Source organism: Helianthus annuus, chromosome 16 (assembly GCF_002127325.2).
Source record: "Helianthus annuus cultivar XRQ/B chromosome 16, HanXRQr2.0-SUNRISE, whole genome shotgun sequence".
In the NCBI taxonomy this organism is placed as follows: domain Eukaryota; kingdom Viridiplantae; phylum Streptophyta; class Magnoliopsida; order Asterales; family Asteraceae; genus Helianthus; species Helianthus annuus.
The window spans coordinates 174812282-174884370 of NC_035448.2; positions in this window are offsets into that span (position 1 = coordinate 174812282).

The following is a 72089-nucleotide window of genomic DNA, read 5'->3' on the forward strand; positions in this document are numbered from 1 at the left end:
CTGAGGAGACCAAGGATCCTTGGGTACTCTATACTGATGGATCCTCAAATGTCAAAGGCACAGGGCTTGGTATGTTAGGGCAGGATTTTAATGACCTGTGATCCTTACATGATATCCTAACGAGTGATCCTTGTTTCTTTGGCAGATAGTGATCCTCAGAAGAGCTTCAGGATCAGGATCATGGATCATCCTAAGGATCCTCATACTAACGATTGTTCTCTTTAAATTTAATGTTGTTTTGCAGGAATTACGAGTTGGACCTGGTCTTGGCAACGTTATTAAGGAATCTTTTACGTAAATCTCGCACATACACCGCCGGAAATAGACGTTGTGGAGAATGAGGAAACTCAGCATAATTTACGGGCAATTAGTTAGGCTAAATTTACTTCTATTTCTAAAGGGGTAACGAGCTAGTAGTTAGGTGACTTGCCTAAAATTCGACCACACACGCTTATATAAATTGCACTCTTGAGCATTCGGAAGACACAATACACTTCTTACACACTCTAGCATACTACACCATAGTGATCCTTGTACCTAGCTCGTTACCATCCAAAGTTGTTGTTAGGACTGGATTTTTATGACTTATGATCCTTACATGTGATCCTAACGAGTGATCCTAACCAATGTTCCTTGTTTCTTTGGCAGATAGTGATCCTCAGAAGAGTTCCAGGATCAGGATCACAGAGTATCCTAGGGATCCTCATACTAATGGTTGTTCTCTTTGGATTTAATGTTGTCTTGCAGGAATTTCGAGTAGGATCCGCTCTTCACAACGTAAACAAGGAACCTGTCACGCTACTTTGGCATGTGCATAATCAAAGATGGACGTTGTGGACGATATGGAAACTCAGCATAATTTAAGGGTGATAATTTAGGCTAGATTTACTTCTATTCCTAAAGGGGTAACGAGCTAATAGTTAGGTTATCTACCTAAAATACGACCACTCACACTTGTATAAATAGCACTCTTCCACATTCGGAAGACAGAACACACTTCCCACACGCTTTGACACACGATACTATAGTGATCCTTGTACTTAGCTCGTTACCATCCGAAGTTGTAACCTTTATTTGTTATATTGAAGTTTGGTGATCGGTAGTTTCCATCACCCGAGGTTTTTTATGCAGGAGATCATTCATTGATCAAGGGCTTTTTCCTCATATAAATCCTTGTGTCAATTGTGCATTTTACATTTAAGTGATCCTTCACTTTGTTCAACAAACCAAGCATCATTCCCCGTTTTCATAAGAGTTTGGTTGCATTATCCTCGTGTGATTTTTTACCAAAACAGTTTGGCGCCCACCGTGGGGCAATTGGTGCTTCATTCATAAGAAAACTTTTCTGTTGGTAATCATTCCGGAAGTGTAGCATGGCTTCATCGTTGAAGAATACTTCCACAGCGATGTCTGCAGTCAATTCATCTAATGGCATTCCACCTTTGCCTCCACCACCAGCTGGATCTCAGAAAAATGCTGAGAAGAGACCAACTCCTATCTCCTCTAAACCATCATCTTCTGCTCTAACTTCTTCTGTTCCCAGTACTAGTGATATATTTACTTTGATTTTGCAGATGAGGGATCGTATGCAGCAGCAGGATGAAACTAATGACAGGATCCTCAGGGAAATCGGAGATCTCAAAAAGCAAAAGAAAACGGCAGAGGATCATTCCCCTCTGATGCCCAAATCTTTGAATTTTGATACTCTGATGATTACTAATCAGCCATCAGAGGTCCCAGACGTTCAACACATGTGGGGATCAAGAGGAGTGCATTTCGGCCCAGCAGCAATGACTCAGGCATCAGGATCATATTTCCAACCGGCAGGATCCTACACTCAGCATACGGGATCCTTCATGAGCTTAGGATCCTCCTTTGTTCCAGGATCATCCCAGGTTCAAGGATCCTCCTTCGTTCCAGGATCATCCCAGGTTCAAGGATCCTCCTTCGTTCCAGGATCATCCCAGGTTCAAGGATCCTCCTTCGTTCCAGGATCATCCCAGGTTCAAGGATCCCTTCAGATACCAGGATCCTTGAAGAATTTGCAAACAGGAAGTCCAGATGTCCATCAAGGAGATTTTATTCCAATGCAAACCATTGCTTCCACTGGTCCCTCCATCATCCCAGAATCCCAACAACATGGATTCACATCCAATGTTCCTAACTTGAACCCGATGGGAGGTAACACTTTTAATAATTCTTATACCACTAACCATGTGTTAGGACCGGTTTGACTCCGAAACGATTGCGTATGACACGTTCGACGTGCGGAATCCGTGAACGTGAATAACCGAAACACACGAGACGTACTATTAACGTGATTCTTTGATAGATCTGAAAAGATACAAGAACCGTGAATCACCTTTTGCCTTTCTCTCTCTACTTTCTCTCTCTAGCTTCTCTCTCTAACCTCTAAGCTCCAAAGATCAAAATGGCAAAAGTCTCTAACTAAAAGCCTAAGGCTTCTATTTATAGGCCAAAGGTGATAAGGAATCTTTCCTTATTTACAATAATGCCACCTTGCCTTTAATAACAAGATATTACATTGTAAACACTATAGTTCTTCTGTTTCAGCTACGAACTGAGATGACGGAGGCGATAGACATTAATGTACCAACAGACTCCCCCTTGGATATTGCCGTAGTCAATCTCAAATCTTCAGACTTGTAGCTTCTTTTCTTTTCTTTCTCTCTCTCTTTAGCTTGAATATAATCCCGATGGATCTATCTTCAGCTTCAACTTCCCCTTTCGGTAAACTCTTCAGGCTCCCCCTTTCGACAAGCTTCCGTGCTTTGGGATCGACACCTGGTTTTCCAGTTACAAGCTCTTCCAGGAACGATACCTGGCTCCTTACACGCTTCCGTTAGCATTGAGCTCGTCTTCAGACTCCCCCTCAGACTCGGCTGTCGGGATCGTAGTCTGGAATAACATCTGCAACACTCATACGTTTATAAGTGACAGTGTTTTGAGATTGTCCAAAAATCGTAATCTGGCTCTTTAAACTTTCTAAATCAAGATTCTGGCTTTAAGATATAATAATATGAATATATCCAGAATTATCTTGACTCTCTCCCCCTATCAAAATGCTTTACAGATTTGACAGCGTTAAAGAATCCAAATCGAAAAACTGACTCTTTTAAGATTTTAACAATATGAGCATCCAAATCCTTCACGGTTGATCATCCAAGTCCAAATTAATGACCTTGGAGATGTCACAAACTGTTTTAAATTTTTATTTTAATTTTAAAAACTTCAAGTTTCAAATTAATGAACTTGATTTATTTCCAGAAACATGATTAGCATACTTAGATCTTGAAACTTAGCACTCAGACATCGGTTGTCGAAAATAAAACAGAAATCAAAATCTTTTTGTATTTTTCTGAAAGTATAAAGCAGTAAAGACATATGTACAAACATATTTACAGACAATATTTTTGTTTGAGTTCGTGTAAGAGGATCATATCAGTTTTTGAAACAAATCACCAGCACCGTTAAGCTTTAATCATTTTAAGTTCTAAACGATTCACCTCGATTGACGATATAGTTGTCCTCTTAAATTTTCACACAATTTTCAATCTATTCAGGATACGTTTTAGATGTTTTAGGAACTTAGCTCGATTTATGTGTCCCACCTCTTGAATATACTCCCGTATCCAGAATCTCAATATTCAGTCTTACAGGCAAGAGTACTACAATGATGTCTGTACATAAATTAGGGGTTAAATGCGAGAATTGAGGGATCTCAGGTCAGAACTTCCGTTCAGCAGAGAGATATCAATTTCGACTTTGCGGTGTGTCCCCTTTAGAGAATCTTTTAGCTACAACAGATGATTATCAATTTTATTGTCTAATCACTGAGGGCTAGAATGCTATGTTTCAAGCATTTACTGCAAAGCATTATCCAAGGACTAGGTCAGAACTACCGTTCAGCAGAAGTCCCGGAATAATACCCCAGACATCATAGAGTATTAATACCTAGTATATCAGAATACGAGACCTTTCAAACGAGATTTCAGGGGTTACCTATATATCCAAGTAGTGTTCCCCACAAATTTCGCAAGTTTGAAATTTTAGGTTTATATCCCGAATAAATCTACTAAATGTACGAAAACCTATCGTCACATCATCAGTGAGACCATTTATCACATTTGACATTACATTTCTTTAGCGTGCTGTGATAGTCCACTGATGTACTATCATTTCCTCTTTTATCAACAAAAACTCAAATTTTTTTTTTTTTTTTGAATTTTATCATGTTTTTGACTTTTTCAAATTTTCTAATGTTTTTGGATTTTCTGACAATAATATCTCTTACTCCCCCTAAAATTCAAAACCATTTAAAGAAAATTTGACAACCTGATACTGATAGCTTTGTCTCGCCATCCATTTTCTGCTTCTCATACACTGATTTACAGAAAACATATTGTACCCCCATGATATACAACACATTGATCTTTTACAGTTTGAAAACCGTTTTTCAATCTTGTGAAATTAATCATGTTTGTTCAGCCGTGAGGGTTTCGGCGTATTCTATCAGAACTTCCCCTGATAACAAACTATTTTCCCATTATGATTTCAAAACACTTAAGTTTGTTTTAATCAAAATGGTTTTTCCGGAAAATAAGTTTTGTTTAATTCAGACACGGGGTTTATTCATCACCTTGTTCTTTCATCAAATAATTCGAAAGTTAAATCAAGTACAACTTAATGTCCTTGATAAAACATTTCTCAAGAAAGATGCCGATTCCTACTCCTCAATTACCAACCTGGGAGTTCCGGCAAATTCAAGTAACATATTTTTGAATTTTTTTTTTTATTTTTGATAGATTTAAAAACAAACATATTTTTGATTTTCAAATTTTTGACAAAATGAAAACATATTTTTGGTTTTTAAATTTTTCAATTTTTAGAGTTTTTGAAAATATTGTTTATTTATGTACAGAAATCAAACAAACTCCCTGTTTTAACCATTTCAGGGATCAGCAGCCTCCGGTGCCAGGCTGCTTCGTTTCTCCTTTGGTTGACATTCAATTTTCTTCAGAAACACCTGCACATTCAAATTTTATCAAATACGACTCAATAATTTTCTTTTTATTAAAGATGGATGCCGATTCATGCTTCGCAATAAAGGAAGCTCCGGCAAATCAAATTGTTCAATCAAACATTGTATCCACCCAAGCCTCATCAGCCTTGGGTGTAACCTTGACTCTAGCAATCTGAATTTTAAAGTTTTCAGCCTTAAGTGGTGGAAAATTTGCATCATAATCAATCGAAATTGACTCCTCAGCCTTTTTCACCTCATAAGTTGAACTTTCTGTTTCTGTTTTCGATTTCCAGATTTGTTTTTGTTTCTCATTTTTAACTAAATCAACATGTTTCATAACACTCCATGTTTGACCTTTTGGAGTCCCACGTTTGTAAAAATGTGACTCTTTTTGAACATTTGGACTCTGAACAACATCTTTTGGTTTCCAAAATTGGTTTGGTTTTGTTGCATCAACAGTTGTTTTCCAACTTTGTGTTGTTCTAAGTTCGGGTGTCACTGGTTTCCAAGTTTGTTGTGAGTCAGCGTTTGACAATTTTGGCTTCCAAGTTTGCTTTGATTCAAACTTGGTTGACTTTTGATTCACAACTTCAGATTTCTGTTTTTGAACATAAACAGACTTCTTTTCCATCTTAACACCAACAGGTTTCAGATTTGGACATTTGCGAGCAAGATGTCCTGTTTGATCACATTTAAAGCATGTTCTCTTTGAAACATCTTTGACCTGTTGTTGTTGCTTTTTCTGGGCCTGAAACTCTTCATTTGACTGTTGTCTAAATTTGAGTTCTTTCTCTTCTTCTGAACTTGTTCCGTGAACGAAGTTCATTTTTGCCTGAAAATTCGGAGTTTTATTTTTATTCCAATTTTGTTTCTTCTTATAACCCAACCCAGCCTTCATGTTTTTCTTCTTGTAACCAGGTTTGTTATAAAAAGTTTTGTGACCTTTACCAGCAAATTTTGAAATTTCAGATTTTTCAATCTCAACCATCTTGAAAACTTTGTCAATCTTTTCTGAAATCACATTCTGAATCGGGAATACAACGTCTAAGAATAATTTGTCCGATCCAATCATGGTATAGACCAATCCCTTTGAATCATCATTCAAACTTTTCTCAGATTTTGTGTTCTTCAGATATGCATCATGAAGATTTCCTTCATCTTCATCATGTGATTCAGATTTACCTGTATGAACCGACTCTTCGTTCAAGACACTTTCAACGACTTTACCTACCACCTCTGAATCATGAATATCATCAGATTTGGAATAGGTTATGTCAATGTTGTCTGGCAATTTGTCTACCATGTTAAAAGCTTTTTCGACCTTTTCCTCATCATAAAATGCAAACTTTTCCGGTGGAGGAACTTGATGAAACTCTGAGCCAATGCCTTTCTTGTTCTGCTCAGACTCACCATCACCCGGTTTTATATTGAAAATTCGTTCAAGCACATATGACGACACATGGTAACTTTTTAACTTGTTGTTTTCCTGTTCTAAATCAACAATCTGTTGCTTTAGCTTAGCAATATCCTCAATATATGAATTAACAACATCTTGTTTTATAGCATACATTCGTTTTAGCTCTTTTGTTGTTTCAGACATATAATTCATTCTAGATTGAGCATATTTCATTTCGTCTTTCACTTTTTCATATGACTCTTTTATAATCTCATATGATAATTTCATTGAATCATATTCCTTTTTCATTTCTTGACAAGCAATCTCTTTTTGTTCACATTCATTTGTCATTTTCAAAACGTTTTCTTTCAAAACCTCATTTTCTTTTTCTAATTTGTTACATTTTTCTGAAAGTTTTTCATCATTTTCTTGTAAAACTTTTTCTTTTTCTAACATTTCTTTGCATTTAATTTTGAAAATGTTTTCGAATTTTGTGAATTCAAGTTCTTTTATTCTGAACTGCTCATCTTTTTCTGTACAAGCTCTGCACGATACCATGCATTTCTTGCACTGTTCAAATGGTTTTAAGAATTCAGAATCAGAATGTACCTCAGTGTTTGGCACTTCGGTGTTTTCAGCTTCCTCTGGCTGCTTCATCTCAGCATCATTCAGCTTTTGTTCAACACTTACTTCTTTGCCAACATCACCAGCATCTGACTTGACATCCTTAATTTCTTCTTCTTCAATTTTCTGTTCTTCAACTTCTTTCACAGCTTCAACTTTTACAGCTTTTGTTTCGACTTCTTCAGCAACCTTCTTCAGATTAACTACCATTTCTTCAACACTCTTCTTCATTTTCTCTTCATCCCTTTTTCTCAAGCATGACAGCATAGCATATCTGATATCTTTCTCGTATTGTTTAACGTATGCATCATCTTTCGTCACTCTTCTGTAATATTCAGCTCTCAACGGAACAGCAAGAAGAACATCATCAAAGATTATATCTTTCTTTGGAACAACTGGTTCTCCTTCTCTGTTGTAATAACACTCTCTTTTCTTGTCCCATCGTTTGTTGCTGACAGCATTCTCATATTCTTCCTGCATCTCATCCATTCTTCTGTAAACCACATCTCTTTCTTTATGTGTTTTCTCACTCAAGATCTCTTCTCGAGTTTTCTCTTTGTTCTCAATCTTTTCTTCATGGTTTTTAGCAGGTTCTTTTTCTTCTTTAATTTCAGCAACATTTGCAAATTTTCTTGGTGCTGTCGAAGCTTTCCCGTGAGCTGTTTTACGAACAATATCATTTCGATCTTCTTCTGGACAAATTTGAGACCAATCATATCCTTCATCAGGATATATGACAGGACAAGCTCTTGAAGTTGTTTTTGGTCTATCTTCAATCAATTTTGGCTCTTCTCTGCTTCGATGGTAGATCGCCTTTTGATAATAATCATCATTGAAAGGACGTTCATTTCTTTCAGCAACTTCTGCATTCTTACACTCTCTTTTGAAATGACCCTTTTGCTTGCATTTGAAACAGGTCACTTTTGACTTGTCAAAACCGAGCTTTGTTGATGGACCACCAAGAGATTGTTTCCCAGTAATTTCCATGTATCTTTGAGCTCTCCTAATGCAGCTTGCTAAACACCAACGAATATCAATAAGCTCCATCTCCTCTGGATCAATCTGGTCGTAGTCTTCTTTCGTCAGTTCAGAATTACCGATTTTTCCAGCTACCAGACCTTCATATGATTCCAGGACAGATGCAAGAAAGCTCATTTGCTGCTTCGCTGCATTGATGCTCATTGCTGGAGAATTCTTCAGTTTAAGAGCAATGTTGCACAAAATTTCATCTGTGTCTTCTGAATTTGTTTGTGAAGATGAATGATATCCAGAATGATGACTTGTTGACGTTGTTTGAGATTCATTCATCTTTTCACCAATGAATGCTGTCTTTGGTGAACCAACGCCTTTTTCTGAAAGTACACTACTTTTGTAATACAAGCCGACATTCTGTTGACGTGAAGACTCTGTCATCTTGCTTTGTTTCTGCAGCTCTAGATCATGACTCTCAATCTTTTCAAACAATGCATCAAGAGAAATTGTATCATATGAATCATCATTTTTCAAAATAAACACAAACGTTTGCCACTGATCAACTCGTGGTAACGCTTCAATCACTTTATCGATGATTTCTTCTCTTGTTTTAGCAATTTCAAATCTCTCGAGTTCGACTTTTAGGTGACAGAATCTTTCTATCATTTGTCTCACCGATTCTCCTTTTAAACTATCAAAAAGATCAAATTCTTTTTTAATTAGCGCGATTTTGTTCTTTTTAATTTGTTTGCCACCCTCAGCTTTAATACGTAGAGCTTCCCAAACCGATTTGGATGTCCCGCTATGATTTAATAATGCAAATATATCATTTCTAATTGCTGACTGTATCAATGCGATCATCCTTTGTTCGGCGGCAAATTCTGCTCTGTCGTCTCTGGAGAATTTTTTGAACTGTAAATCTTCACCTTTGTCATCTTTTGGCTTTTCGTATCCGTACTCAAGACAAAACCAACTTTCATGCGCATACGCTTTTGCCCAATTGATGAATCTTTCTTTCCACCAAGTATAGTCTTCAATGCTTTCAAGCGTTGGTGGTTTAGAATGCGTTCCGTAAAAGTTATCATGCTTGATGTTCTCATTGATTGCCTTCGTAATTGTTTTTGGTGTAACAGTTGTAACTTCGGATGATTCAGATGTGAACGCGTTGAAAAACGTGTTATAAAATTCCTCAGCCATGGTTTGAACTTTTGAATTACCTCGAATCACCTGAATGAATTACGTAAACAATCGATTAGTTCAAAGACTTTTAACAAACTTGATTTTGGTAATTAATCGTTTTGATATGATTTTACAAATAATATGATCCAAATCAATTTTAACACAATTTAATCAATTTGATTATTATCAACCGATCTGATGGGGGTTTGCTAGCCGATCGGGTGGAAATGAATGCTAGTCGATCGGGTGGGAGGTGTTGTTAGCCGATCGAGTGGGAAAAGATGCTAGCCGATCGAGTAGAGATAGGATGCTAGCCGATCGAGTAGGGATAGTATGCTAGCCGATCGAGTGGGAGGTGGTGCTAGCCGATCGGATAAGAAATGGATGCTAGCCGATCGGATAGAAAAGGTCTCTGTTCGATCGAGTAGGAAAGGATACTGTTCGATCGAGTAGGAAGGTATTGCTGTTCGAGTGGGACTTTGCTATCCGATCGAACAGTTGTTCGATTGATTATATGAAACGGTGATGCTAGCCGATCGAGGCAGCTAACCGATCGGTTAGAAAATATGTCTTCTATTCGATCGAACAGGGTCAAAGTCAACACTTTTTAATGAATGTCAGAAGCTGCTGTTCGAACGACTTGTCCGGCCGATCGAACAGCTGTTCGATCGAGTTACCTACTCGATTCACACAACCTTTTGTTCACACTTGCTAGCCGTTCGGCTAGGTCAACCAGGGTCAACGTATTAACTGCTGTTCGATTGGTTGCACATAACGGTGGAACGAATAGGAATGGCTATTCGATCGGCTACACCAGCCGAACAATAAAAGCTACAATTCGATCGAACAGGGTCAAATAGTCAACTGTTCGATTGGAGTGCATTAATATGCTGTTCGATCCAAGAGTTGCTAGTCGATCGAACAGCTGTTCGATTGAAGTAAAAGCTAGCCAAACGAGTGATAATTTCCTGTTCGAACGGTTAGCACTTTGCTAGCCGTTCGACTAGCCTAACCGAACGGTTGGCCTATTCGATCAAGTATGACTTCTGCTGTTCGATCGAACAGAGTCTGACATTAACATGACGAACAGTTTCAGCTCAAACGAACACAAAATCAACGATTTCTCCCAACCTGCTTGGAATTTTGACCTGAAAATTTGTAGGATCATAGATCAGATATAGGCGCACAACATATCAAAATTTCAGCCAATTTCAACCGTAAAAACACTGTTAATTTTGCGATTTTCAGATAAAAACGTGAAGAACAAGAAAGTATGAAGAAATTTGACAAATCTGAGTAAATTCGACTCTGAATCTGAAGGATTTCTGTGCGAATTCGTGCGTTTGATCTGTGCAATCGAGCTCCTGCTCTGATACCACTTGTTAGGACCGGTTTGACTCCGAAACGATTGCGTATGACACGTTCGACGTGCGGAATCCGTGAACGTGAATAACCGAAACACACGAGACGTACTATTAACGTGATTCTTTGATAGATCTGAAAAGATACAAGAACCGTGAATCACCTTTTGCCTTTCTCTCTCTACTTTCTCTCTCTAGCTTCTCTCTCTAACCTCTAAGCTCCAAAGATCAAAATGGCAAAAGTCTCTAACTAAAAGCCTAAGGCTTCTATTTATAGGCCAAAGGTGATAAGGAATCTTTCCTTATTTACAATAATGCCACCTTGCCTTTAATAACAAGATATTACATTGTAAACACTATAGTTCTTCTGTTTCAGCTACGAACTGAGATGACGGAGGCGATAGACATTAATGTACCAACACCATGGATTCGTGCAGGATACAGGTATCAATCATGCTATGGCCAGAGAACTACAAAAACTGAAAGATATGATATCAAGTGTCCCAGGGGTAGTCAAACCTATCCCGGAGATTGCAGATGGAAGCCATAAGGTATCTCGTTTTGCACCACCAATCTGTGATGCTGAGATACCCAAAAGGTTCCATATCCCTACTATGAAGTTGTATGATGGTACAACGGATCCTGAGGAACACATAGCACAATACAGGGAAAGGATGGAGATCAATCCAATTCCAGAAAAGCTAAAGGAAGCATGCCTATGCAAAGGATTTGGATCCACTCTTACTGGATCAGCTCTTAAATGGCTGCTAAGTCTTCCCCCTTGTTCTATTACTTCGTTTGCTAACTTAGTTAACTTATTCAATAACCAATTTTCTTGTAGTAGAAAATTTGAACGATAAACTAGTGATTTATATAGGGTAACTCAGGGTCATAATGGATCATTAAGGGATTATATAACCAAATTCAGTAAAGAATCCTTAGATATTCCCAACTTGGATATGGCCACAGCTGTTGAAGCCTTCAAAATGGGATTGCATAGGGATTCATTGTTCTATGATGATCTTGTTATGACACCATGCAGGAACCTAGATGAAGTAAGAACTCGTGCACTCAGGTTCATCCGGCTAGAGGATGACAAAAGGATCCAGGAAAGACAAGTAGGATCCTCAAAACAAGAAAAGCAATGATCCTCTTTCAAAAGCAACAGATTCAAATCCTATAATAGGAATGACAACCAGAACGTGCATGCCGTTGACCAAGAAGAGGATAATGAGGATTATCCTGCGATTTCTGAATATTTTTTTTCCGTTGATAATCATGAACTAATCCTTGCCATGCAGAATCTAGGAGAAAAAGCCAGATGGCCCAGAAAAAACGACAAACCAGCCGGAACTAAAGACAAGTCAAAGTGGTGTGCATACCACGAGGATTTCGGGCATTTAACTGAAGAATGCATCGCATTGAGAAAGGAAATTGGATATCTGCTAAGCAAGGGACATTTAAAAGAGTTGCTGGGAAGAAAAAAGCAAAGGACTCAGGATCCTGACAGGATCCCTGAAAAAGCTCCAGCCCCTCCGGCAAATGCACAAGTGATCAACTTTATTTCTGGAGGATCAGACATCTGTGGTACATCCTTTTCAGCAGCTAAAAGGCATGCAAAGGAAGCTAAAATGGATAACGGAGAAAGGCCCATTCGAACATCAAGTATCTCGGAAGGAAAATCGATAACCTTCGATGAGGATAATCGCGTTAACATTCAGGATCCTCATCACGATAGTTTAGTCATCACTCTCTTCATCTCTAACCATTTTGTCCGCAGGATCCTTATTGACGGAGGAAGCTCAGTAAACATTATCCAACTTGATGTCCTGAAGAAGATGGGTATCCCTGAATCAGATATCACTCCAAGATCCTCCGTGCTTGTGGGATTTAGTGGCGAAACTAAGAAAACTTTGGGGGACATCAAACTCCCAATCTATGTGGAAGGATTACATAATTATCAAAAATTTTGTGTTATTGACTGTTTGTCTTGTTGTAATGTTATCCTTGGCAGGCCCTGGATACATGATATGAAAGCAGTCCCATCCACCTACCATCAATGTGTGAAGCTCCCTAGCCCATGGGGAATAATCAAGATCGACAGTGATCAGCAGGAGGCTAAGGATTGTTATACCTCATCAATGAAACCAGCCTCGAAGCCAAGGGAGTAATAGCAATTACAGTATCCTCTAAGGAATGTCTTGGAGGCGAGAGAACCGGATGTGGACGAAATCCTTTTGGATCCTAATGATCCTGAATCAAAAATCTATATCGGATCAGGGATCCTTGGCAAGATGAAAGAAGACATGATATCCTTCCTCAAAAGAAGAAAATCTACCTTTGCATGGAAACATGAGGATATGACAGGTATATCTAAGGATATTATCACTCATAAACTTGGCATTGACAGGTCAATCAAACCAATCCATCAAAAAAGGAGGAAGTTTGCACCGGAAAGAAATGCCATTATCCAGGATGAATTAGAAAGATTACTTCGAGCAGGTATGATTAGAGAGGTAAAATATCCAAAATGGCTAGCCAATGTGGTTGTTGTTCAAAAGAAAAACGGAAAGTGGAGGGTATGTGTCGATTTCACTGACTTGAATAAGGCATGTCCCAAGGATCCTTACCCATTACCCCACATTGACTCCATGGTGGATGCAATGGTGGGGCATGAACTGTTAACCTTTATGGATGCATCATCTGGATTCCAACAAATTCAGATGGAGCCATCTGACCAAGAGGATACAACTTTTATGACCCCAACCGGTTTATATTGTTATATTGCTATGCCTTTTGGATTAAGAAATGCAGGTGCAACATATCAAAGGCTGGTGAATATGATGTTCAAAGATTAAATTGGACGAACTATGGAAGTATACATAGACGATATGGTTGTAAAATCAAAGAAGGCTGAGGATCACCTAAGGGACTTGGAGGAAGCATTTGATATCCTTGATAATTATAACATGAAGCTTAATCCTTCAAAATGTCACTTCGGTGTTAAAGCAGGCAAATTCTTAGGATATATGGTAACTCAGAGGGGCATTGAAGCAAGCCCGGAACAAATCATAGCATTGGTGAATATCAAATCCCCTGCCAACGCTAAGGATGTGCAAAGGCTAACAGGCAGGATAGCAGCTCTAAACAGATTCATATCCAAATCCTCAGAAAAGTGTAAAGAATTCTCTGATATCCTAAGAAGGGACAAGAAATTCGAATGGACTGAAAAGCATGAGAATGCTTTACAAGCCCTAAAAGAATACATGTCCTCAGCACCAGCATTGATGAAACCAGAAAAAGGAGATGTGTTATCCTTATACCTTGCGGTATCCTCAAAAGCAGTAAGTGCAGTCCTTGTTAAGGATCATGAAGGTACACAATATCCTGTCTATTATGTAAGTAAGAGTTTACTTGATGCTGAATCCAGGTATTCACACCTTGAAAAACTTATCCTTGCACTGATTATGGCATCCACTAAACTAAGACATTATTTTGAAACCCATGTTATTGTTGTTAGAACTAATTTCCCAATTAAGAATGTCCTCAGGAAACCAGAGATGTCCGGAAGAATGGCTAAGTGGGCAGTAAAGCTTAGTGCCCATGATATAAGATATGAGCCTAGAACAGCCATTAAATATCAAGCACTAGCAGACTTTGTGGCTGATTTCAGTAGTGATCTACAAAAGGAAGCAGAATTGGAGGTCCAGCAGCTGGATGAGACCAAGGATCCTTGGATACTACATACTGACGGATCCTCAAATGTCAAAGGCACGGGGCTTGGTATACTACTAAAATCGCCACAGGGGGGCATAATACCCCATTCCATAGCTTGTGAGTTTCAAGCCACTAATAATGAGGCTGAATATGAAGCCTTAATCGCTGGCTTACAAATTGCTAAGCATATGGGGATCAGGTATCTTGAGGTATACGTAGATTCATTGTTAATCACTAATCACTTTAATGGATCCTATGCTGTGAAAGGTGAAAAGCTAACCAAATATTTAGAGATAGTCAAAGAATTGGCACTCTCCTTTGTTTCCTTCAGTTTGACACAGGTACCAAGGGAAGAAAATACAGAAGCTGATGCATTGGCCAATCTAGGATCATCTTTGAAGATCCCAGAGGATATAAGTATCCCCATCATCCATATCCTGGCTCCTGCTATTGAAAATCAGGTGGCCATGGAAATAGAAGAGGATTCTGCGATGATCCCTAGTGAGGATACTCAATCATGTTCAGGATCATGGATCACACCAATCATGAGATACTTACAACACGGGGAGATTCCTATTGGAGAAAATCATAGGGCTTTCAGGATTAAGGTATCCCAATTCACAATCTTAAATAATGTGCTATATAAACGATCTCTTGCAGGACCATATTTAAGATGTATCGAGGATCCTGAAGTCCAAGAAGTGTTAAAAGACTTCCATGAGGGAGATTGTGGAAACCACACTGGGGGTAGAGCATTGTTCTCAAGGATCTTAAGGACAAGATACTACTGGCCAACTATGAAAAGGGATGCTGTGGAGTATGCTAAGAAGTGTGATCCTTGTCAAAGACACATCAATATCCTTCATCAGCCGGCTGAATTTCTACATCCTATCCCATCCTCTTGGCCATTTATGAGATGGGGGATGGATATAGTTGGCAAGCTCCCTAATGCAAGTGGCGGAAAAGTATTTATGCTTGCCATGACTGACTACTTCTCCAAGTGGATAGAGGCTGAAGCTTTTGCCCAAGTCAGAGAAAAGGAAGTTATATCCTTTATTAAGAGAAACATTATAACCAGATTTGGCATTCCTTCTGAAATTGTATGTGATAATGGTTCCCAATTTATTGGGAGCAGGACTACTAACTTTTGTGACAGTTGGGGAATTAAGATGATAACATCAACACCAGTCCATCCACAAGCTAATGGTCAGGCAGAATCATCCAACAAGATCACCATCAACAATCTGAAGAAGAAACTTGGATCCAAGAAGGGGAAATGGGCAGAGGAATTGTCTTATGTGCTTTGGGCTGATAGGACAACTCCCAAGAATGCTACTGGTCAAACACCCTTCTCTTTGGTGTTTGGGGCAGAGGCAGTGATCCCAACAGAAATGGTGGTTCCAACTGCTAGAACAAGTACTCGTGATCCTGAAGAAAATGCTGCAAACTTGGCTCAGGACTTGGATACTATTGAGGAAATCAGGGATTTGGCTAGGATAAGGATGGCAAGCTACCAACAAAGAATGGCTGGTACTTACAACAAAAATGTCAGGATAAGGAAATTCCAAGTGGGGGATATGGTATTGAGAAAAGCATTCCAAAATACCATCAATCCTGCTGATGGGAAATTAGCACCAAAGTGGGAAGGCCTTTACTTGATTGAAGCTGAAGCAGGAAAAGGGGCATATAGATTGCTAACCATGGAAGGAAATTTGTTACCAAGAGCCTTGAATGCTGTTCACTTAAAGAAATATTTCATGTGAGCAGGATCCTCCTGGCACATATGATCCTTACATTGAAAGCATCCTCGAAGGATCCCAGTGATATCAATGATCCTTACTCTGGTAAAGTCCTAATCCTAAACTATTCCATTTTCTTATTTTTACCTGTGGATAAGGATCGTGTATCCTTCATCCTTCTCTCACGAGATTTCGAGTTCTGATAAGTACAGGTATCCTTAGCACAATGTTGATAGTCTTCAAAAAGCATCACAGATCCTTGGGTTCAACCTCAGTTATCCTTGGGCTTGTCCCCAGTTTTCGCCTGTAGCGCACGATGATCCTGGTATAGTTCATGTCTTTGGGACCAGTACCCACTCCAGGGGCTGATAACCTCATCGTACTGGCTATACCTAGGATCCTACGTATAATGGTAGACGTACCATACATCCGTTCCTAAGGTTTCTAACGTTTTCACGTTAGCTAAGGTTTTGGCATTTTCATGTCACTAAGTTTGGATAGTCGCCAGTAAGGGCCATACTCCAGTTTACATACGATCTTTGGGCTTGTCCCCAGTTATCCTTTGGGCTTGTCCCCAGTTATCCTTTGGGCTTATCCCCAGTTATCCTTCGGGCTTGTCCCCAGTGATCCTTTGGGCTTGTCCCCAATTATCCTTTGGGCTTGCCCCCAGTTACTAACTTATCTTTTATATTGGCTTAGTCCCAAGTTATGTTCTACTTTTCAGGTTTTCAAAGTTAAACAATAAAGGATCCTTAATCCTTATTATCCATTAAAATTTCATTTACGGTTATCCTGATTAAAGGTTAGGATCCTAACTTGGATTCTCAGGTACGATCCTTAACTGTTTTTAATCCTATTCATTGTTTCTTTATGCTAACCCTTGAAATTTGACAACTAAACTTGTGACCCTTAAAATATGTACTACTTTTTGGGATTTTTCAACTATAGGATATTTGATCAAGGATCATATCCTAAATGTTTTCAATCTGACTTATTCAAAATTACTTATTCAATGAATGTACACCAAAACAATGGGGAATTAAAGGAACAAAAAGGATAATAACACTGTCACACCCTGGCTTTGCGGAAGCGTGGTTAATTTGGTGTGACTTCTTAATACCATAGCTTAATCATAACAAAGCTATATGAATTGAAAATATGCAAGATCATCCATTAAAATAAAAATACCATAACATTGTCTTAACGGGATAACACCCTAACAACCATAAACTTGTCCAAACATTACAACACTAAACATAACATAAACATGATTCAAGGACTGTGACTTGTCCAGGAAAGAGTCACATTCCCCGAACCCTGGATGACCTCGGTGACTAATGCAGCGGAAAACATGCCATACCGTGCCAGTTCTTTAATTCCCTGAAATACATGTAAGTTGAAAAATCAACAATAATGTTGAGCGAGTTCATGTGTAAGTGAGTAAATAAATCTTTGTATTTATCAAAAACCCTGGTATGTAGCAAATAAGAAAAAAGAGATCACCAATGGTTTGCAAGGCCATTGATATGTGTGAAGTGCAAGTAGGAAGACTCAAACCTAGCGGATTTATGCGTCGGGCACTAAGTCACCCCGAGGTCCGTTATGCTGGACCTGGGGCTGGGCTCGCTACACCCAGATAGATCTACCGCTCCTGTCCCTCGGTCCTACCATGAGGATTAATGGCCTCAAGTTTCCGCCTACCCACTCACATGATCTTAAGTAACAAACCTCCTTACGCTAACCATACCATGTATAAAGTATTCATAATCAATGTAACATGTATTTCACCCCCGCAGTTTAGAAAACTGAAAACAGTTAAGAGAAAAGGGGGACATGAACTCACAGTCAGTGCGTCGCTATACCAAGTACTCCGAATGTCAGGCAGCTGTGCAACGACCTACATGTGCTAATTCTATTAGACAGATGGCCGTGCCTTAGCTTTATAGTTTAAGTTTTCGGGAAATAGTTAGACAACTATTTCGTGTTTATATTTTGCAGGTACTTGGTAGTTAATCTCCTTCCCAAGGATGGGGGATTCAATACATGTGCGTTTGAACTATATCATTAAGTCCCACTTAATATATTTTTACTTCTCATTCAAAATATAAATATTTTTCTCAAAAATTTTATATTTTCTCTTCACATAATACTTCCAAAAATAATACGTTGACAAAACACGCGTTCATGAATATTTCCGTATAATGCGTAAGTTACGTTTTAACGATTAAGTGGTAATAATAATTACCGGTGTAACTTATATGTTTGTCGTATAAGCATTTGTATTATTTTGGAGCTGTTATCGTTCGAAATATTATTTTTACTCTAAAAATAATATTTATGTATTTTCACAAAATAATCATAAACAGTGTGGTGAAAAAATATATTTACCAAATATATATTTATCACGTTGAGTTTTGTGAAAATTCCACCTCCGAATATTTGTAAATAAAGTCGTGGCGAATTACATTTTGAAAACATATCAAAAATAATTCTAACACTTGTAAATAATTCTAAGTGTTATATTTTTAGAAAAATTTCGCCAGAGTTTTCCCTGTAACTGGAGGTGGCCACGCTTTCAAGCGTATCATTTTCTTTTACAAAATCACTTCAACACTTCTTTAATCAATCAATCAATTTCCAACACATCAAACTAGTCGACAAGTATGTAAAATCGCATAATCACATGAACTTGTGGTTTTTCCGAAAACTATAGTGTAGATCCCGCTATATTTTGTGGATCTATGTGTAAAATAACTTAATCCCGTAAAAACCTCGTTTTTAGAATAAATCATCCTTTACAACTTCCCGTCATCTTTTACAAAAATTGTTATTTTGTCGAAACTTCTTATTTCACAAGTGTTTATACACTTGTGGTTTGTAAAATCATATTCGTTAGTATGTCATCCGACTTTTATAAAACATGATTTTCTCGACACTTGGTTCTACGAAAATACCACTTGTACATTCATAGATCCGCTAGTTTTAAACACTATTTTACAAGCAAAAATACTTTTACACAAGTTCATGTTTCTCGTGTGGTAGAGTTTCACCTTTTAACCCTTGTGCCGTTAGAAACAAGCTTATGTCAAGATTTATGATCTTAACAAAGTCGGGTTAAACGATGATCCGAGCCACCACATCGTAGATCGGGCCTAAATAATAATCATATTTAAACACTACAACTTTTACACAACTTATGATCTTTTAACCAACAAGATTCATGTTTTAGTAAGCTTTAAAGATTCAAAAGATAAGTTTCCGACTTTTAACCGTTACAATTCTTATTAACCACCTTAGATATGTTCGAGAATGAGTTTTAAGTGTTATACCTCTAGCTCGGGGCTAGGGAAGAATCTAGGCGAAAATGTGATGGATAAAAGCAAGGTAACGAGGTCCTTCCGCTTCCGTTTGCTTCAAGACTCCTAATACGCGACCTTGAACACTTGTGTATGCTTGGAATGGATTGAACAAGACTCGACAATGGATGTAGGAGAGGGAGAGGGTTCGGCCGAGAGCTCTTGGAGGGAGAGAGAGAGTGATTTTGAGTGTTGGTGAATGTGTAAGATTATGATGTGTAATGGTTGGATTTTATAGACATAATCAAGATCATCGTCCAAAGGATTTCGTGTCTCCTTGATATTAGGCAACCTCATTATTTTAATCAAGTCTTGTACCATGATGTTTCCATCTAGTTGGGCCGATTAGGATGGGGGGGGGTCATTTGGTTCGATTTCAATCATGTAGTTAGGGTCTAGTTACTTTAAACCAAGTTAGATTAGGGGTTAACTCGGTTAGTGGTGTGATGCGTTCTATAGCGGGTGTTAGGGTAATCAGGGACCCTAACTGGCTCAGAAAAAGATCAATAATATTATTGGCCAAATTTTCATGTTTCGGGTTTAGTCCGGTTGTTCGGTTGGATGGTAATCCGTTAAAGTGCTTAAGTAAGCTTTTAAGCGTCGTTAATAATATTTTTAGTGACACAATTTATTTCCAAAAGTGTCAGGAATACTTCCCCATGTTTTGGCACTTTATCAGTTAGCCAGAAGCTAGTATGTTAAATAAAGTGCTGTGTTTTGTGCTTAGAGTACGTTTTAGGCACATCCAATCATTATATCTTATTCCTAGAGACGCGGTTCTACAACCCTTGTATCCCTACACTCACTATGGGTGTAGTAAAATATTTCTGGCTCATACAGGCCCTTAGAGGCAGTGTCTGCCTGATGCTGGCTTTATCAGCATGTTCAATAGGTTATCCGTTCTAATGCTACTGTGCTTTTGTGCATCATGTTTGTCACTAAGGTTCAACTTGTAAATAATGTAGTGACGGCAATCAAAGTATGATGCAGGACTATACAAGTGCTAGAAATCAAGTAGCAGTTCATTGGCAATTTCAGTTAAGCACAGTAATTTAGCAACAATTAATTATTAATTAAATCGTACGGATACCTGGTTTAGTGAGGGTTGTCACATTCTCCCCCCGTTAGAAAAATTTCGTCCCGAAATTTTAAGCTCTGCTTGTAGAAGCAGGGTTCTCAGGAAATAGATGGGGGTATTTCTCTTTCATTCGGTCCTCACGCTCCCAGGTGAAATCAGGACCATGTCTAGCATTCCAACGAACTTTGACGAGCTTGACACTGCTCCGGCGGGTCTTGTTTACTTTCCAATCCGTGACCTCAACAGGTTCTTCAACGAAATGGAGCGTGTCGTCAACATGAATTTCGTCGGTAGGAATGGCAACAGTATCTTGAGTTGGACTTCTCTTCAGATTAGATACATGGAATGTATCGTGAACACCATTCAGTTCGGCAGGTAAATCCAACTTGTAAGCTACTAACCCGATTTTCTCCAAGATCTTGAATGGTCCAATATACCTCGGGTTCAACTTTCCACGTTTCCCAAAGCGTGCCACACCCTTCCAGGGTGATACCTTCAACAAAACCATCTCACCAACCTCAAACTCTAGAGGTTTCCTGCTTCGATCTGCGTAGGCTTTCTGCCGGTCACGAGCCGCACTGATGCGATCTCGTATTTGTGCGATCTTATCTGTGGTTTCCTGTACCATTTCAGGACCAACCAATTGTCTATCACCTGCGTCAGCCCAACAAAGCAGTGATCTGCACTTGCGCCCATATAAAGCTTCGAATGGCGCGGCACCAATACTGGTGTGGTAGTTGTTGTTGTATGAAAACTCAACCAGAGGTAAATCTTTATCCCAGCTACCGCCCAAATCCATAACACATGCTCTCAGCATGTCCTCCAATGTCTGAATCGTCCGCTCGCTTTGACCGTCGGTCTGTGGGTGAAACGCAGTGCTCAGATTCAACTTTGAGCCAAAAGCTTCCTGGAAGGATTGCCATATCCTTGACACGAACCTTCCGTCTCTATCAGATATAATCGAGAGAGGTACTCCATGGCGTGTTACAATCTCTCTCATGTAGATTTCGGCCAGTTTGCTCGTATTATCCTTCTCTCAGATAGGTAGGAAGTGTGCTGACTTCGTTAAGCGGTCCACTATTACCCAAATAGTGTCATGGCCTCTTGGCGTTCTTGGCAACTTCGTAATAAAATCCATAGAGATTTGTTCCCACTTCCACTTGGGAATCTCTGGTTGCTGCAGAAGTCCCGAAGGCTTCTGGTATTCCGCCTTAACCTTGGCGCATGTTAAACATTTGCTCACATAAACAGCAACATCGCCTTTCATCCTAGGCCACCAATAATAATCTTTAAGATCCTGGTACATCTTATCCGCTCCAGGATGGATAGAGTACCGCGACTTGTGAGCTTCATCAAAAATAACCTTTCTTAAACCTCCAAACATAGGAACCCAAATCCTTTTCTCAAAACACAATGTTCCTTCCTTGTTTGGTACCAATAACTTCTCCATCCCACGGAGATACTCTTCTTCAAGGTTTCTTTCCTTGAGAGCTTCTTTCTGCGCGGCACGAATGCGCAAAGAAAGATCGGTCTGAATAATCATTTCCAAAGCCCTAACCCTTATGGGCTTGATCCTCTCTTTTCGACTTAGGGCATCGGCGACCACATTCGCCTTCCCTGGATGATACTTAATCTCGCAGTCGTAGTCATTCAACAGTTCTACCCATCGTCTTTGCCTCATGTTCAACTCCTTCTGGTTGAATATATGTTGGAGGCTCTTGTGATCTGTGAAGATCGTACATTTTGTACCATAAAGGTAGTGTCTCCAGATTTTCAAAGCGAAAACCACTGCGCCAAGCTCCAAATCATGCGTGGTATAGTTCTTTTCGTGTACCTTCAGTTGGCGTGACGCGTAGGCAATAACCTTTTGGCGTTGCATCAACACACAACCCAATCCTTGACGCGATGCGTCGCAGTATACCACAAAATCATCTGTACCTTCTGGTAGGGCTAAGATTGGCGCGTTGCAAAGCTTATCCTTCAATATCTGAAATGCTTCCTCCTGTTTGATTCCCCAATCAAACTTCTTATCCTTCTGCGTGAGGAGCGTCAATGGTTCAGCGATCTTTGAAATGTTCGCAATGAACCTTCGATAATAGCCAGCCAAACCCAAGAATTGCCGAATCTCGGTTGGCGTCTTTGGCGTTTCCCAATCCTTGATCGCCTCGATCTTGGTGGGATCCACGTGGATTCCATCTCCATTCACCACGTGCCCAAGGAATTGCACTTCTCTTAGCCAAAACTCGCACTTAGAGAACTTGGCGTACAACTGTTCCTTCTTTAGCAGCTCCAGAATGGCTCTTAAATGCTGCTCGTGCTCAGCCTTCGTCTTTGAATAAATCAAAATATCATCGATGAATACAATCACGAACTTATCCAGGTACGGCTTACAAACTCGATTCATCAAATCCATGAATACTGCAGGTGCGTTTGTCAACCCAAACGGCATGACGAGGAACTCGTAGTGTCCATATCGAGTTCTGAAGGCTGTCTTTGGGATACTCTCCTCTTGTATCCTTAGCTGATGGTATCCAGATCGAAGATCGATCTTAGAGTAAAAGCTTGAACCTTGTAGTTGGTCAAACAGATCATCGATTCTTGGCAGGGGATACCTATTCTTGATCGTCAGCTTGTTCAACTCCCTGTAGTCAATACACATACGGAAACTACCGTCCTTCTTCTTGACAAACAAAACTGGAGCTCCCCAAGGCGAGAAGCTCGGTCGGATGAATCCCTTGTCTAACAACTCTTGAAGTTGTGTCGACAGTTCTTGCATCTCAGACGGAGCAAGTCTGTAGGGTGCCTTAGCCACAGGCACGGCGCCTGGAACTAAGTCAATGCGAAACTCCACTTGCCTTTGAGGCGGCAAGCCAGGAAAATCTTCTGGAAAGACTTCTGGGTATTCCCTCACGACAGGGATGTCTTCGATCTTTGGCTCAGTAGCCTTCTTATCTACAATGTGTGCCAGAAAGGCTGCACATCCCTTCTGCAAACACTTTCTTGCCTTCAGGCAGCTAATAATCCTCAACGGCGTCTCACGCTTCTCCCCGTGAACAATAATGGTCTCACCATCATCGGTCGGGATACGAACGGCCTTCTCATGACAAACTATCTCGGCCTTGTTACTCGATAACCAATCCATCCCTACTACCACGTCAAAGCTTCCCAACTGGACTGGTTGTAGATCTAGAGCGAACTCACGCTCTCCCAATTCGATTACGCAACCTCGAATCACTTCATTAGCTTCCACTAACTTCCCATTTGCTAATTCGATCGAGTACGGAGTATCTAACTTATTAGCGGCTAAATCAAGCATATTCATAAATTCTAACGACACGAAGCTATAATCGGCGCCAGTATCAAATAAAACGGATGCATAGCGTTGGTTTACAGGGAACGTACCAGTGACAACATTGGGATCCTGGCGCGCTTCCCTTGCTTCTATGTTGAAAACCCTTCCGCGGGCTTGGTTCAATTCCGGGCAATTCCTCTTGTAATGCCCAACGTCACCGCAGTTGAAACATCCGGGCCTCTGCCCATTTCCACCAACGTTTCCAGCTTGATTGTTTCCCTGATTTCGATTCATGGCGCCCGCTTGGTTTGCATGATTGACCCGATCCCCATCACCTCCATGGTTTCCTTGGGGGCGATTTCCATTACCTCCACGATTATTCCTATTCCCAGATCCTCCTTGGCCTCCCCGGGCCAGCACTAGCCCAACAAAAATCCTTCGTATGACCAGTCTTCCCACATGATTCACAAACTCTTAGCCTGCAACGTCCAGAGTGATGTCGTTGGCATGAGTTGCACTTGGGTTATGCACCCATATATCCCTTTCCTTTCTTCTTACCAACTGTATCCTGAGCTGGCGCGTTCTGCTCTCCTTTCTTAACCACCACCCCGGTGCCCTGCTTGAAGTTTGAAAACTTCCTCTTGTTTCCTCCAGATGACTCCACATGAGTCTCCTTCTTCTTAGGCTCCACTTCATCAAACTTGTTTAAACGAATTGCCTCCTCCGTAAGAGCCACACTCAAATCAATGGCTTCAGTGATAGTTGCAGGTTTGGAGGAGGTCACCATGCTGATGATTTGAGGAGCTAATCCCCAAATGAAGCGTTCAATTCTCTTGAACTCAGGTGTAACCATGTAGGGTACCACATGCGACAAGTCGTGGAACCTTTGAACATACTCAGCTATCTTAGGGCCTTCCATTTTTAGATGCCAGAACTCGGTCTCCAATCTCTGAATTTCAGCGCAAGAACAGTACTTCTTGCGCATGAGTTCTTTCAGCTCGGTCCAAGTCAGTGCGTAAGCAGCAGCTTCGCCAAGTGTTTGGGCTTGTAGATTCCACCATGATAGGGCTCCATCCAAAAATAGCCCTGAGATGTAAGTGACTTGTTGATCCAGCGCGCATTTGCTCATGCGAAGTACGGATTCTGTTTTCTCAGCCCGGCGGACAAAAGCAACAGCACCTCCGGTGCCATCAAAGTTTACGGGCTTGCAGTCCAAGAACTGTTTGTAGGTGCACCCTGCACATACATTATAACGCATGATTGGCATTAGCACTCTTGCTAAGGAAATCCATTTAGGTCATGGTATGTCTTAACGACTTAGGGTTACCATGAGGTGGATTGTTGTTGTTGCCAGTGTTGCCAGAGTTGCTTCCACTCATCCCTCCTTGAGAGGCAGCATATTGAGCAATGGCAGCAGCAATGACCTGCTGTAGTTCGTCCTGAGTCGTAGGCATTGGCTGAGGTTGACGTCTTGGCGGCATCTTCTAAAGATGTGTTTACGTCGGTCAGGCCATAGTAACGCGTACGTATATAGTAATAGTAATAGCACATAACATCTCATGTTACCAATATATCACAAATACTAATCACACAACATCCCATGTCACAAATATTATACACACAACATCCCATGTCATAAAATATACACAACATCCCATGTCATAATAATGTAAATAAGCAATCAAGCGAATCAAATATGATGAGAATACTGCGATTGCCATATATATCGAGACCACAACGTAAGTGTATCAGTACATCACTGTGTCATACAATCATCAATCAACTAGGGGCTACATCACCCCTGTCCAAAAGCTATATCAAATCAGTGTCAAATACATCAAATACATCAAGTATGTGTCAAAAGTCAGTATCATCATGTAGTCTCCAAAATGTTGTGCAATCAAAAGCAATCGTGGTCCTCTCACCAATGTCTACACAAGCAGTACTGATGAGCTCTATACAGATGGCGGTGGAGGAGGGGGAAAGTAAGTGTAAAGCAAACGGCGTAGCTGAAGCCAGTCCTCCTCCATAGCCTGCTGAGTGCGAATGACAGAGGCAACCTACTGCTCTAGTGTAAAGAGACGAGCAGCAAAATCTGGGGGTAATGATCGACATGGCTGAAGAGGAGAGTGTATCTGACCATGGCATGAACATGGTGGCAGCTGAGCTCTCTCGAGCTCCTGGAGACGCTGCGTGTGTGACTCATGCTGATGAACGAAGGACATCAAAACGTCCTCTATAGTGTGTCCCACATGAAACGGATGGTATGGATCAGTAGGTGGCATGGCTGGTGGTGTCGACCAAAGCAAAGGCTCACTGGTGGGGTCAAACGGTGCCACATGAAATGGTGAAGTAGAGGGTGGAACAGATGACATCTGGGGCATGATGGGAATAGACATAGGTACGTGCCCAAAAGGATGGGCTGAAGAGCCCTCTCCAGGCCTCGCTGGAGGTACGAACTGAGGAACCTGAAAAGTGAAATCAACAGGTCGTGTAACAGGGATCTGAGGGGGTAAAGGTGGAACGTCCTCATCAGCAGGTATCCAACCGTGCTGTGCATGCTCATCAGGTGGATCCATGTGGTCTGCAAATAATGCGTGCTCAGGCTCAAGTGGAATGGGATCAAATGGGGGAGCAACAATAGGATCAACCGGTGCAATGTGCTCAACAGGTATATCAGCAACAAAAGGTGGAGGAACAATAGGATCGACAATAACAACATGATCACCCTCCAGATGATCATCAATGGGCGGGTCAGCCAGAACGGGCTCAACTGGGATGCCAGCATGTACGGGGTCATGCTCGGGCATAGGATCTAGAGCAGCTGCCTGCTCAGGAGCCAAGGCAGGCTCATGGTCATCAAAAGCCATATCAAAGTCGAACTCAGGATCAATAGGGTCAACTGGATCAGCGGGATCCTCCATGAGCTGGTCCATCGGGATGAACTCGATATCATGATCCGGGTCGAACCCCGGAGGAAATATGGGATCAGAATCCTCTATGTCGTCATGCTCAAATGCAAAGCTCGAAATAGGTGCAGCTGAGGATGCCTGGTCAGGATCCGAGTCATGTGCAAAGTGTTGTGCGCTCACGCGTGAGAAGGTGCGGATGCCACAGACTCAAAGGAGTCTGGGACCGGTGAATGTGCGGGTGAGTCCTCGGCAGGGGCATCAGCGATCATCAGAAGATCGCCAGCGGGAAGAAGGGCTGCGTCCGGGATCTCATCCTCTATAGGCTCATCCTCAAACAGATCGATATCGCCGTCAGCCTCGGCGTCAAGTAGTAAGTCATATGCGGGATAGACGGCTAAAGGAATAGGAGCCGGAATCACAACTAGGGGTAAGTACTCAGCAGGGGGGCCATCCGCAGGCTCATCAGCACCCTCGGGTAGTGCGAAGGGCTGGAAATCGTCGTCGTCCGTGCTGGTGGAATCAGATGTATGCACCTCATGCTCCGAAGATGGGAGGTCATCAGATACGATAGGTAGGGGTCCGGTGGTGTCCGAGTCACCTGTGCCAGGTGAGTCCATGTGTCTGTAACACAAACACAAATATGCACAAATAATCAGTCATACAATCAGGTAATCACATAAGTCACCAAGTAAAATATCACATAATTCTCCTAGTCCCACTAGCTTCCCAGCCTCCCAGACTTCTTTTCCTAGTCCCACTAGCCAATTTTTCCCAGCCTCCCAGACTGCTCTTCCTAGTCCCACTAGCCTCCCAGTCTCTCAGACTGACTCCCTAGTCCCACTAGTCAATTCTCCCAGCCTCCCAGACTGACTCCCTAGTCCCACTAGTCAATTCTCCCAGCCTCCCAGACTGACTCCCTAGTCCCACTAGCCAATTACCTCGATCCATTAGATCGAGCCTCGGCCTCCCAGACCGAGCCTCAGTCTCCCAGACCGAGCCTCAGTCTCCCAGACTGAGCCTAAAAATAATAAATAAAATGCGCTCAACATTTGTTTATAAAAAGGTTTTGGATCTGGACTTAAGTGGTATGCAGTAAAAATGTTTCCGTGAGAGCCCTAGTGATCATAGTCTAGACTCGAGAAGGAATCCTAGTTCGCTATGATCAGAGCTCTGATACCAAGCTGTCACACCCTGGCTTTGCGGAAGCATGGTTAATTTGGTGTGACTTCTTAATACCATAGCTTAATCATAACAAAGCTATATGAATTGAAAATATGCAAGATCATCCATTAAAATAAAAATACCATAACATTGTCTTAACGGGATAACACCCTAACAACCATAAACTTGTCCAAACATTACAACACTAAACATAACATAAACATGATTCAAGGACTGTGACTTGTCCAGGAAAGAGTCACATTCCCCGAACCCTGGATGACCTCGGTGACTAATGCAGCGGAAAACACGCCATACCGTGCCAGTTCTTTAATTCCCTGAAATACATGTAAGTTGAAAAATCAACAATAATGTTGAGCGAGTTCATGTGTAAGTGAGTAAATAAATCTTTGTATTTATCAAAAACCCTGGTATGTAGCAAATAAGGAAAAAGAGATCACCAATGGTTTGCAAGGCCATTGATATGTGTGAAGTGCAAGTAGGAAGACTCAAACCTAGCGGATTTATGCGTCGGGCACTAAGTCACCCCGAGGTCCGTTATGCTGGACCTGGGGCTGGGCTCGCTACACCCAGATAGATCTACCGCTCCTGTCCCTCGGTCCTACCATGAGGATTAATGGCCTCAAGTTTCCGCCTACCCACTCACATGATCTTAAGTAACAGACCTCCTTACGCTAACCATACCATGTATAAAGTATTCATAATCAATGTAACATGTATTTCACCCCCGCAGTTTAGAAAACTGAAAACAGTTAAGAGAAAAGGGGGACATGAACTCACAGTCAGTGCGTCGCTATACCAAGTACTCCGAATGTCAGGTAGCTGTGCAACGACCTACATGTGCTAATTCTATTAGACGGATGGCCGTGCCTTAGCTTTATAGTTTAAGTTTTCGGGAAATAGTTCGTGTTTATATTTTGCAGGTACTTGGTAGTTAATCTCCTTCCCAAGGATGGGGGATTCAATACATGTGCGTTTGAACTATATCATTAAGTCCCACTTAATATATTTTTACTTCTCATTCAAAATATAAATATTTTTCTCAAAAATTTTATATTTTCTCTTCACATAATACTTCCAAAAATAATACGTTGACAAAACACGCGTTCATGAATATTTCCGTATAATGCGTAAGTTACGTTTTAACGATTAAGTGGTAATAATAATTACCGGTGTAACTTATATGTTTGTCGTATAAGCATTTGTATTATTTTGGAGCTGTTATCGTTCGAAATATTATTTTTACTCTAAAAATAATATTTATGTATTTTCACAAAATAATCATAAACAGTGTGGTGAAAAAATATATTTACCAAATATATATTTATCACGTTGAGTTTTGTGAAAATTCCACCTCCGAATATTTGTAAATAAAGTCGTGGCGAATTACATTTTGAAAACATATCAAAAGTAATTCTAACACTTGTAAATAATTCTAAGTGTTATATTTTTAGAAAAATTTCGCCAGAGTTTCCCCTGTAACTGGAGGTGGCCACGCTTTCAAGCGTATCATTTTCTTTGACAAAATCACTTCAACACTTCTTTAATCGATCAATCAATTTCCAACACATCAAACTAGTCGACAAGTATGTAAAATAGCATAATCACATGAACTTGTGGTTTTTCCGAAAACTATAGTGTAGATCCCGTTATATTTTGTGGATCTATGTGTAAAATAACTTAATCCCGTAAAAACCTCGTTTTTAGAATAAATCATCCTTTACAACTTCCCGTCATCTTTTACAAAAATTGTTATTTTGTCGAAACTTCTTATTTCACAAGTGTTTATACACTTGTGGTTTGTAAAATCATATTCGTTAGTATGTCATCCGACTTTTATAAAACATGATTTTCTCGACACTTGGTTCTACGAAAATACCACTTGTACATTCGTAGATCCGCTAGTTTTAAACACTATTTTACAAGCAAAAATACTTTTACACAAGTTCATGTTTCTCGTGTGGTAGAGTTTCACCTTTTAACCCTTGTGCCGTTAGAAACAAGCTTATGTCAAGATTTATGATCTTAACAAAGTCGGGTTAAACGATGATTCGAGCCACCACATCGTAGATCAGGCCTAAATAATCATCATATTTAAACACTACAACTTTTACACAACTTATGATCTTTTAACCAACAAGATTCATGTTTTAGTAAGCTTTAAAGATTCAAAAGATAAGTTTCCGACTTTTAACCGTTACAATTCTTATTAACCACCTTAGATATGTTCGAGAATGAGTTTTAAGTGTTATACCTCTAGCTTGGGGCTAGGGAAGAATCTAGGCGAAAATGTGATGGATAAAAGCAAGGTAACGAGGTCCTTCCGCTTCCGTTTGCTTCAAGACTCCTAATACGCGACCTTGAACACTTGTGTACGCTTGGAATGGATTGAACAAGACTCGACAATGGATGTAGGAGAGGGAGAGGGTTCGGCCGAGAGCTCTTGGAGGGAGAGAGAGAGTGATTTTGAGTGTTGGTGAATGTGTAAGATTATGATGTGTAATGGTTGGATTTTATAGACATAATCAAGATCATCGTCCAAAGGATTTCGTGTCTCCTTGATATTAGGCAAACTCATTATTTTAATCAAGTCTTGTACCATGATGTTTCCCTCTAGTTGGGCCGATTAGGATGGGGGGGGGGGGTCATTTGGTTCGATTTCAATCATGTAGTTAGGGTCTAGTTACTTTAAACCAAGTTAGATTAGGGGTTAACTCGGTTAGTGGTGTGATGCGTTCTATAGCGGGTGTTAGGGTAATCAGGGACCCTAACTGGCTCAGAAAAAGATCAATAATATTATTGGCCAAATTTTCATGTTCTGGGTTTAGTCCGGTTGTTCGGTTGGATGGTAATCCGTTAAAGTGCTTAAGTAAGCTTTTAAGCGTCGTTAATAATATTTTTAGTGACACAATTTATTTCCAAAAGTGTCAGGAATACTTCCCCATGTTTTGGCACTTTATCAGTTAGCAAGAAGCTAGTATGTTAAATAAAGTGTTGTGTTTTGTGCTTAGAGTACGTTTTAGGCACATCCAATCATTATATCTTATTCCTAGAGACGCGGTTCTACAACCCTTGTATCCCTACACTCACTATGGGTGTAGTAAAATATTTCTGGCTCATACAGGCCCTTAGAGGCAGTGTCTGCCTGATGCTGGCTTTATCAGCATGTTCAATAGGTTATCCGTTCTAATGCTACTGTGCTTTTGTGCATCATGTTTGTCACTAAGGTTCAACTTGTAAATAATGTTGTCACACCCCCAAAATCCACACGCGGAGTATCACCGCTTGGGAGCGTGACTGACCAGGATCAAGCCACCAATCATATTGAACATGTAATTAATATTAAGTAAAATAAATGTAAACCATCCATTCAATACGATAGGTGTTCAAAACATAACCATAGTTTTAAAGTGTAGCGGAAGCATAGTAAATAAACCAACAATAGTTAATAGTTTTAAATATCATAATAGTTTCAACGTAGAAACCACGATCCTTGCCCACAACGTCCCGCTTCTCCAGTGCAAGCTCCAAGTACCTAACGATCTGCAAGGCATGTAACAGAATGATCAACAAACTAGTTGAGCGAGTTCACAGAAAGTAAATGCGTAATTGTAAGTTCGTTTGTAACAGGTGGCTCTACTGAGCCGTTAGTACGTTCTATTGGTGGGGGCTTCCCCTGTTGTATAACCACTAGACTATTCGTATTTATAAGTATCCTTCACAACCGAGGATAGCGATAAGTATCCTGCACATCCGAGGATAGTGATCAGTATAAGTATCCTTCACAACCGAGGATAGTGATCAGTATAAGTATCCTTCACATCCGAGGATAGTGATCAGTATAAGTATCCTTCACAACCGAGGATAGTGATCAGTATGAGTATCCTTCACATCCGAGGATAGTAATATGGTAGTCTAGTCATAGTGTCAGTAGTGTATCTATTCAACCTTATCCTTTCAATCCCATTCCCAACACCCCGGGAATCCCATGCCTTGGTAAGAGTGTGAACTCACCTTGGTTTGCTCGGTATGCTAGGTTATGCACTCACAAGTAATTAATCACGTCCTATTGTATGCACGTATAACAAATCAGTTCATGTTCACAATGATACGCATGCAATTTAACGTTCACATAACAGTCAGTTTGCATATCGGCACAACACGTATTATTTCACATTAAATCATCAGCTAGTGTGTACGAATACAAATGTTAACGTTCATCACCAAGCATGGCATGCCAAATAAATCAAGCACATATTCCATCATTCAAAGTATGTTCATAAACCCTAATATCTTTCGATCCAACTGTTATCTTTCGACACATTAGTGGTCTTTCGACGCACAGTTATCACAGTTATCATTCGGACCGAATGTTATGTTTCGAACCAATGTCATCTTTCGGTCAATGCTATCCTTCGGTCAACGCTACTATGGTTCGGTCAAAGCTATCCTTCGGTCAACACTACTATGGTTCGAAGGACATGTATCTTTCGGTCACAACTATGTTTCGAATAACTGATATCTTTCGACAAATAACAGTTACGTTTACACAAAGTTTCCAAGTTTATCCGATTATCAATTAACACAAATTCAGTATTCAGTTACTTCAGGATCGATCAAACAGGGAGTTTCATATTAAATCTCATGAACCCTAATATAACCACATGAACAATAATAACACTTAATCATATTATGTTCCGGTTCCATAAACAATAAAGATTCCGAATTGCATAATATCACAGCCGATCCACAAGACATTATCCTTAAATATCATCACAACAGATCCGATTAACATACACATCCGATTAACATCCAAATCCGATTACCATACAAACAACATATTGCAAGTATAATATCAAGGAATATTGCACACGATGTCATTGAACCAAAAAGAATACAATGGCCGAATACTATGATGTCAATAATTATCAAATACCAATAATCATCACAAACGACACGCAAGAACAACATTCAAATAGATGTTTTAAAACACATAATCGGATAATGATTTGCACTAACCACAATGAACAAGGAAGTAATTCCGATCGATCTTTGAGGGTCACGAAGTCACAAGGCTGCCGTCACACACACACAATAGAACTAGGGTTTTTGAAACTAACTGTTGACTTACATGCATTCACGTATTTAAATCGTATCACAGGAATGGGCCAAGCCCATTAGAAAGACTGGGCCGAAAGATGTCGAAGGATATGTTTCGTGATCCTTCGGGCCGAAAGATGTCGAAGGATCCTATCTTTGCTCGAAGGGTATGTTTCGAGATCCTTCGAACCTAAGGTTATCTTTCGTGATCCTTCGATCTGTATGTCATGTTTCGTGACCTGGACTAAGTGTTTTAATAATAATTCTAATATTATTTTCTACCACAACGTTTAATCACATATAGGCAAAATGACAATACGTTTCATTAAAACACAACGCGTACAATTACAAGTCCACAATCCAAACAACTAAACAGTCAAAGTCAACGCGCATCTAATGCGAAAGTGAAAGTCAGAAACTCGAGTTGTCACATTATCCCCAACTTAAAAGAAATTTCGTCCCGAAATTTGGTACGCACTCACTGAGGAAGCTAGGTAAGTCACATCGTTCACTGGTTTTCCTGGGGTGTCACATCATCCCCCCGTTGATTTGGAATTTCGTCCCGAAATTCAGTAGTAGTAGCTTCAGCCTCAGAAGTGGATGCATTGGTTTCGAATAGCTGGGGGTACTTTTCTTTCATCTGGTCTTCGCGTTCCCAGGTATACTCTGGGCCACGCTGGGAGTTCCAACGAACTCGAACAAGAGGGATTCTCTTGTGTTTGAGGACCTTAACATCCCGGTCCGTGATTTCAACTGGTTCCTCGACGAACTGCAACCGCTCGTCGATAGTGAGTTCCTTAAAAGGAACTATAAGGGTCTCATCTGATAGGCATTTCTTCAGATTCGACACGTGAAATACATTGTGAACTGCACCGAGTTCAGCTGGTAGGTTTAATCTGTAGGCTACTTTGCCAATCTTTTCTAAGATTTCGAATGGTCCGACGTACCGCGGATTCAGTTTGCCTCGTTTACCAAATCGAACCACACCCTTCCAGGGTGAAACTTTCAATAAAACCCGGTCCCCGACCTCAAATTCCAATGGCTTTCTACGCTTGTCCGCGTAGGCTTTCTGACGGTCGCGTGCTGCCGCCATGCGTTGTCGTATCTGTGCAATCTTTTCTGTGGCGTCCACTACAATCTCTGGACCCGTAATTTGACTATCCCCCACCTCTGCCCAACAGAGAGGTGACCGGCATTTACGTCCGTACAATGCCTCGAATGGAGCGGCTTGAATGCTGGTATGATAGCTGTTATTGTATGAAAACTCCACTAAAGGGAGGTGCTTTTCCCAGCCGTTGCCGAAATCGATGACACACGCTCGAAGCATGTCTTCTAGAGTTTGGATAGTTCGCTCAGACTGCCCATCCGTCTGAGGATGATATGCTGTGCTCATGTCTAATCGTGAGCCGAAGGATTTATGCATTGCTTGCCAAAGCTCTGACGTGAATCGTGCATCGCGATCCGAAATAATAGAGGTGGGCACTCCGTGCCTCGAAACAACTTCTTTAAGATAGACGTCTGCGAGAGTGGAGAACTTATCCGTTCCCTTAATCGGCAGGAAGTGTGCAGACTTGGTGAGTCGATCAACTATGACCCATATTGTATCGTTCCCACGCTGAGATCTAGGTAGACCTGTAACAAAATCCATGGAAATTTCTTCCCATTTCCATTGCGGTATCTTAGGCTGCTGAAGCAGACCAGATGGTTTCTGATATTCAACCTTGACTCTCGCACAGGTTAAGCATTTTCCAACGTACGTAGCAATGTGAGCCTTCATACTAGGCCACCAATAAGTAGTGCTGATGTCGTGGTACATTTTATCCGACCCTGGATGTACCGAATAGCGAGACTTGTGAGCTTCATCCATTACAAGTTCGCGTAAACCGCCATAAAGTGGGACCCAAATACGCCCCGTTACATAGTAGGCGTCGTCTTCCTTTTGTTCCATGCGTTGCCTTGAGCCGCGTAAGGCTTCAGCTTTGACGTTTTCGGGTTTCAGTGCTTCTAACTGAGCAGCTCGTATCTGTGCAGGAAGACTGGACTGAATAGTAAGCTGTAGCGCTCGCACGCGCTTAGGTAGAGTGTCTTTCCGACTGAGGGCATCAGCCACAACATTGGCCTTGCCTGGATGATACTTGATGGCGCATTCATAGTCGTTTAGAAGTTCAACCCATCTCCGTTGACGCATATTCAAATCCTTTTGCTTAAGAATATGCTCGAGACTCCTGTGATCGGTGTAAATCGTGCACCTGGTACCGTACAGGTAGTGTCGCCATATCTTAAGCGCGAAAACAACACCTCCCAGCTCTAAATCGTGCGTCGTGTAGTTCCGTTCATGAACCTTGAGTTGCCGCGAAGCGTAGGCAATAACTTTATCCCGCTGCATCAATACACAACCAAGCCCCTGTATCGATGCGTCACAATAAACCACGAAGTCGTCCGTGCCCTCTGGCAATGAGAGAATAGGTGCGCTGCAAAGCCTATCCTTTAAGTACTGAAAAGCGGTCTCCTGCGTATTACCCCATCTGTAAACGACACCTTTCTGTGTTAGCATAGTAAGTGGTTGCGCGATCTTTGAGAAGTCTTTAATAAATCGCCTGTAGTAACCCGCCAAACCCAAGAATTGGCGTATTTCTGTCGGTGTACGTGGTGCTGGCCAGTTTCTGATCGAATCAACCTTGGATGGATCGACATGAATCCCATCCTTGTTCACCACATGGCCTAAGAAGTGGACTTCACGAAGCCAGAAGTCGCATTTTGAAAACTTTGCGTACAGTTGCTCCTTTCGAAGAAGTTCCAAGATAAGACGTAAGTGCTGCTCGTGTTCCTCCTGACTCTTGGAGTAAATCAGAATGTCGTCGATGAAAACAATGACGAACTTGTCGAGATAGGGTTTGCACACCCTGTTCATAAGATCCATGAAGACTGCAGGCGCGTTCGTAAGCCCGAATGGCATGACAAGAAACTCGTAATGACCGTAGCGAGTTCTGAAAGCGGTTTTGGAGACGTCCTCCTCGCGGACTCTCAGCTGATGATACCCTGACCTTAAATCAATCTTGGAATAGTAACACGACCCTTGCAACTGGTCGAATAGGTCATCTATGCGCGGAAGAGGATAACGGTTCTTCACCGTCACCTTATTGAGTTCGCGGTAGTCGATGCACATCCTGAACGTACCGTCTTTCTTCTTCACAAATAACACTGGAGCTCCCCAAGGCGAAGAGCTTGGACGAATAAAGCCCTTTTCCAAGAGCTCTTGTAGCTGCTTCGACAGTTCTTCCAGTTCGGTTGGAGCTAAACGATACGGTGCGCGGGCTATTGGTGCTGCTCCAGGAGCTAACTCAATCTGAAACTCGACTTGACGATGAGGAGGTAAACCAGGTAAATCTTCAGGAAACACTTGAGGAAAATCACGCACAACTGGTATATCCTCCAGCTTCTTTTCCTTTGCTGATGCGTCAGTGACATGTGCCAGAATGGCAGTATGTCCCTTTCGTAAACATTTCTGCGCCTTTAAGAAAGAGATGATGCCAACCACAGCACCACTCTTGTCACCTTGTACTTCGAGAGGTTCTTGACTGGAGCGAGGAATACGAATAACTTTTTCTTTGCATAAGATCTCCGCGTGATGTTGGGATAACCAATCCATACCGATGACGACGTCGAAACTACCCAAAACTATGGGTATGAGATCAATCGAGAAAGTCTGACCCGCTAGAACAATACTACAACCCTTGACTACCTGTGCGGCTTCTACACTTTTACCATTGGCTAGTTCTACAACGTGTTTGGTGTCTAGGGGTGTTGGTGTACGTTTTAATAATTTACTCATTTTCAATGACATATAGCTTGTATCAGCACCCGAATCAAATAAGACAGTAACATAAATATCGTCGAGAAGAAACTTACCCATAACCACATTGGGATCATTCACTGCGTCACCCCGACCTAGCACAAAAGCACGACCCCGAGCTTCGTTGCCATTGTTGTTGTTGTTTCCCCCGTTATTGTTGTTATTGTTCCCGTTGCCCTGATTGTTGTTGTGATTGTTGTTGTTCTGGTTCCTGTTCAACTGAGGGCAATGCCTTTTGAAGTGACCCTCTGCACCGCAATGAAAGCACCCTTTGTTACCCTGCTGCTGATTCTGCTGTGCCTGGGGTTGCTGCTGGTTTTGGTTTGCAGGACGAGGGCTTCTACAGTCTTTGGCCTCGTGACCCATCTTGAGGCATCTTTGACAACGAACCTTGTTACATTGGCCACTGTGATGCTTGTTGCAGGTGTTACACTTTGGGAGATTCCCTCGATACCCTCCCTGTCTGTGGCTGCTTGAGGAGTGCTGACTTGGACTCTGGTAACTGTCTGTCTTTCGCTGTTGAGCTTGCGACTGCACTGAAGCTGATCCCTTGCTAGAATCCCCATCCCATTTTCTCTTACTTTCACTGGGAGTAGCAAGTGTAGTAGAAGCAGTAGCGGTAGCAGTAGCACTGATACGCTTAGGCAGTTTATTCTGATCCACTGCCTGATCGGTGATGCGATGAGCGAGACGCTGGATTTCCTGGATGTTGTTGAGGTTAGCCGAGGTAACGTGGCTCTGTATTTCTGGTGCCAAACCTTTGAGATACAACTCAATACGCTTGTATGGAGGGTCCACCATAGTTGGACATAACACAGCCAACTCATTTGATCTCTTGGTGTAAGCTTCGATTTCCGAACCAACCATTTTCAAGTTATACAACTCGTCCTCCAACTTGTGAATGTCTTCTCTAGTGCAGTATTCCCTCTTGATCAGTTCTTTGAAATCATTCCAGGGTGTGGCGTTAGCAGCTGCCAACCCTAAGATCTGCACTTGTGCGTTCCACCAAGTGAGCGCAATCCCTTCAAGTGTGCCAGTGGCGAACTTCACCCTGCGAGCCTCAGGGCATTCACACATTTCGAAAACCGACTCGAGCTTTTCAAACCAGTGGAGGAGTCCAACTGCTCCCTCCGTGCCACTGAACGAGCTAGGACGACAATCCATGAAATTCTTGAAGGTGCACCCAGGTTGTTGCTGAGCGGGTTGACCTGCTTGGGCGGCTGCAACTGCCGCAGCAACGAGAGCCTCTAGCTGGGCTTGAGTCATGTTAATTCGTGCGGCCATTGATCTTCACATCAAAGGCAACATAAGTGAGAAAGGTTCGCGAATAGTGCGATGACAGAAGAGTGTAAGCACATAAGTATTCTCATGCAATGACAAGTTGTGAGCAAAGTAATGTAAGCATACTACGAGCAAAGTTCTATGCAAATTCTAGCATGTAGGCAATAAACATAAACCTTATTACCTAGGGAGTTGAGTCTTGCACGTGAAGCGAAGCGTCGTTGTGGATCGTTGAGAGCACTGTTCTGGTTATAGTCTGGTTTTAATAAAAACGTTTTTCCATATTAAAACCAAGTTCTCTATAACCAATGGCTCTGATACCAATCTGTCACACCCCCAAAATCCACACGCGGAGTATCACCGCTTGGGAGCGTGACTGACCAGGATCAAGCCACCAATCATATTGAACATGTAATTAATATTAAGTAAAATAAATGTAAACCATCCATTCAATACGATAGGTGTTCAAAACATAACCATAGTTTTAAAGTGTAGCGGAAGCATAGTAAATAAACCAACAATAGTTAATAGTTTTAAATATCATAATAGTTTCAACGTAGAAACCACGATCCTTGCCCACAACGTCCCGCTTCTCCAGTGCAAGCTCCAAGTACCTAACGATCTGCAAGGCATGTAACAGAATGATCAACAAACTAGTTGAGCGAGTTCACAGAAAGTAAATGCGTAATTGTAAGTTCGTTTGTAACAGGTGGCTCTACTGAGCCGTTAGTACGTTCTATTGGTGGGGGCTTCCCCTGTTGTATAACCACTAGACTATTCGTATTTATAAGTATCCTTCACAACCGAGGATAGCGATCAGTATAAGTATCCTGCACATCCGAGGATAGTGATCAGTATAAGTATCCTTCACAACCGAGGATAGTGATCAGTATAAGTATCCTTCACATCCGAGGATAGTGATCAGTATAAGTATCCTTCACAACCGAGGATAGTGATCAGTATGAGTATCCTTCACATCCGAGGATAGTAATATGGTAGTCTAGTCATAGTGTCAGTAGTGTATCTATTCAACCTTATCCTTTCAATCCCATTCCCAACACCCCGGGAATCCCATGCCTTGGTAAGAGTGTGAACTCACCTTGGTTTGCTCGGTATGCTAGGTTATGCACTCACAAGTAATTAATCACGTCCTATTGTATGCACGTATAACAAATCAGTTCATGTTCACAATGATACGCATGCAATTTAACGTTCACATAACAGTCAGTTTGCATATCGGCACAACACGTATTATTTCACATTAAATCATCAGCTAGTGTGTACGAATACAAATGTTAACGTTCATCACCAAGCATGGCATGCCAAATAAATCAAGCACATATTCCATCATTCAAAGTATGTTCATAAACCCTAATATCTTTCGATCCAACTGTTATCTTTCGACACATTAGTGGTCTTTCGACGCACAGTTATCACAGTTATCATTCGGACCGAATGTTATGTTTCGAACCAATGTCATCTTTCGGTCAATGCTATCCTTCGGTCAACGCTACTATGGTTCGGTCAAAGCTATCCTTCGGTCAACACTACTATGGTTCGAAGGACATGTATCTTTCGGTCACAACTATGTTTCGAATAACTGATATCTTTCGACAAATAACAGTTACGTTTACACAAAGTTTCCAAGTTTATCCGATTATCAATTAACACAAATTCAGTATTCAGTTACTTCAGGATCGATCAAACAGGGAGTTTCATATTAAATCTCATGAACCCTAATATAACCACATGAACAATAATAACACTTAATCATATTATGTTCCGGTTCCATAAACAATAAAGATTCCGAATTGCATAATATCACAGCCGATCCACAAGACATTATCCTTAAATATCATCACAACAGATCCGATTAACATACACATCCGATTAACATCCAAATCCGATTACCATACAAACAACATATTGCAAGTATAATATCAAGGAATATTGCACACGATGTCATTGAACCAAAAAGAATACAATGGCCGAATACTATGATGTCAATAATTATCAAATACCAATAATCATCACAAACGACACGCAAGAACAACATTCAAATAGATGTTTTAAAACACATAATCGGATAATGATTTGCACTAACCACAATGAACAAGGAAGTAATTCCGATCGATCTTTGAGGGTCACGAAGTCACAAGGCTGCCGTCACACACACACAATAGAACTAGGGTTTTTGAAACTAACTGTTGACTTACATGCATTCACGTATTTAAATCGTATCACAGGAATGGGCCAAGCCCATTAGAAAGACTGGGCCGAAAGATGTCGAAGGATATGTTTCGTGATCCTTCGGGCCGAAAGATGTCGAAGGATCCTATCTTTGCTCGAAGGGTATGTTTCGAGATCCTTCGAACCTAAGGTTATCTTTCGTGATCCTTCGATCTGTATGTCATGTTTCGTGACCTGGACTAAGTGTTTTAATAATAATTCTAATATTATTTTCTACCACAGCGTTTAATCACATATAGGCAAAATGACAATACGTTTCATTAAAACACAACGCGTACAATTACAAGTCCACAATCCAAACAACTAAACAGTCAAAGTCAACGCGCATCTAATGCGAAAGTGAAAGTCAGAAACTCGAGTTGTCACAAATGTAGTGACGGCAATCAAAGTATGATGCAGGAATATACAAGTGCTAGAAATCAAGTAGCAGTTCATTGGCAATTTCAGTTAAGCACAGTAATTTAGCAGCAATTAATTATTAATTAAATCGTACGGATACCTGGTTTAGTGAGGGTTGTCACAAACACAAGATAAGCGACAAAAGTTTAAGATTTTATTTATAAACGAAAGGATTAACCCTTTAAAGGTTGTCAAAATTACCTACCCCGAGCATCTACCAGCAATACGTGGCCCGTCCGCTGGGGTAGGTAAAGGGTGTCCATGATAATAGGTTCAAAAGTTATGCAGGGATATAAAGGCGGCAAGATCATAATGGCTTCATCCCCCAAACATAGGATCCCTCCACCATTTGCAATCCTACCTATCGTCTGAAGGATCCTGGATCCTTAATCCTAAAACTATTGTTTAAAGTTACAGACCATCATTGTTTAAAACATCACAACCACAAAAGAAACCACTACCAAATTTAAAAAATTGGGCTCCGGCTATGTCTAGAAGTTTCCTTCATCGCCCAATCCTGCAGCTCAACCCTTCGCTGCACCACCAGCTCCACTTGCCTCTCCACCCTGATCCTTGCCAACATCACCACCTTCAAGCATCGGGATCTCCTCAGCCTCATCATCATCCTCCAACTCTGCCAACCTTGCCTTCCAGCCCTCCACGTCCCATGTGCTTTTGTCGAAGGAAGGATCCTGAGCCTCCGCAGCCATCTGCAACTGGATCTTATACATGGTTATCGCAGCAGAGACCTTGGCATCCTGGGTGATATCATGCTTCTCATAATCAAAGTTGATCAGCATTTTGGCAGCCTCATCCTTGGTAGCCCGGAGCTCCTTCTCAAGATCAGCAATCTTGAGATCCTTCAGCGCACCCATTTGTTGGAGGTCAGCGATTTGGCGGTCTTGATCCTCAACATGGCCAATATAAGTTTCTATTTCAGCAAATTTCTGCAAAAAGGGAAAAGGGTAAGTTCAGGACCAGGTGATCCTCAAACAAGCAGGATATACAAGCAGGGGCAGTGATCCTTACCTCGTTGAAGTAATCAAGAAACTGTTGGCGGAGCAGGGGGAATCCTTGAAGATCCTCAGAGGTTTTTCTCTTCTTGCCTCCCTTTCCCCTAGCAGGTGCCCTGGGGACAGAAGTACTCGGGCTGGCAGGATTCTTCTTCCTTGAAGGTTTGACGTTGGTCAAATCATCAACACCAAATTTGGAGGCAGACTAAGAGGATTTTCCAGCACCTACACAACCAAGATAAGATAAGTATTCTAACTAAATTTAAAATCCTACACAGAATTACTTTTTAAATAAGGATACTTACTTGACATTATGGCAGAGGCGGAGGACACTTCTTGTGAATCTTGGGTGGCAACATGAAAAGTTCTAATCTCAGGATCAAGCTTCTTGAAGGCCAAAAGTCTCTCTTTTGCAGCAGGAGTCAACTTGAGATGAGCAACAGGTATGGCTGCACAAAAAACAAGAAAATATCAATGATCCTCATCCTAAGGAACAGGTCTTGAGATGATCCTTCCAGGATCCTCTATCCTACCATGAGTAGCCCACTCTTTGGGCAGATCCTTCCCATCAGGGATGGTATCTCTCCTAACAAAAAAGAACCGTCGCTTCCAGTTCGTGTCGTTCTTGGTAACTTTGAAGATAGGGTGATCCTCCCCAGCTTTTCGCTTAAACAAATAGCGATGGGATCCGAAAGTGGTAAGATCATACATCTCAGCCAGCTCCGCCATACCAAGGTCTATCCCCTCTTGTTCAATGATCCTCTCAAGGGTATATAACACCCTCCAGATCATGGGCATAGCCTGGATATAGCAGATGCCGGTGAGAGAGAAGAAGGATTGAGTGAACTGTGGGAAAGGATACGAATATCCTATCAAGAACGGAGTAACCGGGAAAGCTACCCAAGTATCAGAAATAAAATCACTCAAAGCGGTAGAAGTAAAAGACTTGAAGATGGTGTTCGCCGGAAAACAATGACGGATTTTGTCGACCTGAGGATCGGTAAAACAGCACCTCTCGGTGGGAGAATCTTTGATGATCCCTTGACCCTTCAAGGGGCTGTTTTTCTTAGGATCCTTATGAGGGGAGTTCCGGAGCAACATCTTTGCAGAATGATGGATAGAGATAGAAAAACAGAGGCTGTCACTTCTGTGACATAAGGTTTGCAACGGCTAGTCCGTCTCCAACGGCTAGTTATCCGTTAACTTATTGCGGATAAGATCAAACAAAATACAACTCGTTTATTTACAATATTACTCCTTATATTTTGGGGGCAATTGTTAGGACTGGATTTTTATGACTTATGATCCTTACATGTGATCCTAACCAGTGATCCTTGTTTCTTTGGCAGATAGTGATCCTCAGAAGAGTTCTAGGATCAGGATCACGGAGTATCCTAGGGATCCTCATACTAACGGTTGTTCTCTTTGGATTTAATGTTGTCTTGCAGGAATTTCGAGTAGGATCCGCTCTTCACAACGTAAACAAGGAACCTGTCACGCTACTTTGGCATGTGCATAATCAAAGATGGACGTTGTGGACGATATGGAAACTCAGCATAATTTAAGGGCGATAATTTAGGCTAGATTTACTTCTATTCCTAAAGGGGCAACGAGCTAATAGTTAGGTTATCTACCTAAAATACGACCACTCACACTTGTATAAATAGCACTCTTCCACATTCGGAAGACAGAACACACTTCCCACACGCTTTGACACACGATACTATAGTGATCCTTGTACTTAGCTCGTTACCATCCGAAGTTGTAACCTTTATTTGTTATATTGAAGTTTGGTGATCGGTAGTTTCCATCACCCGAGGTTTTTTATGGCGGAGATCATTCATTGATCAAGGGCTTTTTCCTCGTATAAATCCTTGTGTCAATTGTGCATTTTACATTTAAGTGATCCTTCACTTTGTTCAACAAACCAAGCATCATTCCCCATTTTCATAAGAGTTTGGTTGCATTATCCTTGTGTGATTTTTGACCAAAACAGTTGTAAACATTGTTTATTATATTGAAGTTTGGTGATCGGTAGTTTCCATCACCCGAGGTTTTTTATGCCGGAGATCATTCATTGATCAAGGGCTTTTTCCTCGTATAAATCCTTGTGTCACTTGTGCAATTTTCATTTAAGTGATCCTTATCTTTGTTCATCATACCAAGCATCATTCCCCGTTTACAAAGAGTTTGGTTGCATTATCCTTGTGTGATTTTTGACCAAAACAGTTTGGCGCCCACCGTTGGGCAATTGGTGCTTCATTCATAAGAAAGTTTTCCTATTGGTAATCATTCCGGAGTGTTGCATGGCTTCATCGTTGAAGAATACCTCCACAGCGATGTCTGCAGTCAATTCATCTAAGGGCGTTCCACCTTTGCCTCCACCACCAGCTGGATCTCAGAAAAATGCTGAGAAGAGACCAACTCCTATTTTCTCTAAACCTTCATCTTCTTCTGCTCTAACTTCTTCTGCTCCCAGTACTAGTGATATATTTACTTTGATTTTGCAGATGAGGGATCGTATGCAGCAGCAGGATGAAACTAATGACAGGATCCTCAAGGAAATCAGAGATCTCAAAAGGCAAAAGAAAACGACAGAGGATCATTCCCCACTGATGCCCAAATCTTTGAATTTTGATACTCCGATGATTACTTCTCAGCCATCAGAGGTCCCAGACATTCAACATATGGGTGGACCAAAAGGAATACACTTCGGCTCAGCAACAGTGACTCAGGCATCAGGATCATATTTCCAGCCGGCAGGATCCTATACTCAGCATATGGGATCCTTCATGAATTCAGGAGCCTACTCAGGAGCACAGCAGGTTCTAGGATCCTCCTTTGTTCCAGGATCATCCCAGGTTCAAGGATCCTCCTTTGTTCCAGGATTATGCCAGGGTCAAGGATCCTCTTTCGTTCCAGGATCATCCCAGTTTCAAGGATCCCTCCAGATGCCAGGATCCTCGAAGAATTTGTAGACAGGAAGTTCAGATGTCCATCAAGGAGATTTTATTCCGATGCAGACCATTGCTTCCACTGGTCCCTCCATTATCCCAGAATCCCAGCAATATGGATTCACATCCAGTGTTCCTAACTTGAACCCGATGGGAGGTAACACTTTTAACAATTCTCTTACCACTAACCATGGATTCATGCAGGATACAGGTATCAACCATGCTATGGCCAGAGAACTGCAGAAACTGAAGGATATGATATCAAGTGTTCCAGGGGTAGTCAAACCTATCCCGGAGATTGCAGATGGAAGCCATAAGGTATCTCGTTTTGCACCACCAATTTGTGATGCTGAGATACCCAAAAGATTCCATATTCCAACTATGAAGCTGTATGATGGTACAAAGGATCCTGAGGAACACATAGCACAATACAGGGAGAGGATGGAGATCAATCCAATTCCAGAAAGGTTAAAGGAAGCATGCCTATGCAAGGGATTTGGATCCACTCTTACTGGATCTGCTCTTAAATGGCTGCTAAGTCTTCCCCCTTACTCTATTACTTCGTTTGCTAATTTAGTTAACTTATTCAATAATCAATTTTCTTGTAGCAGAAAATTTGAACGATTGACTAGTGATTTATATAGGATAACTCAGGGTCATAATGAATCAATAAGGGATTATATAACCAAATTTAGTAAAGAATCCTTGGACATTCCCAACTTGGATGTGGCCACAGCTGTTGAGGCTTTCAAAATGGGATTTCTTAGGGATTCATTGTTCTACGATGATCTTGTTATGACACCATGCAGAAACCTAGACGAAGTAAGGACTCGGGCACTCAGATTCATCCGGCTAGAGGATGACAAGAGGATCCAGGAGAGACAAGTAGGATCCTCAAAACAAGAAAAGCGAGGATCCTCTTTCAAGAACAACAAATTCAAATCCTACAACAGAACTGACAACCAGAACGTGCATGCTGTTGACCAAGAAGAGGATGATGAGGATTATCCTCCGATTTCTGAATACTGTTTTTCCGTTGATAACCATGAACTAATCCTTGCAATGCAGAATCTAGGAGAAAAAGCCAGATGTGTTCATGCAAGGCTAACCTTCGGGTTTCTGCTTTCAGGCAAGTCGCTAAGTCGTCTTAATCCAGCGACGAAAACTCCTGCGCTAGGAGAAGCGCTCAATCCCGTCGCTTCGTCGCTCAGTCCGTTGCTTCTTCCTTTCCGGCTCTTTAGACCAATACCAATTCCAGGTGCGTATTCCATTCGTGCATCTGCAGTTTCCTTTTCTTTCTACTTGCTCTGTTCCAGAGCAGTCCTGACTATGATGTAGTATAGGGAATTCTAATAAAACAGAAAGAGGAGAAAGCGCCATAGTGAGAATGATAACCGCTCAAATGACAAACCAGCCGCAGCTAAAGACAAATCAAAATGGTGTGCATACCACGAGGATTTTGGGCATTTAACAGAAGAATGCATCGCATTAAGAAAGGAAATTGGATATCTGCTGAGCAAGGGGCATTTAAAAGAGTTGCTGGGAAGAAAAAAGCAAAGGACTCAGGATCCTGAAAGGATCCCTGAAAAAGCTCCAGCCCCTCCGGCAGATGCACAAGTGATAAACTTTATTTCCGGAGGATCAGACATCTGTGGTACATCCTTTTCAGCAGCTAAAAGGCATGCAAAGGAGGCTAAAATGGATAATGGAGAAAGACCTATTCGAACATCAAGTGTCTCGGAAGGAAAAATGATAACCTTTGATGAGGATGATCGCGTAGACATCCAGGATCCTCATCATGATAGTTTAGTTATTACTCTCTTCATTTCTAACCATTTTGTCCGCAGGATCCTAATTGACGGAGGAAGCTCAGTAAACATTATCCAGCTTGATGTTCTGAAGAAAATGGGTATTCCTGAATCAGACATCACACCAAGATCCTCCGTGCTTGTGGGATTTAGTGGCGAAACTAAGAAAACCCTGGGGGACATCAAACTCCCAATTTACGTGGAAGGATTACATAATTATCAAAAATTTTGTGTTATTGACTGTTTGTCTTGTTGTAATGTTATCCTTGGCAGGCCCTGGATACACGATATGAAGGCAGTCCCATCCACCTACCATCAATGTGTGAAGCTCCCTAGCCCTTGGGGAATAATCAAGATCGATAGTGATCAGCAGGAGGCTAAGGATTGTTACACCTCATCAATGAAACCAGCCTCGAAATCAAGGGAGCAATAGCAATTAAAGTATCCTCCAAGAGATGTTTTGGAGGCAAGGGAGCAGAATGTGGACGAAATACTCTTGGATCCTGATGATCCTGAATCCAAAATCTATATCGGATCAGGGATCCTTGGACAAATGAAAAAAGACATTGTATCCTTCCTCAAAAGAAGAAAATCTACCTTTGCATGGAAACATGAGGATATGACAGGTATATCTAAGGATATTATCACTCATAAACTTGGCATTGACAGGTCAGTTAAACCAATCCATCAAAAAAAGGAGGAAGTTCGCACCAGAAAGAAATGCCATTATCCAGGAAGAGGTAGAAAGATTACTACGAGCAGGTATGATTAGAGAAGTGAAGTATCCGAAATGGCTGGCCAATGTGGTTGTTGTTCAAAAGAAAAATGGAAAGTGGAGGGTATGTGTCGATTTCACTGATTTGAATAAGGCATGTCCCAAGGATCCTTTCCCATTACCCCACATTGACTCCATGGTGGATGCAACGGCGGGTCATGAACTGTTAACCTTTATGGATGCATCATCTGGATTCCAACAAATTCAGATGGAACCATCTGACCAAGAGGATACAGCTTTTATGACCCCAACCGGTTTATATTGTTATATTGCTATGCCGTTTGGATTAAGGAATGCAGGTGCAACATATCAAAGACTGGTGAATATGATGTTCAAGGATCAGATTGGAAAGACTATCGAAGTATACATAGATGATATGGTGGAGAAATCCACAAAAGCTGAGGATCACCTAAGAGACTCGGAGGAAGCATTTGATATCCTTGATAGTTATAACATGAAGCTTAATCCTTCAAAATGTCACTTTGGTGTTAAAGCAGGCAAATTCCTAGGATATATGGTAACTGTTTTGGTCAAAAAATCACTTAAAGATAATGCAACCAAACTTTATGTAAACGGGGAATGATGCTTGGTATGATGAACAAAGTGAAGGATCACTCAAATGTAAAATGCACAAGTGACACAAGGATTTATACGAGGAAAAAGCCCTTGATCAATGAATGATCTCCGGCATAAAAAACCTCGGGTGATGGAAACTACCGATCACCAAACTTCAATATAACAAATAATGGTTACAACTTCGGATGGTAACGAGCTAGGTACAAGGATCACTATAGTATCGTATGCTAAGACGTGTGGGAAATGTGTTGTGTCTTCCGCATGTTCAAGAGTGCCCTTTATACAAGTGTGTGTGGTTCTATTTTAGGCAAATCACCTAACTACTAGCTCGTTACCCCTTTAGAAATAGAAGTAAATTTAGCCTAAATAATCGCCCTTGAATTGTGCTGAGTTTCCATATTTGTCATAACGTCCATCTTTGATTATGCATGTGCGAGATTAGCGTGATAGATTCCTTGTTTACATTGCTAAGACCGGATCCAACTCGTAATTCCTGCAAGATAATATTAAGTCCAAAGAGAACAGTCGTTAGTATGAGGATCCTTGGAATGATCCGTGATCCTGATCCTGATCCTGGAGCTCCTCTAAGGATCACTATCTGCCAAAGAAACAAGGATCACTTGTTAGGATCACATGTTAGGATCACATGTAAGGATCATAGGTCATAAAAATCCAGCCCTAACAATTGCCCCCAAAATATAAGGAGTATTTATGTAATATAAACGAGTTATATTTTGCTGAATCTTATCTCTAACTAACTCAACGGATATATAGCCGTTAAGGTGGAACTATCCGTTATGGTCTGACGTCATGGAGGTGACAGCCCTGCACAATCATGATTATAAATAGAAATAGGGATAGGATCGAATGCATTTAAATTTAAAGCAACTCCCTTTATAACCGTATTCAGAAGATCAACCAGGTATTCTCCTTTTCATCTTCTTCTCTCTTGCTCTGTTTTTCTTCTTCTTCTATTCTTCTGTAAAAGATGTTGCTCCGGAACTCCCCCTGCAAGGATCCTAAGAAGAACAACCCCTTAAAGGGTCAAGGGATCATCAAAGATTCCCCCACCGAGAGGTGTTGCTTCACCGACCCTCAAATCGATAAAATCCGTCGTTGTTTCCCGGCGGAAACCCTTTTCAAGTCTTTTAGTCCTACCGCTCTGAGTGATTTCATTTCTGAGACTTGGGTAGCTTTCCCGGTCACTCCTTTCTTGATAGGATATTCGTATCCTTTTCCTCAATTCACCCAATCTTTTTTCTCCCTTACCGGCATCTGCTATATCCAGGCTATGCCGATGATCTGGAGGGTGTTATACACCCTTGAAAGGATCATTGAGCAAGAGGGGATTGACCTTGGTATGGCGGAGTTGGGTGAGATGTATGATCTTACAACTTTTGGATCCCACCGATGTTTGTTCAAGCGAAAAGCTGGAGAGGATCACCCTGTTTTCAAAGTGACCAAAAACGACACGAACTGGAAGCGACAATTCTTTTTTGTTAGGAGAGATTCCATCCCTAATGGGAAGGATTTGCCCAAGGAGTGGGCTACCCATGGTAGGATAGAGGATCCTGGAAGGATCACCATAGAACTTGTTCCTTAAGATAAGGATCACTAACACTTTCTTGTTTATTATGCAGCTATATCCGTTGCTCATCTTAGGTTGACTCCTGCTGCAAAAGAGAGACTCTTGGCCTTTAGGAAGCTTGATCCAGAGACAAGAACTTTTCAGGTTGCCATCCAGGATTCTCAAGAAGTATCCTCTGCCTCTGTCACAATGTCAAGTAAGTATCCTCATTTGAAAAGTAATTCTATGTAGGATTTTCAAGTTTAATTAGAATACTTATCTTATTTTGGTTGTGTAGGTGCTGGGAAATCCTCTAAGTCTGCTTCAAAGTTTGGCATTGATGATCTTACAAATGTCAAATCCTCAAGGAAGAAGACTCCTGCTGCTAGCCCAACTGCTTCAGCCCCTAAAGCACCTATCAGGGGTAAAGGAAAGAAGAGAAAAGCCTCTGAGGATTTACAAGGTCTGCCCCTGCTCTGCCAACAGTTCCTAGACTACTTCAATGAGGTAAGGATCACTGCCCCTGTTTGTTATCCTGATAGTTTTGAGGATCACTTGTTTCTGATGTTATGCCTTATTTTCCTTGCAGAAATTTGCTGAGATAGAGACTTATGTTGGCCACGTCGAGGATCAAGACCGCCAAATCGCTGACCTCCAACAAATGGGTGTGCTGAAGGATCTTAAGATTGCTGATCTTGAGAAGGAGCTCCGGGCCACTAAGGATGATGCTGCCAGGATGCTGATCAATTTTGATTATAAAAAGCATGAGATCACCCAGGATACCAAGGTCTCTGCTGCAATAACCATGTATAAGATCCAGCTGCAGATGGCTATGGAGGCTCAGGATCCTGCCTTCGACAAGAGCACATGGGATGTAGAGGGTTGGAAGGCGAGGCTGGCAGAGTTGGAGGATGATGAAGAAGCTGAGGAGGTCCCGATGCTTGAGGGTGGAGATGCTGGCAAGGATCAGGGTGGAGAGGCAAGTGGAGCCGGTGGTGATGGTGCAGCGAAGGATTGAGCTGCAGGATTGGGCGATGAAGGAAACTTCTAGACATAGCCGGAGCCCAATTTTTTTTTGTTTGGTGGTTTGTGATGTTTTAAAACAATTATGGTCTGTATTTGAACAATAATTTAGGGTTGAGGATCTAGGATCCCGTGAACAATAGGTAGGATTACATATGGTGGAGGGATCCTCTGTTTGGGGGATGAAGCCATTGTGATCCAGCCGCCTTTTAATTTCCTGCATGCTATGACCGCACAAACAATGGACACCCTTTGCCAACCCATGTGGACTGGCCACGTTTTGCTGGTAGAAACGTGGATTGGCAATTTTGACAACTATGAAGGGTTTTAAACCTTTGTTAATAAAATAACTCTAATCTTTTTGGCTTATCTTGTGTTGTTATCCTTTTAATTTCCAATTGATATATATTTGTGAGAAAAGCTTAACCAAATTATGTTTAAGAAGTTTAGGATACGATCCAGGATCAAGTATCCAATAGTTGAAAACTTCCAAAAAGTAATTCATTTTAAGGATCATGGGTCCAGTTGTCAAGGTCTAAGGGTTATTCAAATGAATAATGAATGAAATTAAAAATAGTTAAGGATCATACCTGAGGGTCCAAGTTAGGATCCTAACCTTTAATCAGGATAACCATAAGTAAAACTTTAATGGATAATAAGGATTAAGGATCCTTAATTGTTTAACTTCGAAAACCTGAAAAATGGAATATAACTTGGGACTAAGCCAATATAAAAGATAAGTTAGTAACTGGGGACAAGCCCAAAGGATAACTGGGGACAAGCCCAAAGGATCACTGGGGACAAGCCCGAAGGATAACTGGGGACAAGCCCGAAGGATAACTGGGGACAAGCCCAAGGATCGTATGTAAACTGGAGTATGGCCCTCACTGGCGACTATCCAAACTTAGTGACATGAAAATGCCAAAACCTTAGCTAACGTGAAAACGTTAGAAACCTTAGGAACGGATGTATGGTACGTCTACCATTATACGTAGGATCCTGGGTATAGCCAGTACGATGAGGTTATCAGCCCCTAAAGCGAGTACTGGTCCCAAAGACGTGAACTATACCAGGATCATCGTGCGCTACAGGCGAAAACTGGGGACAAGCCCAAGGATAACTGGGGACAAGCCCAAGGATCTAAGTTGCTTCTGAAGATTGTTGACATTATGCTAAGGATACCTGGACTTATCAGAACTCAAAATCTCGTGAGAGAAGGATGAAGGATACATGATCCTTATCCTTAAATAAGAAGATATGTAAATAAGAGTTCAAGCTTAGGACATTACCAGAGTAAGGATCATTGATGCTTCAGGGATCCTTGAAGGATACTTCCAATGTAAGGATCACTCATGCTAGAAGGATCCTGCTTACATGAAATATTTTTTCAAGTGGACAGCATTCCAGGCTCTTGGTAACAGATTACCTTCCATGGTAAGCAATCTATATGCCCCCTTTCCTGCTTCGGCTTCGATCAAATAAGGGCCTTCCCATTTTGGTGACAATTTCCCATCAGCAGGATTGGTGGTATTTTGGAATGCTTTTCTCAATACCATATCCCCAACTTGGAATTTCCTTATCCTGACATTTTTGTTGTAAGCACCAGCCATTCTTTGTTGGTAGCTAGCCATCCTTATCCTAGCCAGATCCCTGATTTCTTCAATAGTATCCAAGTCTTGAGCCAGGTTTGCATCATTCTCCTCAGGATCACGGATACTTGTTCTAGCAGTTGGAACCACCATTTCTGTTGGGATAACTGATTCTGTCCCAAACACCAAAGAGAAGGGTGTTTGACCAGTAGCATTCTTGGGGGTTGTCCTATCAGCCCAAAGCACATAAAGCAATTCTTCTGCCCATTTCCCCTTCTTGGATCCAAGTTTCTTCTTCAGATTGTTGATGATGATCTTGTTGGATGATTCTGCTTGACCATTAGCTTGTGGGTGGACTGGTATTGATGTTATCATCTTAATCCCCCAACTGTTACAAAAGTTAGTAGTCCTGCTCCCAATAAATTGGGAACCATTATCACATACAATTTCAGAAGGAATGCCAAATCTAGTTATAATGTTTCTCTTAATAAAGGATATAACTTCCTTTTCTCTGATTTGGGCAAAAGCTTCAGCCTCTATCCACTTGGAGAAGTAGTCAGTCATAGCAAGCATGAATACTTTTCCACCAGGTTCCTTAGGGAGCTTGCCAACTATATCCATCCCCCATCTCATGAATGGCCAAGAGGATGGTATAGGATGTAGAAATTCAGCCGGCTGATGAAGGATATTGCTGTGTCTTTGACAAGGATCACACTTCTTAGCATACTCCACAACATCCCTTTTCATAGTTGGCCAGTAGTATCCTGTCCTTAAGATCCTTGAGAACAATGCCCTGCCCCCAGTGTGGTTTCCACAATCTCCTTCATGGAAGTCTTTTAACACTTCTTGAACTTCAGGATCCTCGATACATCTTAAATATGGTCCTGCAAGAGATCGCTTATATAGCACATTATTTAAGATTGTGAATTGAGATACCTTAATCCTGAAGGCCCTAGGATTTTCTCCCATAGGAATCTCCCCGTGTTGTAAGTATCTCATGATTGGTGAGATCCATGATCCTGAATAAGATTGAGTATCCTCACTAGGGATCATTGCAGTATCCTCTTCTATTTCCATGGCCACCTGATTTTCAATAGCAGGAGCCAGGATATGGATGATGGGGATACTTATATCCTCTGGGATCTTCAAAGATGATCCTAGATTGGCCAATGCATCAGCTTCTTTATTTTCCTCCCTTGGTACCTGTGTCAAACTGAAGGAAACAAAGGAGAGTGCCAATTCTTTGACTATCTCTAAATATTTGGTTAGTTTTTCACCTTTAACAGCATAGGATCCATTAAAGTGATTAGTGATTAACAATGAATCCACGTATACCTCAAGATACCTGATCCCCATATGCTTAGCAATTTGTAAGCCAGTGATTAAGGCTTCATATTCAGCCTCATTATTAGTGGCTTGGAACTCACAAGCTATGGAATGGGGTATTATGTCCCCCTGTGGCGATTTTAGTAGTATACCAAGCCCCGTGCCTTTAACATTTGAGGATCCGTCAGTATGTAGTATCCAAGGATCCTTGGTTTCATCCAGCTGTTGGACTTCCGATTCGGCTTCCTTTTGTAAATCACTACTGAAATCAGCCACAAAGTCGGCTAATGCTCGGGATTTGATGGCTGTTCTGGGCTCATATCTTATATCATGGGCACTAAGCTTTACTGCCCACTTAGCCATTCTTCCGGACATCTCTGGTTTCCTGAGGACGTTCTTAATTGGGAAATTAGTTCTAACAACAATAACATGGGTTTCAAAATAATGTCTTAGTTTAGTAGATGCCATAATCAGTGCAAGAATAAGTTTTTCAAGGTGTGAATACCTGGATTCAGCATCAAGTAAACTCTTACTTACATAATAGACAGGATATTGTGTACCTTCATGATCCTTAACAAGGACTGCACTTACTGCTTTTGAGGATACCGCAAGGTATAAGGATAACACATCCCCTTTTTCTGGTTTCATCAATGCTGGGGCTGAGGACATGTATTCTTTTAGGGCTCGTAAAGCATTCTCATGCTTTTCAGTCCATTCGAATTTCTTGTTCTTTCTTAGGATATCATAGAATTCATTACACTTTTCTGAGGATTTGGATATGAATCTGTTTAGAGCTGCTATCCTGCCTGTTAGCCTTTGCACATCCTTAGCGTTGGCAGGGTGATATGTTGAAGGGTTAAGCTTCATGTTATAGTTATCAAGGATATCAAATGCTTCCTCCAAGTCCCTTAGGTGATCCTCAGCTTTTTTGGATTTCACCACCATATCGTCTATGTACACTTTGAAGGGTTAAGCTTCATGTTATAGTTATCAAGGATATCAAATGCTTCCTCCAAGTCCCTTAGGTGATCCTCAGCTTTTTTGGATTTCACCACCATATCGTCTATGTACACTTCCATAGCTTGTCCAATTTGATCTTTGAACATCATGTTCACCAGCCTTTGATATGTTGCACCTGCATTTCTTAATCCAAAAGGCATAGCAATATAACAATATAAACCGGTTGGGGTCATAAAAGCCGTATCCTCTTGGTCAGATGGTTCCATCTGAATTTGTTGGAATCCAGATGATGCATCCATGAAGGTTAACAGTTCATGACCCGCCGTTGCATCCACCATGGAGTCAATGTGGGGTAATGAGAAAGGATACTTGGGACATGCCTTATTCAAATCAGTGAAATCGACATATACCCTCCACTTTCCATTTTTCTTTTAAACAACAACCACATTGGCTAGCCATTTTGGATACTTCACTTCTCTAATCATACCTGCTCGTAGTAATCTTTCTACCTCTTCCTGGATAATGGCATTTCTTTCTGGTGCAAACTTCCTCCTTTTTTGATGGATTGGTTTAATTACCTGTCAATGCCAAGTTTATGAGTGATAATATCCTTAGATATACCTGTCATATCCTCATGTTTCCAGGCAAAGGTAGATTTTCTTCTTTTGAGGAAGGATACTATGTCTTCATTCATTTTATCAAGGATCCCTGATCCGATGTAGATTTTAGATTCAGGATCATCAGGATCCAAGAGGATTTCGTCCACATCCTGCTCTCTTGCCTCCAAGACACCCCTTGGAGGATACTTTAATTGCTATTGCTCCCTTGATTTCGAGGCTGGTTTCATTGATGAGGTGTAACAATCCTTAGCCTCCTGCTGATCACTATCGATCCTGATTATTCCCCAAGGGCTAGTGAGCTTCACACATTGATGGTAGGTGGATGGGACTGCCTTCATATCGTGTATCCAGGGCCTGCCAAGGATAACATTACAACAAGACAAACAATCAATAACACAAAATTTCTGATAATTATGTAATCCTTCCACGTAAATTGGGAGTTTGATGTCCCCAAGGGTTTTTCTTAGTTTTGCCACTAAATCCTACAAGCACAGAGGATCTTGGTGTGATATCTGATTCCAGGATACCCATTTTCTTCAGAACATCAAGCTGGATAATGTTTACTGAGCTTCCTCCGTCAATAAGGATCCTGCGGACAAAATGCTTAGAAATAAAAAGAGTAATAACTAAACTATCATGATGAGGATCCTGGATGTTAATTCTATCATCCTCATCAAAGGTTATGATTTTTCCTTCCGAGACACTCGATGTTCGAATAGGTCTTTCTCCGTTATCCATTTTAGCTTCCTTTGCATGCCTTTTAGCTGCTGAGAAGGATGTTCCACAGATGTCTGATCCTCTAGATATAAATTTGATCACTTGTGCATCTACTGGAGGAGCTGGAGCTTTCTCAGGGATCCTTTCAGGATCCTGAGTCCTTTGCTTTTTTCTTCCCAACAATTCTTTCAAATGCCCCTTGCTCAGCAAATATCCAATTTCCTTTCGTAATGCGAGACATTCCTCTGTCAAATGCCCAAAATCTTCATGGTATGCACACCACTTTGATTTATCTTTAGTTGCGGCTGTTTTGTCATTTTTTCTGGGCCATCTGGCCTTTTCTCCTAGATTCTGCATTGCAAGGATTAGTTCATGATTATCAAAGGAAAAACAGTATTCAGAAATTGGAGGATAATCTTCGTCATCCTCTTCTTGGTTTACAGCATGCACATTCTGATTGTCAATTCTGTTATAGGATTTGAATTTGTTGCTTTTGAAAGAGGATCCTTGCTTTTCTTGTTTTGAGGATCCTACTTGTCTCTGCTGGATCCTCTTGTCATCCTCTAGCCGGATGAACCTGAGTGCCCGAGTTCTTACTTCGTCCAGGTTCCTGCATGGTGTCATAACAAGATCATCATAGAACAATGAATCCTTAAGCAATCCCATTTTGAAGGCCTCAACAGATGTGGCCACATCCAAGTTAGGAATGTCCAAGGATTCTTTACTAAATTTGGTTATATAATCCCTTAATGATTCATTATGACCCTGAGTTATCCTATATAAATCACTGGTCAATCGTTCAAATTTTATGCTACAAGAAAATTGATTATTGAATAGGTTAACTAAATTAGCAAACGAAGTAATAGAGTAAGGGGGAAGACTTAGCAGCCATTTAAGAGCTGATCCAGTAAGAGTGGATCCAAATCCCTTGCACAGGCATGCTTCCTTTAACCTTTCTGGAATAGGATTGATCTCCATCCTCTCCCTGTATTGTGCTATGTGTTCCTCAGGATCCGTTGTACCATCATACAGCTTCATAGTAGGGATATGGAATCTTTTGGGTATCTCAGCATCACAAATTGGTGGTGCAAAACGAGATACCTTATGGCTTCCAACTGCAATCTCCGGGATAGGTTTGACTATCCCTAGAACACTTGATATCATATCCTTCAGTTTTTGTAGTTCTCTGGCCATAGCATGATTGATACCTGTATCCTGCATGAATCCATGGTTAGTGGTAAGAGAATTATTAAAAGTGTTACCTCCCATCGGGTTCAAGTTAGGAACATTGGATGTGAATCCATATTGCTGGGATGATGGAGGGACAAGTGGAAGCAATGGTCTGCATTGGAATAAAATCTCCTTGATGGACTTCCTGTTTGCAAATTCTTCAAGGATCCTGGTATCTGAAGGGATCCCTGAACATGGGATGATCCTGGAACAAAGAAGGATCCTTGAACCTGGGATGATCCTGGAACAAAGGAGGATCCTTGAACCTGGGATGATCCTGGAACGAAGGAGGATCCTTGAACCTGGGATGATCCTGGAACGAAGGAGGATCCTTGAACCTGGGATAATCCTGGAACGAAGGAGGATCCTGAGTTCATGAAGGATCCCATATGCTGAGTATAGGATCCTGCCGGTTGGAAATATGATCCCGACGCCTGAGTCACTATTGCTGGGCCGAAATGCACTCCTCTTAATCTACCCGTATGTTGAACGTCTGGGGCCTCTTGTGAAGTAACCATCGGAGTATCAAAATTTAAAGATTTGGCATCAGTGGGGAATGATCCTCTGCCGTTTTCTTTTGCTTTTTGAGATCTCCGATTTCTCTGAGGATCCTGTCATTAGTTTCATCCTGCTGCTGCATACGATCCCTCATCTGCAAAATCAAAGTAAATATGTCACTAGTACTGGGAGCAGAAGATGTTAGAGCAGAAGATGAAGGTTTAGAGAAGATAGGAGTTGGTCTCTTTTCAGCATTTTTCTGAGATCCAGCCGGTGGTGGAGGTAAAGGTGGAATGCCATTAGATGAATTGACTGCAGACATCGCTGTGGAGGTATTCTTCAACGATGAAGCCATGTAACACTCCGGAATGATCACCAACAGAAAAATTTCCATATGAATGAAGCACCAATTGCCCCACGGTGGGCGCCAAACTGTTTTGGTCAAAAAATCACTTAAAGATAATGCAACCAAACTTTATGTAAACGGGGAATGATGCTTGGTATGATGAACAAAGTGAAGGATCACTCAAATGTAAAATGCACAAGTGACACAAGGATATATACGAGGAAAAAGCCCTTGATCAATGAATGATCTCCGGCATAAAAAACCTCGGGTGATGGAAGCTACCGATCACCAAACTTCAATATAACAAATAATGGTTACAACTTTGGATGGTAACGAGCTAGGTACAAGGATCACTATAGTATCGTATGCTAAGACGTGTGGGAAATGTGTTGTGTCTTCCGCATGTTCAAGAGTGCCCTTTATACAAGTGTGTGTGGTTCTATTTTAGGCAAATCACCTAACTACTAGCTCGTTACCCCTTTAGAAATAGAAGTAAATTTAGCCTAAATAATCGCTCTTGAATTGTGCTGAGTTTCCATATTTGTCATAACGTCCATCTTTGATTATGCATGTGCGAGATTAGCGTGATAGATTCCTTGTTTACGTTGCTAAGACCGGATCCAACTCGTAATTCCTGCAAGATAATATTTAGTCCAAAGAGAACAGTCGTTAGTATGAGGATCCTTGGAATGATCCGTGATCCTGATCCTGGAGCTCCTCTGAGGATCACTATCTTCCAAAGAAACAAGGATCACTTGTTAGGATCACATGTTAGGATCACATGTAAGGATCATAGGTCATAAAAATCCAGCCCTAACAGTAACCCAGAGGGGCATTAAAGCAAGTCCGAAACAAATCAAGGCATTGGTGAATATCAAATCCCCTGCCAACGCTAAGGATGTGCAAAGACTAATAGGCAGGATAGCAGCTTTAAACAGATTTATATCGAAATACTCAGAAAAGTGTAAAGAATTCTATGATATCCTAAGAAAGAACAAGAAATTCGAATGGACTGAAAAGCATGAGAATGCTTTACAAGCCCTCAAAGAATACATGTCCTCAGCTCCAGCATTGATGAAACCAGAAAAAGGAGATGTGTTATCCTTATATCTTGCGGTATCCTCAAAAGCAGTAAGTGCAGTCTTTGTTAAGGATCATGAAGGTACACAATATGCTGTCTATTATGTAAGTAAGAGTTTACTTGATGCTGAATCCAGGTATTCACACCTTGAAAAACTTATTCTTGTACTAATTATGGCATCTACTAAACTAAGACATTATTTTGAAACCCATGTTATTGTTGTTAGAACTAATTTTCCAATTAAGAATGTCCTCAGGAAACCAGAGATGTCCGGAAGGATGGCTAAGTGGGCAGTAAAGCTTAGTGCCCATGATATAAGATATGAGCCTAGAACAGCCATCAAATCTCAAGCATTAGCAGACTTTGTGGCTGATTTCAGTAGTGATTTACAAAAGGAAGCCGAATTGGAAGTCCAGCAGCTGGATGAGACCAAGGATCCTTGGATACTGCATACTGATGGATCCTCAAATGTTAAAGGCACGGGGCTTGGTATACTACTAAAATCGCCACAGGGGGACATAATACCCCACTCCATAGCTTGTGAGTTCCAAGCCACTAATAATGAGGCTGAATATGAAGCCTTAATCGCTGGTTTGCAAATTGCTAAGCATATGGGGATCAGGTATCTTGAGGTATACGTGGATTCATTGTTAATCACTAATCACTTTAATGGATCCTATGCTGTTAAAGGTGAAAAACTAAACAAATATTTAGGGATAGTCAAAGAATTGGCACTCTCCTTTGTTTTCTTCCGTTTGACACAGGTACCAAGGGAAGAAAATACAGAAGCTGATGCATTGGCCAATCTAGGATCATCTTTGAAGATCCCAGAGGATATAAGTATCCCCATCATCCATATCCTAGCTCCCGCTATTGAAAATCAGGTGGCCATAGAAATAGAAGAGGATTCTGCAATGATCCCTAGTGAGGATACTCATTCTTGTTCAGGATCATGGATCTCACCAATCATGAGATACTTACAACACGGAGAGATTCCTATGGGAGAAAACCCTAGGGCTCTCAGAATTAAGGTATCTCAATATGCTGTATAAGCGATCTCTTGCAGGACCATATTTAAGATGTATCAAGGATCCTGAAGTTCAAGAAGTTTTAAAAGATTTCCATGAAGGAGATTGTGGAAACCACACTGGGGGCAGGGCATTGTTCTCAAGGATCTTAAGGACAGGATACTACTGGCCAATTATGAAAAGGGATGCTGTGGAGTATGCTAAAAAGTGTGATCCTTGTCAAAGACACAGCAATATCCTTTATCAGCCGGCTGAATTTCTACATCCTATACCATCCTCTTGGCCATTTATGAGATGGGGGATGGATATAGTTGGCAAGCTCCCTAAGGCACCTGGTGGAAAAGTGTTCATGCTTGCTATGACTGACTACTTCTCCAAGTGGATAGAGGCTGAAGCTTTTGCCCAAGTCAGAGAAAAGGAAGTTATATCCTTTATTAAGAGAAATATTGTAACTAGATCTGGCATTTCTTCTGAAATTGTATGTGATAATGGTTCCCAATTTATTGGGAGCAGAACTACTAACTTTTGTGACAGCTGGGGGATTAAGATGATAACATCAACACCAGTCCACCCACAAGCTAATGGTCAAGCAGAATCATCCAACAAGATCATCATCAACAATATGAAGAAGAAACTTGGATCCAAGAAGGGGAAATGGGCAGAGGAATTGCCTTATGTGCTTTGGGCTGATAGGACAACTCCCAAGAATGCTACTGGTCAAACACCCTTCTCTTTGGTGTTTGGGGCAGAATCAGTGATCCCAACAGAAATGGTGGTTCCAACTGCTAGAACAAGTACCCGTGATCCTGAGGAGAATGATGTAAACCTGGCTCAAGACTTGGATACTATTGAGGAAATCAGGGATCTGGCTAGGATAAGGATGGCTAGCTACCAACAAAGAATGGCTAGTGCTTACAACAAAAATGTCAGATTAAGGAAATTCCAAGTTGGGGATATGGTGTTGAGAAAAGCATTCCAGAATACCATCAATGCTGCTGATGGGAAATTGGCACCGAAATGGGAAGGCCCTTATTTGATTGAAGCCGAAGCAGGAAAGGGGGCATATAAATTGCTAACCATGGAAGGAAATTTGTTACCAAGAGCCTGGAATGATGTCCACTTAAAGAAATATTTCATGTAAACAGGATCCTCCTGGCACATATGATCCTTACATTAGAAGTATCCTTGAAGGATCCCAGTGATGTCAATGATCCTTACTCTGGTAATGTCCTAATCCTGAACTATTTCATTTTCTTATTTTCTTACTTAAGGATAAGGAGCATGTATCCTTCATCCTTCTCTCACGAGATTTTGAGTTCTGATAGTCCAGGTATCCTTAGCATATTGTCGACAATCTTCAGAAGAAACTCAGATCCTTGGGTTCAACCCCAGTTGTTTGGGCTTGTCCCCAGTTATCCTTGGGCTTGTCTCCAGTTTTCGCCTGTAGCGCACGATGATCCTGGTATAGTTCACGTCTTTGGGACCAGTACTCGCTTTAGGGGCTGATAATTCCATCGTACTGGCTATACCTAGGATCCTACGTATAATGGTAGACGTACCATACATCCGTTCGTAAGGTTTCTAACGTTTTCACGTTAGCTAAGGTTTTGGCATTTTCATGTCACTAAGTTTGGATAGTCGCCAGTGAGGGCCATACTCCAGTTTACATACGATCCTTGGGCTTGTCCCCAGTTATCCTTGGGCTTGTCCCCAGTTATCCTTGGGCTTGTCCCCAGTTATCCTTTGGGCTTGTCCCCAGTTACTAACTTATCTCTTATATTGGCTTAGTCCCAAGTTATATTCTGTTTTCAGGTTTTCGAAGTTAAACAATTAAGGATCCTCAATCCTTATTACCCATTAAAAGTTTTTCTTATGGTTATCCTGATTACAGTGTTAAAGGTTAGGATCCTAACTTGGATTCTCAGGTATGATCCTTAACTGTTTTGATTTCATTCATTATTTTGAATAACCCATACACTTTGACAACTGAACCTATGATCCTTAAAATGAACTACTTTTTGGAAGTTTTCGACTATAGGATATTTGATCCTGGATCATATCCTAAATTTCTTAAACATAATTTGCTTAACTTTTCTTACTCAGACAAGTATAAATCAAAACAAATGAAGAATTTAAAGGATATACAAGGATAACATCACAAGATAAGTCAAAAGTTAAAGTTTTATTCATTCACAAAATAGTTAACCCTTTAAAGTTGTCAAAATTGCCAACCCCCGTTTCTACCAGCAAAACGTGGCCCGTCCACATGGGTTGGCAAAGGGTGTCCATTGTTTGTGCGGTCATAGCATGCAGGAAATTAAAGGGCGGCAGGATCACAATGGCTTCATCCCCCAAACGGAGGATCCCTCCACCATTTGCAATCCTACCTACTGTCTAAAGGATCCTAGATCCTTACCCTAAAAACTATTGTTCAAGTTACAAACCCTTAAACTGTTCAAATAAACAACCACCAAACAAAAAAAATTGGGCTCCGGCTAAGTCTCGAAATTTCCATCATCGCCCAATCCTGCAGCTCAATCCTTCGCTGCACCATCACCTCCGGCTCCACTTGCCTCTCCACCCTGATCCTTGCCAGTGTCTCCACCCTCAAGCATCGGGATCTCCTCAGCCTCCTCATCATCCTCCAGTTCAGCCAGCCTCGCCTTCCAGCCCTCCACGTCCCATGTGCTCCTGTCGAAAGCAGGATCCTGAGCCTCCATAGCCATTTGCAGCTGGATCTTGTACATAGCTATTGCAGCAGAGACCTTGGCATCTTGGGTGATCTCATGCTTCTCATAGTCAAAGTTGATCAGCATCTTGGCAGCATCATCCTTGGTGGCTCGGAGCTCCTTCTCAAGATCAGTTATCTTGAGATCCTTCAACACAGCAACTTGTTGGAGGTCAGCAATCTGGCGGTCCTGATCCTCGACGTGGCCAAAATACGTCTCTATCTCAGCAAATTTCTGCAAGGAATACAAGGAATGATGTCAGAGACAAGTGATCCTCAAAACTAGCAGGATACACAAGCAGGGACAGTGATCCTTACCTCGTTGATGTAATCCAGACACTGTTGGCGGAGCAGGGGCAGACCTTGCAAATCCTCAGAGGCCTTTCTCTTCTTGCTTCCTTTTCCCCTGATGGGTGCTTTAGGAGCTGAAGCAGTTGGGCTAGCAGCAGGAGTCTTCTTCCTTGAGGATTTGACATTAGTAAGATCGGTGATGCTGAACTTCGAGGCTGACTTGGTGGATTTCCCAGCACCTACACAACCAAAATAAGATAAGTATTTTAACTTAATTCGAATTCCCACATAGAATTACTTCTTAATAAGGATACTTACTTGACATTGTGGCAGAGGCAGAGGATACTTCTTGAGAATCCTGGGTGGTAGCCTGGAAAGTTCTTATTTCAGGATCAAGCTTCTTAAAGGCCAGGAGTCTCTCTTTTGCAGCAGGAGTCAACCTAAGATGAGAAACGGATATAGCTGCACAATAAGGAAACAGAAAAAAGTCAGTGATCCATATGCTAAGGAATAAGTTCTATGGTGATCGTTCCAGAATCCTCTATCCTACCATGGGTAGCCCACTTCTTGGGCAAATCCTTCCCATCAGGGATGGTATCTCTCCTCACAAAAAAGAACCGCCGCTTCCAGTTCATGTCATTTTTGGTAACTTTGAGAACAGGGTGCTCTTCTCCAGCCTTTCGTTTGAACAAGTATCGGTGGGATCCAAAAGTTGTAAGATCATACATCTCAGCCAACTCCGCCATACCCAGATCAATTCCTTCTTGTTCGATGATCCTTTCAAGGGTGTATAAAACCCTCCAGATCATCGGCATAGCTTGGATATAGCAGATGCCAGTAAGGGAGAAAAAGGACTCGGTGAACTGAGGGAAAGGATATGAGTATCCTATCATGAAAGGAGTGACCGGGAAAGCTACCCAAGTCTCAGAGATGTAATCACTCAGAGCGGTACGGCTAAAAGACTTAAAGAGGGTGTTCGCCGGAAAACAATGACGGATTTTGTCAATTTGAGGATCAGTAAAACAACACCTCTCGGTGGGGGAATCCTTAATGATCCCTTGACCCTTCAAGGGGCTGTTCTTCTTAGGATCCTTGCTGGGAGAGTTCCGGAGCAACATATTGAACGAAATAAGAAAAACAGAGCAAGCAAGAGAGAAGATGAAGGGGAATACCTGTTCAATTCTTTGGTCGCGGTTATTAAGGGAAGAGTCCTTGAATTTAAATGCAAACGATCCTATCTATATCTCCTATTTATAATCATGATTGTGCTGGGCTGTCACCTCCGTGACGTCAGGATTGCAACGGATAGTTCGTTCACAACGGCTATATATCCGTTGAGTTAGTTACAGATAAGATCAGCAAAATATAACTCGTTAATATTACATAATTACTCCTTATATTTTGGGGGCAATTGTTAGGGCAGGATTTTAATGACCTGTGATCCTTACATGATATCCTAACGAGTGATCCTTGTTTCTTTGGCAGATAGTGATCCTCAGAAGAGCTTTAGGATCAGGATCATGGATCATCCTAAGGATCCTCATACTAACGATTGTTCTCTTTAAATTTAATGTTGTTTTGCAGGAATTACGAGTTGGACCTGGTCTTGGCAACGTTATTAAGGAATCTTTTACGTAAATCTCGCACATACACTGCCGGAAATAGACATTGTGGAGAATAAGGAAACTCAGCACAATTTACGGGCAATTAGTTAGGCTAAATTTACTTCTATTTCTAAAGGGGTAACGAGCTAGTAGTTAGGTGACTTGCCTAAAATTTGACCACACACGCTTATATAAATTGCACTCTTGAGCATTCGGAAGACACAATACACTTCTTACACACTCTAGCATACTACACCATAGTGATCCTTGTACCTAGCTCGTTACCATCCAAAGTTGTAAACATTGTTTATTATATTGAAGTTTGGTGATCGGTAGTTTCCATCACCCGAGGTTTTTTATGCCGGAGATCATTCATTGATCAAGGGCTTTTTCCTCGTATAAATCCTTGTGTCACTTGTGCAATTTTCATTTAAGTGATCCTTATCTTTGTTCATCATACCAAGCATCATTCCCCGTTTACAAAGAGTTTGTTTGCATTATCCTTGTGTGATTTTTGACCAAAACATGGTATACTACTAAAATCGCCACAGGGGGACATAATACCCCACTCCATAGCCTGTGAGTTCCAAACCACTAACAATGAGGCTGAATATGAAGCCTTGATTGCTGGTTTGCAAATTGCTAAGCATATGGGGATCAGGTACCTTGAGGTACATGTAGATCCATTATTAATTACAAATCATTTTAATGGATCCTATACTGTTAAAGGTGAAAAGCTAACCAAATATTTAGAAATAGTCAAAGAATTGGCACTCTCTTTTGTTTCCTTTAGTTTGACACAGGTACCAAGGGAAGAAAATACAGAAGCTGATGCATTGGTTAATTTAGGATCATCTTTGAAGATCCCGGAGGATATAAGCATTCCCATTATCCATATCTTGGCTCCCGCCATCGAGGATCATGTGGCCATGGAAATAGGGGTGTATTCTGCAATTATCCCTAGTGAGGATACTCAATCTTATTCAGGATCAGGATCATGGATCTCACCAATCATGAGATACTTACAACACGAAGAGATTCCTATGGGAGAAAATCCTAGGGCTTTCAAAATTAAGGTATCTCAATTCACACTCTTAAATAATTTGTTGTATAAGCGATCTCTTGCAGGACCATATTTAAGATGCATTGAGGATCCTGAAGTCCAAGAAGTTTTAAAAGACTTCCATGAAGGAGATTGTGGAAACCACACTGGGGGCAGGGCATTGTTCTCAAGGATCTTAAGGACAGGATACTACTGGCCAACTATGAAAAGAGATGCTGTGGAATATGCTAAGAAGTGTGATCCTTGTCAAAGACACAGCAATATCCTTCATCAGCCGGCTGAATTTCTACATCCTATATCCTCCTCTTGGCCATTTATGAGGTGGGGGATGGATATAGTTGGTAAACTCCCTAAAGCACCTGGTGGGAAAGTGTTCATGCTTGCTATGACTGATTACTTCTCCAAGTGGATAGAGGCTGAAGCTTTTGCCCAAGTCAGAGAAAAGGAAGTTATATCCTTCATTAAAAGAAATATTATAACTAGATTTGGTATTCCTTCTGAAATCATATGTGATAATGGTTCCCAATTTATTGGGGGCAGAACCACTAACTTTTGTGACAGCTTGGGGATTAAGATGATAACATCAACACCAGTCCACCCACAAGCTAATGGTCAAGCAGAATCATCCAACAAGATCATCATCAACAATTTGAAGAAGAAACTTGGATCCAAGAAAGGGAAATGGGCAGAAGAACTACCTTATGTGCTCTGGGCTGATAGGACAAACCCCAAGAATGCTACTGGCCAGACTCCATTCTCTTTGGTATTTGGGGCAGAGTCAGTGATCCCAACAGAAATGGTGGTTCCAACTGCTAGAACAAGTACCCGTGATCCTGAGGAAAATGATGAGAACCTGGCTCAAGACCTGGATACTATTGAAGAAATCAGGGATCTAGCTAGGATAAGGATGGCCAGTTATCAACAAAGAATGGCTGGTGCTTATAACAAAAATGTCAGGATCAGGAAGTTTCAAGTTGGAGATATGGTATTGAGGAAAGCATTCCAGAATACCACTAATCCTGCTGATGGAAAGTTGGCACCGAAATGGGAAGGCCCTTATTTGATTGAAACTGACGCAGGAAAGGGGGCATATAGATTGCTGACCATGGAAGGTGATTTGTTACCAAGAGCTTGGAATGCTGTCCATTTGAAGAAATATTTCATGTGAGCAGGATCCTCCTGGCACGTATGATCCTTACATTAGGGGTATCCTTGAAGGATCCATAAAGCATCAATGATCCTTACTCTGGTAATGTCCTAATCTTGAACTATTTCATTTACTTATTTTCTCATACAAGGATAAGGATCATGTGTCCTTTATCCTTCTCTGACAAGATTCTGAGTTTTGAAAGTTCAGGTATCCTTAGCATAATGTTGATTATCTACAGAAGCAATCCAGATCCTTGGGTTTAACCCCAGTTATTTGGGCTTGACCCCAGTTTCGCCTGTAGCGCATGATGATCCTGGTATAGTTCAAGGCATTGGGACTAGTACTCGCTTTAGGGGCTGATAATTCCATTGTACTGGCTATACCTAGGATCCTACGTATAATGGTAGACGTACCATACATCCGTTCCTAAGATTTCTAACGTTTTCACGTTAGCTAAGGTTTTGGCATTTTCTTGTCACTAAGTTTGGATAGTCGCCAGTTAGGGCCATACTCCAGTTTACACACGATCCTTGGGCTTGACCCCAGTTATCCTTAGGCTTGTCCCCAGTTATCCTTGGGCTTGTCCCCTGTTGTTAACTCTTATCTTATATTGGCTTAGTCCCAAGTTATGCTCTATTTCAGGTCCTTGAAGTTATAATGTTGGTGCATGTTTGTGACAACAGCTTAGATTTGGTCTTTGGATATCTTGTAATTAGTTTAACGATAAACAGTTAGCGGGTTTAGCTTTGTATTAGTAAGTCTATAGTGTTTGGGCTAAACTAAACCCAATTGGATGTAGGGAAACGAATTCGGCTTTGCCCATGTAGGAAACCCTAGCCCAGATAGTAAACCTTGTGTTATATAAACAAGGTTAGGCTTTAGGGTTTAGGTTAATCAGTTAATCAGCCAATCAGCCAAAACAGTTGTGAGAGATAGAATTTCGTGAGAGAGAAGTCTTGGACGAAATTAGGGTTTGTGTTTAGGGTTTGATTGATTGTAATCAATCTTGATAGATAATCAATAAAACCCAGTTTGATTGAATTGCTGTTAATCCAAATGGTTCAAAGCCTTCTAAGTTTGGTTTCTTGTTAAACATTAATTCATGACAAGTTTTGTTAAACGTTTTAACAAAACTTGTCATGAATTAATGTTTAACAAGAAACCAAACTTAGAAGGCTTTGAACCATTTGGATTACCCTGCACCATTGTGCGAAATAAAGATAAACAAAAATTCGGTGAGGTGGCTGACGAGGGCTACTTTCTAGGTTACGTACCTGGCGCACCGAATAAAAGGGTTTTTAATCTAAAAACTGGTAAAATTGAGGTTGTGTTTAATGTTGAAATCACTTCTTACAAACCTCAACAGTCAACGAGTGGACCAGCTATATTATATGATTATGAAAGTGTCTTTAAATCATTTAATATTCCTGAGTTTTCCAATGCAGATGAGTCTCAGCTGATTCAAACAGTGATTGGTGATGATGAAGGCGAGTTCATGCCTAGATCAAATGTTGATACAACAGATGCTCCGGGACCTTCTCAAGATGCTGCTGATACTGATTCAAGTGACGATGAACCCGAACCCAATCAGGGGGAGGATTTCATTAATCCGTTTGCGGATCAGCATATTCAGGGGGAGGTTGGCTCAAACCTTGGTGACAATTTAGAAGTCGATGCTGTTGCTACTACACGAGCAAATAGAGATCATCCAGTTGACATGATACTGGGAGATCCTACTGCAGGTGTTCAAACAAGAAGAAGCATAGCAGCGAATACAGGGTTATTTGTTTCAATTGAGAAGACTGGGATTGTGAACGAGTGCTTGTACAGTTGCTTTATTTCCCAAGAGGAGCCGAAGAACATTCATATGGCTCTTAAAGACAATTCATGGGTTGAAGCAATGCAAGAGGAATTGGCCCAGTTTGCTAAGTTGAAGGTTTGGGAGTTGGTTGATCTTCCTAAAGGTGAAAGAGAGATTGGCACTAAATGGGTGTTTAGGTGCAAGAAAGATGAAAGAGGTATAGTCACGCGAAACAAGGCTCGATTGGTGGTCAAAGGTTTCAATCAGCAAGAAGGGATTGATTACAATGAGGTGTTTGCACCAGTGGCGAGGTTGGAGGCAATTCGTTTGTTTCTGGCTTTTGCAACTTTCAAGGGCTTCAAAGTTTACCAACTAGACGTGAAGAGTGCGTTTCTTTACGGGAAAGTCCAAGAAGTGGTGTATGTCTCACAACCAGATGGGTTCGTTGATCCAGATTATCCAGATCGAGTGTACAAACTTGATAAGGCTTTGTATGGGTTACATCAAGCTCCCAGGGCGTGGTACGAGACACTGTCTACACATCTGATAAAGAATGGTTTTGAAAGAGGTCAGATTGACAGTACACTGTTCATCAAGAGGAAGAAGGAAGATTTTCTGCTGGTACAGGTGTACGTGGATGACATCATCTTTGGGTCATCTGATGAAAGCATGTGTAAAGAGTTCGAGCAGGTGATGAAGAGCAAGTTCGAAATGAGTGCTATGGGTGAGCTGTCCTACTTTCTGGGATTACAAGTTGAACAGAAGGCGGATGGGATGTTTATTCATCAAACAAAGTATGTGTATGACATTTTGAGTCGGTTCAAAATGAATGATTGCACTACTTCCAACACACCCATATGTGAAAATCACAATCTTGGCCCAGATCATGAAAGTACTGAAGATGTTGATCCTACTCAATACAGGGCAATGATTAGTTCTCTAATGTACTTGACTGCTTCAAGACCTGACATCATGTTTGCCGTATGCTTGTGTGCCAGATATCAGGCGAATCCTAAAGAGTCACACATGAAAGCAGTGAAGCGAATTATTCGTTACTTGAAGGGGAAACCTAAACTTGGGTTATGGTATCCAGCTGATAGTGATTTGACATTTGTTGCTTACACTGACTCAGACTTTGGAGGATGCAAATCGAACAGGAAGTCTACAACAGGTGGTTGTCAGTTCTTAGGAGGCAGGATCGTGTCTTGGCAATGCAAGAAGCAATCCTGTGTGTCTACCTCTACGTGTGAAGCTGAATATATTGCTGCTGGAAGCTGCTGCTCTCAGGTTCTCTGGATTCAACAGCAGATGCGCGATTACGGTTTGGATTTCACTCGTACTCCTATTATGATAGACAATAATGCCACTATTTCAATAACTAATAATCCCGTGAACCACAGTCGCACAAAACATATTGACATATGTCATCATTTTATACGGGATTGTGCTGAAAAGAGACTAATTGAATTACATCGAGTTGACACAGAGGATAACCTGGCAGATCTTTATACTAAAGCATTTGACAGGGCTCGCTTTGAACATTTAGTCGAACTCAACGGGATGAGGAATCCTGAATAACTGGTTTTTCATAAGAATTTTTGTAAATAGTTTACTGCTTTTCATAAAAATCAAAAACATAAAAAAATTGAAAAATCAAAAACATAAAAAAAAAATAGAAAATCAAAAATGAGATTTCATTGTGTGGAAAAGAAGAAATGATAGTACATCAGCAAGTTAGACTGTCACACTGAAGTTGAACCTAAATTGCTTAAGTGTGATAGCAGATTTATTATATGATGTACCAGTAGGCAAAAGCATGAAATAATCAACTTACCAATGTGATATAAACTTAAATGAACTGAATATGAGTGGGGAACATATCAGTGATGTATGGTTTAATGACCTTAATTCTTGCGTTGATAGATTGCCAAAATCTGAAGTTCTGGGTCTTTATACTGTTGTTTCAACTAGGGATATCTTGACTGTCTGTCTGTTAGAACTAAAATTGTACATGACCCCAGGAAAGATAGTCATTTGGAATTAGCTCATTTCTATTTGAATGTCTGTATATTTCCCGATACACACAATTTTGATCTGATTCTGAAATCTTCTCTGAAAAAAGTCATGTACCTCCTCTACTGCATCCAGATATATGCTGACCTGGAGGTGCTAGGCAACGACAGCTTCTGCTGCATCCAGATACATGCTGACCTAGCTGTACGTTGTCGCGCTATAGATCTAATACACCTGAAAGAGGCCCTCAAGTGCCCAAAAGAAACCCAAGAAACCTATATCAAACTGAGAAAATCTCATTTGATCTGTATATTATACCATCTCTACTAAAGATCTATTCTGTTCTCTTCTCAACCTATTCCCAGTTAAGATTTCAGAAATCTGGATTGGACTTGTGAAATATGTGGTAGGGAAGATACTTGCATGATAGAGTGTGCTGTTTATATTTCCAGGATTTGATTTGTATTTATTTGGGTGTTCATAGTTAAGCAATCAAAACATGATAACACATATTATATGCAGATCTAGACACCGTCATGATATCTTAAAGGATGCCATCAGTATACTCACCTACTACGATGAATCTTTGTGCATACCTTGATCGCAGGGGCATATCCTGTTGTGGGACACGCTCGTATTTCAGAAAATAAAATTACCTTAACGTATCATATGGTAATGGTACTTGAATTGTTCATGCATTTTGTTTAAGTGGACAAACATACTGGTAATCGTCTTGAACTGCTTTTCACGAAAAATTAAATAAAGAATTATCTAATTGTGTGAAACAGTTTAATTGTGCTGATATGATCTTCTTACCAGTGATTCTCACAAAAATAGAGTGTTTATTGCTTTTGTTATTTACTTGCTTTCAGAAAATATAAAAAATCCAAAAATAGTGTCTTTTTCTGTTAAAATTCTTAACGTACGGAAAACTGTTATTCTTGGAGGAATTGTTACTGATAGGGGGAGACGGTGTTAGTAAGTGAGCTCAAAATTTTCAATCAGGCAGGTTCTTGTGTGTTGAACAAAAAGTTTTGCGTGTTGGTGATGAAATTGAAAAGGCTTAATCTGTGATACAGTTTAACTAATCTCTTGAAAAATAATAATTTATTTAACTTATGTTGAAAAATTCTTATGGTTTCTCGAGATGTTTGTTTTATAGTATACAGATTGAAGCGGTATGTTGCTGAGACGTTGCTGTGAAGTATGAAGATGAGAGTTTGATTGGATGCATGGTAGAACCTCCTTTCTATATTGCAGACAAGTTGAAGGGTTGAAGATTGTTTACTCAAGTGCTAACGTGTTGAAGATTTGGTGATTGGATGCATCAGCTTAGGGGGAGTCATCTGTTGCTGACAGAAGCTGTTGAAGCTGAAGCTATCCAAAGACCAAAGACATTACTTGAAGATTGCAAGAAGACTGAAGACAAAAGACAGAAGACAAAGTTTTTATGAAGCTATTGTCAAGGGGGAGTTTGTTGGTGCATGTTTGTGACAACAGCTTAGATTTGGTCTTTGGATATCTTGTAATTAGTTTAACGATAAACAGTTAGCGGGTTTAGCTTTGTATTAGTAAGTTTATAGTGTTTGGGCTAAA